The sequence below is a fragment of the Meles meles genome, chromosome 15 (assembly GCF_922984935.1).
Source record: "Meles meles chromosome 15, mMelMel3.1 paternal haplotype, whole genome shotgun sequence".
Classification (NCBI taxonomy): domain Eukaryota; kingdom Metazoa; phylum Chordata; class Mammalia; order Carnivora; family Mustelidae; genus Meles; species Meles meles.
Window position 1 is genome coordinate 30,852,912 of NC_060080.1, and position 72,089 is coordinate 30,925,000.

Genomic DNA, 72,089 nt, shown 5'->3' on the forward strand with positions numbered 1-72,089 from the left:
GTGCATATCAACTGGCTTTCAGATATTAAGTTCAGTAGAAAGAGGGAACATTTAAACTCTCCTTTGAGATAGTGGTCTGCAACAGTTTTCATGTCACAGTGCTCACAGAAAATGATAACAATTTTATGGCATAATGTAAAAGGACTATGGTATTTGAGGAAGAGATTTCTGTCCTGGGCCTACCCAGGTCCACCCATATGCCAAAGACAAGAATAACCCTCTTCCACACAAGCACATGGGTCCATCAGTTAGGAAAGTCAGCCAAAGTTTGCCTGTAGGGTTAAACGTCTACTGAGGCCACGTGGAGAAGGGGACAAGGCACTGGAGTAGAGGACAAATATTGGCATACTGGTTCTAGCTCTGCCACGTGCAGAACATTAGACAAGGCCTTTAGCCTCAGTAAGACTTGATCTGATACATAAAGCAGGATGAAAGATACCTTACATTCCCTACCTTACAGGCTCCCTATGAGGATCAAGAATACCGGGTTTATGACCAGAATTTGCAACCACAGAGTGCTACAGAAATGTATAGTGTAAGGATGGTGATGGGCGTGGTGATGTTTTCTCCCCACACCCACCTCCATCTAAATCATTTTTGCAAGACACTTCAATGGGCAGGAGTTGACACTGAGGTGAACAATAAGCAGCTGAAGAGAGTGACTGGGAGCACAGAGTGTGGGAAGCTAGTCCGCAGCTGGGCTTTTGTGTTGGGCCAAAGAGCTAATGGGGTTTTGGCTTCCTGAGCACCTCTGTTGAAACTCCCTGGGGAATTTTGCTTTATGAAAATCCCAGCCACTTGGGATCCCACTGGGTTGGTGATTAGGAGCCTGGAGGGCTCCCTTTTGGATGAAAAAAAAAAAATGTGTTTGAAGTCTGCTGGGAAGAACTGTAGGAGGAAGTTGGGGGTTTCTTTCCTGACTCCCACTGTGCATTGACAGAAGCTGCCCCACCACTGTTTATGGCCAGTTCGTTTTATCTCCGAAGCCAAAGAAAATATATTTGAAGCAAACTCTTTGAATTAGACCCATTTTTCACTAGGATCCACAAATGGTAAACTATTAATGAACAGGTGGGTTGCACAATACTTCAAGATTGTTTTAGATTGGTTTATACAGACAAAGTTATTAACAACAGAGTTGCTGATGTATATTCTGGTATGGTTAGCAGATTCAGAAATCATTACCATCAGCACAGAGGAAGTTCAGAACTACTGAACACAATGTCTAGTTTACCAAAAATGGAGTAGTAGGTAAAGGGACTAAGATTAGATGTAATAAGCCTCTGAAAGTAAGGACAGCTAAATTTGTGATGCATTTCCAGCAAAATCTGTAACAGTGGCTACTCTAGAAGTGTCTGAATTTCTTTTCTTCCCGGGAGGGGTACTGTGTGTAATTTACTAAAATAAGAGGGGATGAAGAAGAAGAAATAGTTCTTCTGGAAGTCATGTTTACAAACGGAATACACCCTGAAGTGCCTCAAATTTCTGTCTATACCAGAAGTTACGTGTAAGGAAGTACTGTCTAGCAGATAAACAGTTTCAGTCTTGAAGACACATTACTCAATGGCACTTTCACAGAGTCTCCCTTCCAGCTCACAGTGCTGTCTTGCCCTTCACCTGCTTCACATGCTCTCCTTCACCAAACCCTAAAGCTTTTCTCTAGCCACAAACACTCAAGAACATGTGTGGCCATTGCCACACACTCTGATTTGAGCAAACCAACTGCAATGCAACACTAGAAATATGCAGGTAATTTCCATTTGGGTGATGTACTATAAAACAATACCAATACACTATTATTAGTTTTGATAGGTGTGATGATGGTATGATGATTATGTAAGAAAATACCCATATTTTTAGTAATGCATACTTAAACACATAAGTGAAATGACACAGTTATGAGATTTGCTTTAATACACTTCAGTTTAAAGAAAGGGAGAAGGAGAGGAAAAAGTAGAGATGAAGCCAAAGTGGGAAGATACAATTCTAGAATGTGAGTAATTGATACTTGAGGCTCATTATACTATTCACTCCACTTTCATATATGTTTGAAGTTTTTTCCCAAGACAATTAATTTACAAAAAAAGAAAGAGGAAAGCAAATACAAATATGCTCATAACCAAAGGCAAAAATAAATCAGTTAAGTATATTTTAAAACAAATAGTTTTAAATAAAAAATTTAAATTTTTATTTAATAAAAAATTAAATAAAAGAGGTATTTCATAGACAAATGAGTCCATCAAACAAAGCTGACTTATTTGAGTACCCTTTATGAAACCAAGGGTCAACAGTGCAGTGAGTGATATATTTTAATGCAAAATGCCAAAATTATAAAAACCATATCATGCACACAAACATTTTAAGTTTTCATGATTCTTTTCAGCCTGAGTGGCCTAGCCTCACTCATAAAATATTTCCTAAATGTATATTCCTCTTAAAACTAGCAATGTCTTATTTATTTATTTAAACTTTTTAAAAAGGTTTTTCAAAAACATGCAAATCAAGTAAAAAAATAGTATATAGTGATGTAGGGCTCTAAGGGGAAGGGGAATTAAGTTAAAACTTTTCAAAACATAATTGAACTTCATTATTTTTAAAGCAATTCTTTTTGGCAGGATTCATAGTTTTCCTCTCACACCCTTCAGTTTGTGGCCAGTGTCTGAAGGAAAGTATTGCTACTCATAAGTGGGGTTTTAAGAAACTAGCATGGATTCTAAAGGAAGCAGCCACGGAAAAATTTTAAAAGACTTTTCTGGGGTCCTTGAATAGTTCGAAGAGAGCTGACATTTACAACCAATGGCTGCTAAAAGTACAAGTTTCATTTGAAAACATTCAGTCCGTTGGAACTGACTATCCCATCCCACAAGAGACAAGGCTATTGTACAGTCTCATGTCCCTTATGACTAGCAGAGAGCTCAGAAGCAGTGAGGCCACCAGGAAAACAGGCTGGGTGAGCAGAACATGGCTTGAGCCAGAACAATCCAATTTTTCCCATTTCTGAGTCACAAATATTTTTCCAGCTTTGGCTTTTATTTGAGCAAGACCTATATCTTGATCTAGCCAACTGATTAAGTGGGGAATTTGCTCAAATTGCTCCTTTTGCATCTTGTTACCTGAAGAGGAAAATGAACACTTGAATGTTCCAGTGTTCGTCCTGACGTGTGGAGACGTGAGTTTGGGGGAACAGAGGTTCCTCCAGCCATAGAGGTAAGATGAATACACAGGCAGCTTAAACCAGGAAGACAGTGAGCCATCCTGGAGAAAGGTGTGGTTATGGGCTGAGACTTTAGCAGGTGAGAAAAAGACATGCTGTTATCAGAGAGAAACTCTCTGACTTACCTTGAATGACAGGGAAGGTGAATCAAACAGCAGTCACGGATAAGCCAACACACTCAGGCTGTAATTGGAAAAGGTGTTGGGAAGAGTGTCAGGGTCCATCTGACTGGAACAGGGGGTAAACAGAAGGGAGCAAGGGGTAAGAAGGTTAGACAAGTACTTTAGGGAAAATCTGGAATGCCAGGATGGGAATGTTAGGTGTTACATAGCTCTGGATGGGGCACGGGGAGTTTGTTAAGCATCATGGGAGCTGCCTTGTTGAAGGTAAATCCAGCTGTGGTGAGTAAAATGCATTAGAGTAGTCAGAGAACAAATGGTAATAATCATCACTGTTTTACTGAGTACTTTGTTGGTGCCACTTTATACACATAATCTGACTGAATTCTCGTAGCAAGAGGTATTATCCCAATTTACAGATGAGGAAATTAAGCAACCTGCCCTAAGTCATGCAGTCAATAAGCATTAGAGGCCATATGCTTACCTCCATCTGAATCCCCGTGTTTCCTTCTTAAGGAGGCCAGAAGGTGGGGGGTGGGGGGGGGGGGAATTGGTGCCTGGGTGTCTCAGTGGGTTAAACCTCTGCCTTCAGCTCAAGTCATGATCTCAGGGTCGTGGGATCGAGCCCCGCATCAGGCTCTCTGCTCGCCGGGGAGCCTGCTTCCCTCTCTCTCTGTCTCTGCCTGCCTCTCTACCTACTTGTGACCTCCGTCTGTCAAATAAATAAATAATCCTTTAAAAAAAAAAAAGGAGGCCAGAAGGGGTAGGGAATGATGAAGGTCCGAATTAGAAAGGTGGCAAGGGTGCCTGCGTGGCTCAGTCAGTTAAGCATCTTCCTTCCCCTCAGGTCATGATCTCAGGGTTCCTGGAATGGACTCCCATGTCATCAGGCTCCCTGCTCAGTGGGGAGCCTGCTTCTCCCTCTCCTTCTGCCTGTCACTCCCCTGCTTGTGCTGCCTCTCTTTATCAAATAAATAAATAAATAAATAAATAAATAAATAAATAAATAAAATATTTAAAAGAAAAAAAAAAGGAGAGAGAGAGGGATGCCTGGGTGGTTAATCAGTTAAGCATCTGTCACATTTCTCAAACCATTTATCCTGATTCAGGAATGAAATGCAGAAATGTAAGACAAAATTTTAAACATGGTCACACGGAATCTCTGAACTTCTGTTGTTGGGAAGAATCATGGTAGCTTTAGTAAAACTGTGAGAATTCTAAGAAAAATGATGAGAGGCAACCCACTCTCTCTACTTTGCCCTCCATCAAGACAAGGGCATCCATCTTCACACCTAAAGTCCTGGTCAGTTTCTCTAGGTGCCACCGCACATTGCTGTCCAGGGGAGGCTTTGACATGGGTCAGGGAGGACATGTGCCTTGTTTAGGGGTAGAGGCAAGGTGAGGCTCAAAGTTGGTAGGATATGCACAGCACCCCCGGCGATTCTCCATCTGGAGAGTCAGTTGGTTCTTTCTTAAAGCATCCTAAACAACAGAAAGTGCACTGGAAGGACAAGATCCCACTGTTGGATTCCCCTGCCTGCTCTACAAATGAATGATGGGGTGTCAATGGTCTGAAAGTGAAACAAGCATGGAAGTAGTCTGTGCAATCTCATTTGGTCACAGGTCATGGTTAGGGGCATCACCCCATCACTATCCACTGACGGATGTGTTCTCATTTCGGTATACCCTCTTCTTCATGATTTGCCTCAGCTGCATCTGACGGTAATTTCATGTCATATTGCATGTTCAGAAGGATGTTGCATGTTTTCATTGTGAGTACACAGGGGTCACAATAGGACAACTCTCCCATCATGATCTTGGAATGACAGGAAATCACATCGCTGGATGAGACCAAAACTTGAAAGTCAATGCTGATGAATCAGAGAATAAATATGGGAGATTGCCTTGAAAGAAGGAGTGTGTTCCTGGAACAGCAAGACTTGATTGGACTCTGACTGATAACCTATCAAAGAAAAGAAGGCATCCATGAGAAGGGGAACCCTGCTCAGTTATGAACAAGGCAATAACATTCATTCAATAAATATTTTCTGAATACCTACCATATGCCAGCAGTAAGCTCACATCCTAATTCAGGAGACAGGAAAAAAAAAAATGAACATATAACCAAATGTCAGGTAGGGATAGGTGTGTGTCCCAGGCAAAGGGTCTGTAGAGAAAAGGACAGCATCTCCTGCTCAGCAATGAGCAAAGCTACAGAAAGATGTGCTCATTCCAGTTTTGCCCAGATTTGGGAGGCGTGCTTGGACCTACAGCCCCAAACTTATGTCTCCAGCAATTACTGGTGGTATTTTGACCTACTAATAGTCCTTCTATTGATATCTTTTTGTGTGACTTTCATGAAGACATACATAGAGAAAAGAATATGTATCAAGCATGCATGGCTCAATGAATTTTCCAAACTGAGCACGCCTGTCTCACCCTGAATCCCACCTCATAGCCCGTTAGCCCTTCTTCCACCACAGATTAACCACTACACCAATGCTAACACCATGGATTTTTTTTTTTTTTTTTGCCTGGTTCCTAACTTAACGTAAATGGAAATACATACTGTTTGGCTTCTTTTACTCAATATTATGTCTATATGCTACATTCATATTGTTTTATGCATCAATGGTTTGTTCTTTTTTCATCATTGTATATTTCATTGTAGGAGTATATCACAATTTATCTATTCCATTTAAATGGACGTCAAGGTCATTTCCACTATTCTTTTGATAAATTATTTTTTTGTTTAAGTCTATTAGAGATAGTTTCTGATGTTTGAAACTAAGAATCCTGGCTGATACATTTTTGCTTTAATTCTAAATTTTTATTGAGTGGGAAAGTGACTGAAGATTTTCTGCAGAATTTCTGTAGAAATTCTTTTATTATTATTATTTTTTTAACAATGCTATGAAAGCATGGACTTTCTTTTCCTCAGCTATTTGGCAAGGAACATCACTCACTCTGTCTCAACAGTGAGGTCAAATGATCAACAATAACATTCCGTGTAGATAAAACTCTGAGTTCCTGGCTTAAATACAGTAATTTCTGGAATAACAGCTATTACTTGGGGGTCTCTTTGGTTGCTACACAGACTGGTTAGAAGGTTTTCTCTGCAGGAGCCAGTGAAATGACCACTTCACAGTTTGTGTCTCAGCAGTTACAGTGGTTCACATTTTGATTGTGCAATAAGAGAAGTTTTAAGATTGTGGTTTTGGTTTTCTTCAGAGTCCCCGGGGCCCCAGCTGCTGCTCTCAGGAACACTGAAGAGCATTATTAATAGGCAAACACAACCCAGTGAAAAAGAAAATGATAGACTCAGTTAAAAGAGAGTCATATCAGTTATTCTTCAGTTACTAGGATCTTTTCGTTTTTCAAGCACATAGGAATGCCCCTCATGCAGGGTCCACCCTGTCCAAGCAGGACTGTAGGAGAGAAGAATGGCCCACTATGCTTTTTCATCATGTTCTTCTTTGGCTGGGCCATATCAATTGTGGAGGCAATCATTCATGGCCTGACTTTGGAGCAAAGAGTTGGGCCAGCCAGTAATTGTTCCCGTTGGTATTCCACCCGGACACTTGTAATAACCGCGGGCAAGTACTCACTGAGTATTTATTATCTGTACCAGGTACTGTGCCAAGGAGTCTGTACACATGCCCACTCCATTACAGGCCAATTTCTCTGTTAGGGCTCTGCATACCATCCTCTCATCCTTCCCGCAATTAACCTCTCTCTTCCCTACATGATCAGTTTCTCCCACTCTCCTGGATCATTTCCACAAGCAGTCATTTCTTCCTCCAGGCACATCTCATTCCTTAGCTCTTCCAGAGCGCAACTTCCTGAAAGAATTACAGTCCCAGTTTCACTTCCTCAGCTCTTAGTTTTAGCTCAGCCAACCCCAGCAGGCCTTCCTCCTCTCCATGCCACTGAATCTGCTGATCTCAAGGTCATGAGCAACCTCCTTTGCCAATTCAAAAGTTACCTCTGTGTCTTCATCTTACTGACTTCTTAGTTGCCTTCGATGCAATCAACCACTCCCTCGGTAAAGTCTTCTTCTCTCCCGGTTTTTATGATGCCACTTCTCTTTTCCTTCTACCTAACCAGCTGCATCGTCTCTGACTTTTTGTTGGCTTCCCTTTCTATCTGGTCTCCAAATGTTGGAATGACTGGAGACTGTCTAGATCTTCTTATCCTGTCCTTCTCTCCCCTTTCCCTAAGTGAGCTCATCTGATCTCATGTTTTTTTACATACTGATACTATTCAAGTTTAAAATATCTCCCCTTGATACCAGTGACCTCTCCCCCGACTCAGGCCCCTCATCCCACTGTCTGCTCTGCATCTCCACGAATGTCCAAGAGGCATCTCAAAATCGGTATAGGCAGAAAAAGCTCTACCCTGCCCCAGTTTTGCCTCCCCATCTCAGTAAACAACACAAATACACATCCTCGTGTTAAAGGCAAACATTTGAAAGTCATCTTAAAGTCCTCTGTCCCTCACTTTCCCAAGCAAATCATCAGTAAGTCCTGTCAGCAACAGCTTCATGTCCACAGTTAATTCTAAGGGTCTTTTATTCCTTTCAATTTGACAAATCAAAATAAAGTTTGAAAATAGGAGGGAAACACCCATGTTTTCTCATAATCTCATAATCGGTATTTTAGTAGCTGCACATTGTCTCACTGAGTGCACCTATCCTAATTTCCCAACGCTATATCTTCAATTCTTCTCATATTTGACTTTTATAAACAGTTGTTCAGTGAATATCTGCATGCACATATAAGGATTTTATTTTTGGTTTTAAAATAGAGAAGTTAAGGAGCACCTGGGTGGCTCGGTTGGTTAAGCATCCAACTCCTGCTTTCAGCTGCAGTCATGGTCTCAGGATCGTGAGATCAAGCACCATGTTGAGATTCTCTCTCTCTCTCTGTCTCCTTCTGCCCCTCCCACCTCACCCTCAACCCGTACTCTTTCTCTCTCACTCTAAAAAAAGAGAGAGAAAAATAAGCTAATATTTTTTCCAATAGAAGATCACTACTCAGTGATTGCCTTAGCAGAGAAGAAACTAGTATCTAAAACCTACACACCTACCCCACAATTCAAAATCAGAGAAACCAAGAGGGGGGAACTGGTATGACCTCCCAAGGTCCTATGGCCAGGAAAGGCAATGAGACCTTTGAGGCAAAGGCCATGAGGAAAGGGACACTCGGGCTAGTGGTCCAGATGTAACATGGTGGATTCTTGGACTTATCATGTGGCTGAGGTCAAAACACCTCTGGACCCAGCCACTCCGTCCTGGGAAGGATGCTGTTGTTCTGCGAAGGATGAATGAACATGACAACGTAGGTATCTGAGCTGGAACCTTAGGAGCCAAAATATGGAGATATTAATAAGCAGCCCTGAGGCACGTGATTATGTTTCAAAGAGTTCCTGTGGCAAATGCTGGCGCTCATAGGGACCTCAGTATGACCCTGGACATGGATGCCCTGGACCGTTTTCAAAAGTAGAACAGGTACTAATAACAGAAGCAACAGTAACTGAGCCTGGAGGTTCTGCTGTGGACTAGTCCAATTCCCTTCTTCTCTGACTCTCTTTGGATTGAATAAAGCACCTAGTATTCTTAACCAATAAAGGGGGTGATGGGAAATCTCAAAAAGTAAAGACTGAACTTCTGCTAATGAGCATTGGAAATTCAAGTAACCAACTAGAAAATGGGTATTTGCACCCTACCCCCACCCCACTGTGGAGTAGGCTTGCAGGTTAAATGTGGGATTCTTTTCTGAGGCTAGATTCCTGGAAAAAGGATTATGGATTCAAAGGGCATAAACATTGTTATGACTCTTGGTGAAAAGTACGATTTTTTTCAAAGGGATGCACTAATATTTACCATCTATTTCTCTATACTCTCTCCAGCAATGAATAATTAAGTGGATTTTTTTTTTTCTTAAACAATTCTGGAGAGGAGCAATCAGTGTGAGAAGCAGCGACCCACAGAAGGGTCAGTGCACTTATGAAGTCATCAGCATTTTGAAACCCACTCATTGCCACTGGTTCTGAAATGTACATTCCCAGGCTGCCTCCCATGTGCCTTGTCCACTCTCTCAGGGCTCCCCTTCTGCACCAGGCCCATCGGATTCTCAACCCCTCGCCCTCCTTTCTCATGCTCGTTAAAGCCAGCACAGGAACAGATACGACATCAGTCACTTACCTCTTTTTCTGGCTCTAAATCAAAGTCTCATCTCTCAAGGACATTCTTGCAGATTTTAAAAATTTAGGAATGAAAAGCTAAGTGAACTTTGAGCTTAGATGTCCCAGACTGAGAATCCAGCAAAAGCTGGACCTTTGACTCGAAGGGCAAAGGACCTCATTATTAGGCTGTGATTTGAAAAGCACCAAGAGGCCAGAGCTTCAAAGCTGAGGCCCAGAAGGTGGAGTTGGCAGGTAGAGGTCAAGAGCAACCTAGCGAGACTCTGAGCCCACCAGAGGAATAGGGTGGTGGGAACCAAACTCCAGATAAGGAGCTCAAAGTGGAATACCCAAAGCTGAAAACACATTTGATTGATGTCAGCATTTTGCCCAAAGTTGCTCCAAGGTGAGCAAAGCTCACTTAAGATAGAAATCTGAAAGTTGTTCTTTATGCCAAAAAATAAAGAGCAATTTAATAAATACTTTTCAATTATTTTTGCATCCAATGCATGTGGAGCATGAATGGTTTTAATCTTTTACAGCCATGACACAAAAGCTTTCAGTCCTGTTCATGGTTCTATCCTTGCATAAGCCTGGGCAAGCCTTGCAATCTGGCTGGTCTTGACTTTTATTTATGAGCTAGAGACAATCATGCCCTGCCTAATGGCCTGAGGGGCTGGTGTGGATGAGGAAGTGAACTGAGTGTTCAAGTTGAAAGGCAGATGTGGTCTTTGGTGGTCGATGCCAAGCATTATTTATGGTCAAGGTCCAACCTTGAGGAGCTCAAGATTAAATAATAGAGCAAACCAAATGCCTTGCACTCATTGTCTCATGACACGGATGTGTAGTTTACAGCCTGCTTCCCAGATTTGTAAGATACTGATGGGAATATAACACAGTCTCTACCCCATAGACAGTAAAGGGCAAAGGAAACTTAAAAATAAGAAGCAGGGGGGCGCCTGGGTGGCTCAGTGGATTAAGCCGCTGCCTTTGGCTCAGGTCATGATCTCAGGGTCCTGGGATCGAGCCCCGCATCGGGCTCTCTGCTCCGTGGGGAGCCTGCTTCCTCCTCTCTCTCTCTGCCTGCCTCTCTGCTTACTTGTGATCTCTCTCTCTGTCAAATAAATAAAATAAAATCTTTAAAAAAAAAATAAGAAGCAGGAAATAAATGATATTTAATTTGGACATAAGCCCCCAATGTATCTGGAGGAAAATCAACAAAACATAGATATCAATGGAAAACCTAGAGAGATGAGCCATAATTACTCTAAAAAAATATGCAGACAAGAAATTGGATAGAAAGTTACAATGTTGTTTTGGACTGCACAGATGGCCTTTTGTGCCTGCAAAGGGAAATGAATTTATCTCTAAATAATCAAATGGAATTGTAGATAAAATCAGGCTACAGTTTGTCACAAGCCATCTCCCCACGGCTGGGGTTTCTATATACCACAGGTCAGTCCATGATCCTTGCAGAGACATGGGTGTAAGGAAAGAGGGTCAGGTCTATAGTCAGATGTCTTCATGGGGTCTTTGCCTTTGGCTAGCTGAGCCACGTTGAATGTATTCTAATTTGTCCAACAATGGATTTAGTTCAAGAAAATCAGAGAAAAAAAATCTTCCATTCAAGGTTGTTGGAAGAACTACAGATAAAGTATATTAAGTTCTTGGCACATGCAAAATAGCAAATAAAAGTCAGTCAGTAGCAGCAACACAAGTAGAAATCAAAGTGGACTCCTGAGTTTTCAAACTCACCCATCATGGAGTCTTTTTCTGCCCTATGTTCTCCCATAGTCATGATTCCCGCACCTGCAGTCCTCACTGGCAGCCAGTGGAAGCTCTGAAATTGTTCCATAGGAGGAGCTGGGGAGATGATGGAGACCTGGTTCAGGAGGTGGTCAACTATGAGGAGAATGGGCTGGAGCTGAGCTTACATAGTGGAAGTGATCACTAGCTGCCCAGCTCACCAGCTGATACCAGTGACTACAAATCCACCTAGAGGGTTTCTTAGAATAATAGACTCAAAATCTAGGATATTTTCACCTTTAAACAATCCATTTTTCCAGGTGCAAAGTACGGCACTTTCTTAGTGTCTTCCTTCTACAAATTATGGTGGAATGCATTTTCAACACACGCTTTGCCAATTATTTTTCAAATGTTTTATTTTTTTTAAAGATTTTATTTATTTATTTGACAGAGAGGCAGGCAAAGAGAGAGGTAGAAGCAGGCTCCCCGCCGAGCAGAGAGCTCAATGCAGGGCTCGATCCCAGGACCCTGGGATCATGACCTGAGCCTAAGGCAGAGGCTTTAACCCACTGAGCCACCCAGGGGCCCCTCAAATGTTGTTTTATATAATAGTTTTAATCCGATGTCTTGCCAACTATTTTATGTATTTATTCTTGTGATAATTTTGACCACATGCTTTGCTAGACACTTGTTGCAAGTGGTTCTAAGAAAAGCCGTTAGAGATTGGGGCCCTAGCACCCACCAAGTCACCCACTGGCATCAGCACAGACTCCCAGCTCCAGAGGTAGTTCCCAGGAAAGCAGGAATCTATCGGGGCAATAGCCTTGATTCTGATACCAAGGTTACCAAGGGGACCTGGGTCTTGTGTAGCATTCTCAAAACAGAATGATAGTTGTGCCCATCAGAACCTGCAGGGCCCTTGAACAGTGAGGGAGGGAAGCAAGACGAGGTAGGAGGAGGCTGGTGAGAAGATCTTACCTCCCTGACTTTCCCTATCCTTGAGCACTTCATGCTGAAAACTGATTATGCCAGACAGTCTCTGGATTTGTGCTAGGTGCTAGATGTCGACGTGCTGTGGATGAGTCAGGGTCTCTTGTCCTCTCCCCAAAACTGTCTCCATGTTGAATGGCGCTTTGCCCTCTGTTCCCTTACATCGTTGGTTTCATATAAATGTAACACAGCCTTTGGGTCAGAGGACTTTTCAGAAAGGGAGAATCAAAACTAAAGCTTCTGGGAACACAGAGAAAAAGAACAATTAGAAATTAGAACAATAGATCAAATACTGCATTATAAGAAACTAGAGAAGAAAAAAATGGGATTCAGAAATTATAAGTTATGACTGACTTCTCACACACTGGTAGAAAATTTGAAGCCAGAGTGGAGAATATAAAGAGTTTCGTAAATGGTCACTATTTTAGCTAAGTTGAGGAAGAAGCATGAACTTCAAAAGAAAATAATGTTCGGAGATGAACACAAGGCCCATTCAAGATGTGGAGGAAATTAGGAGCAGAGAGATACATGCAAAGGGAGACTAGATGGTATTTTAAAGAGAAGTGGGACTCAAATAAAAGTACACACACACACACACACACACACACACACACACACAAAACCCAAATATTTAGTGATTTCCTTTTCCTGTGGTCTGCTTTAGAATTCACCCCAAGGCCATTTGCTTTTGTGGTTATTCAGATTCTGTTTCTCTTCTTTCCACCTCCTACTGTCTAGTCCCTAACCCCCAGAGTTGGGGGAGAATAAGAGAGAGGAAGTGAAACTCAAATCTGTGTATTACCCTCTGCTGGCCTTTTGGCTGAGAGATGTGAGGAGTTAAAGACGTGTCTGGAGCTCCAGTGTGGTTCAGAGAATGTGTTGGTGCTGTTTATTTTTGTTTTTAGCTGTTCTAACTCAGATGACCCTAGTTTACCACATCAAGAACTGACTGGGCAGGAAAGAGAGAGACTCAACAAACGTTGAGTTGAATGGCTCAACTCCATTTTGCTCCTTCTCTTAAGCATTCCTCAGTGGAGTCCGAGCAACTTCCCAATACATACCCCATGCTAAAGGCTGATTAATCTGGTTGTCGATGATGTGCTCATCTCTGGCGGGGTACAAAGTGGTCTAAGGTTTATACCAGCAAAAGGTTTTATAACATATTCTTTACTGTCAGCAGTAGCAAGGTAAATAGGAGGAAGTCTAAGATACTCAGGAGCATAAGCTGTTTCCAAATATTTCAACAGTAAGTATTTGTTTACCATCAAGAAACACAGCATTTCTCAATTTGGTAAAGCAACCAGCACACCCTTAACCTGGCAGTGCCCAGGACACTTCCTTAGCCACTAGTTCATGTCCCTATATATACATGTTAGTAATAACCTGTCTTCTTTTCAGAATTCTCAGTATTTCAGATCATCTACTCACTTGGACTGCCCTCCAGTCATTCAGAGTCGGGTTTTACTGTGATTTACAAAACTATGTAACAAGGCAGGAAGAGGTATGTTCATCTCACATTGACTGTTTCTTTCTTCGTGTTTAACTTGGAAAGGACCCCCTCCCCACGCCTTCCCCTAAAAAGCAAAATTCTATCCAGTAAGATGACTTAGGGCTGGATGAAAAGATGAAAAGACAAGTGTCTCTGAGGTCAGTAAGGACTGCAAATGTGATTTGGAAGAGGAGAAGAGATCCAAGAAGTTGGAAAACCCAGCTCAATGTGAAAAGCCTCTTCTCTTAGAACATGGATTCCAATTCCACTCCAATTCTATACCGAGCTGGGTATAAACACCAGGAAATGTAAAGTCCCTCTAGGCCATGTCTCATAACCTGGGGGAAAACCCTACCCACCAGCATTCATCTGGAAAGGCACCAGCCATGTTAGGCTCCCAAAGAGCCCTACACCTTGGGTTTTCTGAAAGAACCCCACATTACACAGGAGAGATACACTTCTTGCCTCTACCCTTAGTAGTAAGCATTTCTTTAGAGTCATCAAAGAAGGTAAGTGTGTGTGTGTGTGTCCTTTGAAAACATGACATCTGAAAAAGGAAGCAAAGAGAAAAGAAAGGCATAGTATATATCAGAAGTCTCACATTTTCATAGCCTCTTCATCTGTGAAACTACTTTCCACTAAGTTCATGTTTGTCTTCTCATGGGCTGACCACTCTATCCCAAATTCAACTCAGTAACTTGGGCTGACCACTCTACCCCAAATTCAACTCAGTAACTTCTTTATCTTTGACCAAGAGACATTTTTAAGAAAAGACCCATAAAAGCATAACGTTTTATAAATGGCAAAGGCAATCAATATCTACATAAAACTGATAAACATGCATGATTCAAATGTCAAGAAAGACATTTTCCTCTATGTATTACCTGCTATTGAACTTATTTAACATGGTTTATAAATCTTTGCGGTCAATGAACCACCTCCTCTGATTTTTATCCGTCCTCTTCACTATTCTTGGAAGGATGAGTCATATCCTGGGATACTTCTCCACAATCTCACCACCAATAAGTCAAGGATTCAGGTTAGAGCAGCTTTAAAAAAATCAAATTCAGTTATTCAAGCACAAATACGTGACTAAATGACAACCTTCTGACTGGTATGGTCACTGGGTTCTGGGCTAAGCAATCCTCAGAGAGAATAGGGAGTACCAGGTCAGCAGATGTCCCTATAAGACTTGGCAAGGCAGTGAAGACCAAGTTCCATTTTCATCACTCACCATCTATCTCTCATTCTCCTTCCCCAAGCCATTCTTGTCTTCTTCATTCATTCTCACCTGGCTTTCCCTACCCCTGCATCCTAAACAATCCAAATTCACTCCTTGCCCTCCCTTCCTCCATGAAAATTAAAAAAAAAAAAAAATAGATTGAAAACTGTATCTAGTTCTTCTTTTAGAAGTTATATTGACTTCATTTCTAGCTAAAATCAACAATGGCCAGATGAGATGTTTTTCATGAATGTTAATTCTTATTTTGAACGTGGAATCAGCACAATGGGCCATTGTATACGTAAGTATGCCCCCAAATCAGCCAGTGAGATAGACAATACCTAGAGCCATAGATAGGCTATCCAAACAGTCCTTCAAATGAATCTTTATTCATTCTTTTAATCTACAGCAGGAAGCCAAGGGCTGCACTTCAGCCCCGAGAGGGGATGCTGAGATACTGAACGGACTGCACACAGGTGTCCAAGCTTTGGGAAATTCTAATTGAAATACTGACTGAAAAAGTCCATCCTACTTGTATATATCGAGCTATTGTTTAAGCCCTTTTCACATGCAATGAGCTCATATTCAGAATGTTTTGACTCAACATGCATAAAGGCTTGGCAAAAGCTTTTGCAGAGGAGCACCCTGTCACAGGAAGCAAGAGAAAAACAAGGCTGGGGCTCAGCACATTCTCTCGGAGCACACGGGCCTTCATGGGTTTCTGTTATAAAAAAGCAAATAGAGACTCTCTCCTCTCAACGCAGCACTAATTCAGGTTACAATAAGTCAACAGACACTTTTTCCATGACTTCTGACTACAGAGTGTCCCAAGAAAGTATATATTTGATATACTAACACATGTTCAAAGAGGCAGAATAATTAAACATGCACTGCTATCTGTTTTGGTTATGTTCAAATCACAAATGTTTAAAATGGCCATCATTTCAGAGTTGACCACATGCAAAATATATATTGCTTTAATAAGTTTATTTAACATCTGAGAGGGATACAATTTTGCAAGGACACACTCTTCTGGAGAGTTTATTAAGGATGTGGTGCTCACAGGGCCTGGACTTGTTAGCTCTGAGGCTATTAGAGCAGGTACTCACCAGCATAAATGCCCACAGACTTGCTCTCAGATTTCAGTGCCTCCTGAGAAAGCCCCTGGAAGGGACTATGAACACAGTCCATGCATAAAGTTTCCACCCGCAAAAAAGCCAGTCATTCTAGGGCACCTGGGTGGCTCAGTTGGTTAAGCATCTACCTTTCTGCTCAGGTTATGATCCCAGGGTCAGCAGGAAACCTGCTTCTCCCTCTGCCACTGCCCCTGCTTGCGTTCATGCGCTTGCGCGCTCTCTCTCTCTGTGTCAAATAAATATTTAAAATCTTAAAAAAAAAAAAAAAAGTCTTTGTATTCCTGTGTTTCAGTTGAACCAGGTTAAAAAGCTAGAATGGTTGCAATGAATGGACTGCACAGAATACCAGGCTGAGTGATGTTCGCTTTATTTTTCCATTAATGGGGAAGTCAGTAAAGTTTTAAAAGTCTCTTTGAGGATATAAGTCCAGCAAGAGTGAGGAAGATGGATTCAAGGGAGCAGACAATGTAGGGAGATGGAGGGAGCAGATCAAGGCCTCGATGTGTATAATGTTGGTGAGAATACAAAGGAAGGGAAGAAAAGAAGGGACACTTGGAAGAACTGACAAGCCTTGATTCTGAGCAGAATTCCAAGCAGAGGTCTTCAAATTCACACTAGTGGGACCGGCTTAGTCACATGTCTACCCAGAACCAATGACCAAGGAAGGACAACGACCAAGGAGTCAAACATGCTGATTCGAGTCACATGCTCCACCCTCTGAATCAGATTCTGTCGAGACAAATGGATACCCAAACTGAAATGATGAGGACTAACGGGAAAAAAAATAATAGAAGCTGCAGGATCAATCCCAAATATCTATTATATATTGTTTGGCTGAATCCCTTTCTCTTTTCTCCCATATTAAGTTTATGACTTTTTCATTAGATACAATGATTAAGTGGTTTGCCCAAAAGTTTCAAAAATGTATTATACAGAAATCAGAATTGCTATCCTTACCATAGTGTTGAGAAAAGAGAGCAAGTGTTTAAAAAAAAACTTTTGAGGGGCACCTGGGTGGTTCAGTCATTAAGTATCCCAGGGTTCTGGGATCAAGTCCTGCATCAGGCTCTCTGCTCAGTGGAAGGCCTGCTTCTCCCTCTTCCACTCCCTCTGCTGTGTTCCCTCATTCACTGTGTCTCTCTCTGTCAAATAAATAAATTAAATCTTTAAAAAAAAAAAAACAACTTTTGAAAGGGTATGAAAAGTATCTAAAGTGAATAGATTCAAATTCTAGACAAATGCAACAAGTTTTTGCCCCTGAAATATATTTTCAGCAGCACTCCCTAAAGCCAGGTGAAGTCTGAGGTTGCCATGTTCTGGGCACTTTCCCCCTCAATTCAGTGTGGGCTGGCTTGGTGATTGGTAACCGTTATATGAGGCCACTTGTCACTCTCGCATCAATGATGAGTGGTATGACAAGGTTTGGTGTATCTCTGAAAATTATTTAAAAATGACTTCAAATCACCCAGTTCTGATTTTTTTCCCCTATGCTATTATATAATAAAATATTTAGTAACCAATGGTATATGCTTCTGAGAAGCATTTGACAGCAAGTGTCTTAGATTCAAAACATTACTTTGTGGAAAGAAAGGCATCAACCAGCACACAGACCCAACCTAATTTTGAATGGACTTAATTTCTGGATTCTAGACACTGCCTCACAGTGCTATTAAAAACAGTAAGAGCAATAAAACTTCAGAGGCTAAGCCCACAAACACAGACTAACAGAGTTCCTAAGGAAGGGTATCTGCACGGCATTTCTAAACTTTGAGCTGTCTGGTTGGCTGGCTAAAGCAGATGATCTCATAGCAGGAATGATTTTCAAAATATTCAACACTGGGGCGCCTGGGTGGCTCAATGGGTTAAAGCCTCTGCCTTCGGCTCAGGTCATGGTCTCAGGGTCCTGGGATCGAGCCCCACATCAGGGTCTCTACGCAGCGGGGAGCCTGCTTCCTCCTCTCTCTCTGCCTACTTGTGATCTCTGTCTGTCAAATAAATAAATAAAATCTTTTAAAAGAAAATATTCAACACTGACCAATCAGGGCAGACAGCCAACCAACCTAAATGGTCACTGATTCGGACATGCTACTTTTCATCGCAAGTTAAATATCAGACCTGCTCCACGGACTGGGCAGATCTGAAGAGAAAAACCAACGCAAGACTGTGTTAAAACAAGAGAAGGCTGCTCTAAATGGCAAGATGAAGAACCATCCCACCTCTCCTAAGTCAATGGAGCCAACATGTTCCAAGGAGGAGGCACTGATGAAAAGAAAGAGGGAAAGAAATGGAAGAAGAAGTAAGAGGTAGGTGGAGATGGACTAGGATAGAGAAGAAGCAGGGGAAGGGGGGGATGAACAGAGAAGAGCATGAAGGAATGGGGACATGGAATAACAGACAAGGAACAAGCAAGAACAGTGAAGGAGACTGAGGAAAGGGGAGACTAGAAATTCAGACATTTCGAGGAGGAAAAAGAATAATGATGAAAGGGAAAGCAGAAAAAGGAGAGACCATTGTCTCTCACATTATGTGACACAGGGGTCAGCAAACTTTTCTGTAGAGGAGTAGACAGTGACTATTTAAGCTTTGTGGATGGTATAGTCATTGTTCAATTACACAACTCTGGTTGCATGGAAGCAGTCCCAGACAGTAAGTACACAAAGGGGCTTGACTGGGTCCCAGTGAAACCTTACAGAAACAGGCTTTGGGCCAGATTTGGCCCACGGGTCATAGCAGGCTGACTCCCACAGACAATGGTGGTTCTGACATTTCTGGTACCTCCACAGTACCTAGCATAGATCCAGGCATAAAATTCTAGAAAATGTTAGAACCTCCCAGAACAGCCATTTTACAGGCCCAAAAAATGATCAAAATGGGAGCCATTCTCAATAGCTTTTTGTAACTTTTAACCTACAAAATGGCAGTTTCCTGTATCAACCTATTTGCTGCCTAGCCCATGACACCCCCGTGGGCTCTCTCTCCTAAATAGATCTTATAACAATGTACACAGAAGAGAAGTGTCTAGGTGGCTGATTCAGAGCTACATTCACTATTGACTACTAAGTTTTCAGATTGGCAGAGTTCTCCATCCCCTGCAGGTAATGACTCCACAGTCCCAGTACTGCTTCAGACACCAGCACCAAAAATAAAATAAAATAAAAAAATAAATTTTTAAAAAAACAAAAATTTTTTTGTCTCTTTAATGCATACCCTCTCCCATTTCCTCACCTTTGACTCCTAGACTGTCCCACAGCTTGAATGCAGAGCCAGGCTCTTCAACCACGCAAAATGGCCTATGGTACTTGAGAATAGCTTTGGCAATGGGAGGTGACAAGATGTAGCCAAGGGGGGCTCCTCAGGAGTCGAAGCATACTTAGCTCTCAAGCTCAGTATCAGAGAGGTAGGAGCTGACTCTCACCCCAGGCTCAGACTTCTGACAGTGACTCACATTCTCTTGTTTTGTGATTGGGAGGAACACCTTGCAGCCTCAGGACGCAGGCAGTTCCTGCTTGGGAACTGATTGGGGAAGCCAGAGCCATTATTCCACAGCCTCTGAGGCAACGTGCAGGACATGTGGGGTTGATCTGGTGGCTGGTTTTCTTTCATTTATGTTCATCTCGTGCCTGGCACCATGGCCATCCTTCCGTTTGTTTTGGCTCCTAACCTCAACCATTCTTCAGCTACCAGGGGTTTTTAAAGTCCTTCTCACATCATTTCCCAGGGTAGCGCAAGCCACTTTGTGAATTACCGGAGTTAAGAAATGGTCAAGAGGGATATTGTCTTGAAGCCACACGAAGAGAGACACAGCCACACAATTGCCTGTAAGTAAAGCTTGATGATACCAAACATTCGGAAAGGAAAATCTAGCACGGTTCTAGCAGGATCACCTGCTCTGCATTCCAAGGGGAACACACAGCTCTTGCAGGAAGGGAGACCTAATGTGTTACTCTCCAAGTAAATAAAACGCAGAAATGTTTTTGTATGTCTTTTGCCTTTGTAGGAAAAAAAAGCTCAGTTTGTATTTAGGAATGAATGAGTACGCATGGGTGTGTTTGCATGAGCATATTTGCTTCAAAACATTTTCTAGTAACTGCTGACAACAGCAACCCTAGGCCACCAGACACCAGTTCTCTGCATCTTGAAATGAACTATTTGCTCCCCAGAGCACCAGCTGTTATGCTCCACAGAGTCATTCCTGGCCTCCCCAGTCTCTGAAATCTGCATGTCTTAACCCTTCCTCTCTGGCCTCATCTGTCTCCCCAGCTTCCCTGCTCCTGTCACGCAAAGTTACTCAATACCCAGTAGGAGCTAACCAGAGCCAAGGAACCACGTTCCCACGGCTCCCATCTTGCCATTCACTTGGTGTGGCTAGGTTCCTCTGCACTGCCACCCTGGGGCACAGACAGGGAGAGATCTCCACATTTAAATCCCCAGCTTTGGGAACCAGATCATTCCTCCTCCCTTTGTCCCGTACCAGTCACTGCTGCACCTGATTGAACCCCTTCCCCACACCCTGCTCTCTATAGCCCAGGACATGTTGTTTCTCTTTGTGACCAAATTTCACAGCAGACTGTATGCAATTTAGAAATATCACCAGCAATGCTTTAACTTTTTCAATCTATTTAGAGCTCAGGTTGAAATTTACCAAACTAGAGGTGCCTGGATGACTGCGTCGATTACACATGGCTCAGGTCATTCTGGGATCGAGCCCCACGTTAGGCTCCCTGTCAGTGGGGGGGCCTGCTTCTCCCTCTCCTTCTGCCCTTCCTCCCTGCTCTCTTTCTTTTTCAAATAACTAAATAAGATCTTTTAAAAGAGAAAAAGAAATCTACAAAACTAGCTCTTTTATCTGCATTATCTTCCATAGTCCTTGCTCTTTGGGGCCTTATTTCATACCGTTTGATCCTGTGTAGGAAACAAGCTTTGTTTAAAACAGTCAGATTAAATAAATCTAGTCTCTCTATCTTCCTCTATAAAATAGTGATGACACTGACTTCCTGCCTCTCTAGGAGTAAGGAAATCTATATAAATCTATATAAAATTCCTAGCTTAGAACCTGATTCACAGCTGAACAGCTCAACAAATGTTAACAGCAACCATCCCACCACCCGCAGTGTGACTGAGATAAATTCAGATCAGCAAGTCACACTCCAGAACAACACTTCCCAACCTTGGGAGCGAGTACAGTCCCCTGGAGAGCTCTAAATATTACTTGTGTGGGAGCCATCATCCTCCCCGCCCCCCAGCCCGGCTGCTGACCTCCCTTGTTGTTTATTTGGATCTCAGGCATTAGCGTTCCCAGACTGCAGCCCCTGCCACCAGACCAGACATCTGGTTTCCTTCCTCTTGCTTCTCTCTCTGCTTTCCACAAGTTTGGGGGCAATTTGTTACACAGCAATAGACAACCAGCACATTCCTTATATCATAGTATGGCACAATTATGTCTCTTTCAGACAAATTTCCATTTTTGTGTGACTTGTTTCCCAGGAAATAAGGCAGTCATTAAATTTGCACGACTGATGAATTCGTGTCTGGTTCTATGATTTTGATGTGTTGGCCTGCTCTGTTAGTTGTAGTAAAAAGAAAAATGCATGCCTGAGGCCATTGGGCAAGGGAAGGAGGGGCACCTGTGCTACTCTGTGCCCAGGCCCAGGCTGCGTGGGCAGGAGCATCCCACCTACAAGTTCCCAAACCTGCAGGAGCCCTCAAAGGATCTGAAGTCAGTGACCGACAGGGCAGCTCAGACCCTGCTGTGGACTGAGCTCATTAGAGGCCTGGGCAGGGTCCTGAGCAACCTGCTCTGGGAAACCGCCCCCCCCCCATCAAATATCCACACCTGAGAACGACCCACTGGATCCAGGTGTCCTTGGGGAACATGCACCAAGCTGCCATCTGTCTATCCATCCATCCATCCACAGGGAGAGGAGAGAAGCACTGCACCGCAGGCCGGCTCTACCAGGCTGCCTGCCCCTATCACCAGTGAGGCCTCACTGCCACCCGCCTCACATGCCACCCGACATGGCAGGGCCCACATCACCCACAGGACCACCCACTCTGACATTTGTAGGACCAAGTGCATCTAGTGTGGCTTCTTCCAGAAGGCCTGCCCTGTGGACCACATTGTTGAAGGCCCCAACCTCGAGTTCTCCATGGAGATCCACCAGGAACTGCTGCACAACGGGGAGAAGTGGCTCAAAATGGGACTTCGGGGGAGGCCAAGATCACGGCCAACATCCAGGCCCACTACCTCTGCTGTGGCCACCCTTTTCCTAGTGGCCCACAACCTTGGCTGCCAGATAAAAAAGCTCTGCCCTCCCCCCCACAAAAAACCAATACCATCTTTAAGCAGTCATTTCCTCTCATCAGTGGGGTCATTCTGAAGCTTCATCTCTCTTTTTTTTAAAGATTTTATTTTATTTATTGATTTGACAGAGAGATCACGAGTAGGCAGAGAGGCAGGCAGAGAGAGAGGGGGAAGCAGGCTCCCCACTGAGCAGAGAGCCTGATGGGGGCTCAATCCCAGAACTCTGAGATCGTGACTTGAGCCAAAGGCAGAGACTTAACCCACTTAGTCACCCAGGTGCCCCTGAAGCTTCATCTCTTAAGAAACGAAAGATGACCTCCCCTCTTAAGAATATTGGATAAAGCTCACCATGGAGCCTTCCTTGTGTTCACTAACCCCCTTCCTACCTGATCCGTAAACACAACCGCAGATGCCCATGCATTCCTTCTGTCCTTGGAACAGCTCCTACTTCTTCAGGACAGCTTAGCTGACTCAAAGCTCCCTGTGTTTCTTCTCTCCTGAAACAAACACAAATCAATCCTTTAAAACAGATGTGTACTTACCATTTTTTAAAAGAATACCTACACATCCTAATAAACTGTTCAATTACATTCACCTTTCTATTTCATTAGAGATACATCTTTATATACTTATTGCTTTAGAGTATTAGGATGAGTGTGTGGCCTCTCACACGCCCTGTGCCAACTTGCCATCATTATATTCATTATTTGATACTCACATGCCTTTTTTTTTCTGTCCCACAACTGGACTCAGCAGATGTCCAAGAAATTCTAATTGCTTTGAGAAAGGAAAAATATTAGACACAACAGTCTAAGCTTCTTGTGTGTGTGCTACAGAGAAGGGCCAGGCCTTTAGCCACTGTTGCTTGGGGCCTATTTTTTGACAGAGCCAAGAAAGAAGTTGTCGTAGGGCAGGAACGCATGCTGATTTTCCTCATACAGCAGACTGTGTTGTTATAGGTTTTTGTCTGCCAGGGTCTCATAAGAAAAATAGAGCATCTATTCCTAGAAAATCTAAAGGTAGGTAGTTTCCCAGCCAAGCAATGAGGCAGAAACCCCTGGAGACACCCCTTCCTCAGGATAAGGCCACACAGCTTTACCTGGGCCCCTGAGCAGAACAGCAGGGCTCACGACTTCCTCAGTGGCACCATCTGGACAACTGGTTCCCTCCCAGACCTGCATTTCATTTCATTTATTTTCTTTCTTTTTTTAAAGGTTTATTTACTCAATTACTCATTTGAGAGAGAGAGAGAGAGAGAGCGCGCGCGCACAAGCAGAAGGGGCTGAGGGAAAGGAAGAGAGAATCTCAAGTAGACACCATGCTGAGCACGGAGCCAAATGTGGGGTTCGATTGCACGATCCGGAATTTTCAGTTTTCAAACCAAGATAGGCCCAGGCCAACTGGGATGAAGGGGTCACCCCATCATCACAAGTGACCTGATAGCAGGACCGCTGAAGGAACTCATTGCTTCTGCACTCTGTTCAGTAGACTGCTGGAGGACAATAAAAATATGCTTGGGATTTACATGTAAGACCATCATTCACGTGAACTGAAGAGTCACACTGCAATGTGGACAAATTCTCCAGCTTCTACAGCCAAGATAATGACGTGCAAAGCTGAAAGAGTCTTACCTGTTTAACCTAGAAAACACACAGCTGTAAACAATTTTCTCATCAAAAAGCCCTGGTCGTCCAGTCTAGCTTCTCTTCCCTATCTCCCAGGGTCCTAGAGAAGATAGGTCTGAAAAACCAGTGCTGGATGGCAGATTCTCCAATAGGGAGAGGTACAGAGAGAAGAGCCTTTAGAAATCTTCTTTACCCACACAAACACCCTCCCTCCTTACCCACAAACTCCGTCCCAACTTCCACCTTTCCATGATCACAGGTCCTTTGAATTCCATAATCAGTCATTTCAATATAAGGCTTATTTTTCCCTTTGAAACTTGAAAACTTGAAACCCACGGAATATTATTTTACCCACTGGCTATTCATCACACTGGTTTTTGCTGTGCAGCCATCCAGTTGAAACACAAATGAAAGTAAACCTATCTAAATCCTTCTTCATGAAATTTTCCATTCATCAAATAACTGAAAGCCTAAACCACTGATCAGGTTGTAAAATTGTGAAATTCTCTCAATTCTGAGAAGTAGTTTGAAATTACACTGAAAAATACCTTGCAGTCTCTTAGGAACAGACGTTAACTGTGGTTGTCATCCAATATGCAAAGAGCTACAGAGAAAATGATGACCTTGTGTCAGGTCAACTCTTCCTTAGAGTTCTTCCCTTTAAGGTCACGGGGCCGATCTCATCACCCCATGTGGTCCCCTCATGGCCAGGAAGTGCCCATTCACCTCCAAGTTTACATCCAAACACTAGTTTACCATAGCATACTTAATTGTCTTTTCTGAAAGAAGTACCTCAACATCATATTTTGGTCCAAGTTAACTACAAACATGCAAAAGAAAAGGATCCCATATCATCTGGCCATTCATGGACATAAGACTTGGCGGGGGGGGGAGACTTGAAATTCTCTGTCTCATACATGAAGAAAGTCCTCTGTAAGAGCTCTTGTTGAATTATAGCTGACAATAGCATGGACAGCCCAGTCACGCCATGGAATTCTTTCCAGATCCAGTTTCATAATTCACTCTCTCCCATGTGGCCTCTTTTATTACACTTAGAAGACTTTCCTTAATAAGGGTCACTTACGGGATCCTAATAGGGGATGTGAGATGGAAGAAGCTTAATAGCTATTCCAGGACTCATGACATTGTAGAAAACAAATGCTGAATTTTAAAACTCAAAATTTAGCACCGAGTGCAACTTCCATGAGACACTAAACGTGCTGCACCAGGAAAAATGCTTGCCCTCTCTGAGCCTCAGTGTTCTCAACTATCAATTGTTCAATGGGTTCGGTCATTTGCAATCATTTCTATTATTTTTTAAAGTCCCTTTAGGTATTGTGAGAGATGAATGGATGAATGCATGGATGGACAGATAGAAAAATGATGGATGGGTGGGCAGATGGATGGATGGGTTATGGGAAAACAATGTCTCCTCAAAATCCATTTGTTGATGTCTTAAGCCCCAGTAGTTCAGAATGTGGCTGTATTTGGAGGCAGGGTCTTTAAAGAGGTAATGAGGATACCAGTGGGTGACCCCTGGTCTGTTAGGACTAGTGTCCTTATAAGAAAAGAAAATTAGGATAGACACACACACACACACACACACACACACACAGAAGATGGTCATTTCTAAGCCAAGGACACAGTCCTCCAAAAAACAACAACAACAACAACAACAGCAACCTTGTTGACACCTTGATCTTAGACTTACAGCTTCTGGAAATATGAGAAAATAAATTTCTATTGTTTAAACCAGTCTATGATACTTTGTATGGCAACCCTAAAAAACTAGCATAGGTAGATGGAGGGATGGATGGATAGACAGATAGACAGACAGATAGACAAAAGATTATCTGGACCAGAGACACCTATTGTTAGTAGATTCTGGTGTTTAAAGTGGGCAAACCAAATAAGGAACATCCCCTTTTGTAATGCTATCCTGGCAGAGTCAACAATCTCTGTGTAGATGTGGTATGTATTACAAACATTTTGGTTGCACTTTCAAAATATAAAAAGATAATCAGCTGTGAACCCCACAGTCCCACTTGATCAAGCCATCAACTCTTTCTACAAGCTCATGAGAAAATTATGAAAACAGGAGACTCCAGAGTCATGTAAACTCTTTCTTGCCAACTAGACCTTGGGTCTGAGCCTTAGCTGATCTGGGCTGCACATGCACACAGAAAGGACTTCTGCTGCTCAGAAGCCTTGAGCAGCAAGACCAAAAGCAGTAGAGGAGCCAATTTGGCTTCCTCCCTAAGGCTCACACTTTCACCTTAGCCTAAGGTCTAGCAACTCGAAAAAGTCAGGAAGGGTGAACCCAGAGAACAAGAGGAACAAGAGCTCTCCTCTCGAGAGCTGAGAGCAGCTGGCCTGGGTCATCCTCCCCTGTGCCCTACCCTGTTCCTGCTTGGCCTTCCCAGAATAGGATGCTCCCACACGTAATGCAGCCCTATCTTTGTACCCCTCGAGAGGCCTGGAAGCAAGATTCCAAATGTGAAGAGAAGGATCCAAGAAAGAAAAGCCAGAGTCAATGGTATAAATATGTACATGCCTTTAAACTCCTCTAAAATCTCCCCAGTAGTAGCCTCCCCCTTGATATGGATCACACTGCTTTTTCCCAATCATGGAGCTGTGAGAGTAGAGTAGAAAACAGAGGGAGCAACCTGGAATAACACTTTATGAATGCAAATGAGAGGTCATTACCAATAGGTTTCACTACCAAGATGTCTATGTTTTTTCATTAGCAAATATTCAGGGCCTCTTCAGGCCAGGTACTGTTCTAGGTGCCCATCCTACTGGAGCTTTTACCCTGGTCCTGGTAAGGAATTTGAGAGCAAAGTGTGGCACCTGAGAGCCTGGCAGTAATGAATTGTCTTACCTCTCTTCTGAACTCCACGACCTCTTCTTTGAATCATTCTTTTTGTGTTGTCTGACATTGGCATCCTCTGTCCATCTTTCCCTCTAAAGTCCTCTGGAAACAAGGCTATGCTTCATTCACTGGTGGGTTGTCAGTAGCTCCCAGCCCAACACCTACTCACATGTCAGTGGGTTAAATATTTGTGGCAGGAAGTAAGGGAGGAAGGACAGGAGGGAATAGGGGAATTTCTCATGGCTTGCTTCTGAAGACTTCTTACATGTTCAAGGAAGAATCAACTTTCAGTGATTATTGGTTAATACATTTTGAACTCTCCACCTCACAACTGCCATTTATGTATACTATGGACCAACGCAACAGAAATAGACGTACATTTTATATTTAAATGTCCTTTTGCAGAGCAGAGAATAAATCAGCCAGGGGCTCTCAGAAACAAACCATACTTCTGTATCCCAAGAGTGATGATCTCAGCAGCAGCAAACTAGGGTCTTGGGCACTGCATGTCCTTAACATGGGAGACATTCATTGGAGGGGCTTTCCCAAGTGTTATTTTCACAATCAGATTAATATAGGGGATTTTCCTTACATTTGTGTGGAAACATTTTATCCTGATGTAGAACATTCAAACTCCACCAGTTACAAATAAGCTATAGCCTTTCCTCTAAGTTGTCCCTTGGCTTTCGCTCTTATCCCAGCTGAAGCAACAAGTATGCTTAATTTTGTTTGGTTGTCCTTCTAATAGAGAAAGCATTTCAGGTCAAGAAACTGAGAGAATGTGAATGCTGACCCTATGTGTCTTTGCTTATTTGTGGTTTCCTATGTACTTACCCTAGTGTGGACTTTCCCCCTACCCATTCCCTTAACCCCTAGGCCCTTAGGATTAAACCAAAATATTGTTCTAGCCTTAAAGGAATGGCTTTATTACTTACTTAAAGCCATGAGATGCCAACCAGATTTGAACAACCACAGAATTCCATTATGAGTCCACATTTCCCAATCACAAGTCTGAGGAGCTTTCCCGGGACCATCAGGCACAATGCTGCCTCCTCAGAGGGCCCATGGGACACCGGAGATGGCTGGTTGTCTGTGTCACCCTTTTTTTTCCCCAGCCAACTGTCTTTGAAAGAGAGAAAAAGAAAAGTTCTCTGAACACACCCATTTCTTTCCCAAATATTCCGTTGAATGAATTCCTTATTAGGCCAAACCTAATGCTCTGAGGTAAGAGCTGAGTGCAGCATTCTGCACAAAAGGGGTCTCAAAAGAGCCAGTGGCGAGTGTGAGGAAAGCACACGTGAAAGGACTTGGCGAGGAGGTTCCCATCGGTGGCTGGGGGTCCACCACTGCCTCGCCCGTTTGCAGATCTGGGCTGAGCTATGCATCACATTGTTCCTGTAAAGAAAAAGCGGCTGTTCTCCCTCCCTCAGTGCCCCTTCCCTGCTCCCAATGGCTGAGATCAACAGCCCCAAGACCCTAATTGCCACAGCCTATTAGAAATAATGAGACTTCCATGGCAGAAGCCAAGGGTAAAAGCGACATCTCACAAGACGAAAGGTTACTATCAACATATACTGCCAGTGAGTGCAAAGGGCACGTCAATTGGTGGCTCATTACCGCGGGTTGACCCATGGGGAAAGTGTCATTCTGCAGAGAGGCTTTCTCAGGATGTGGCAGCAAAAGTTACAAAAGATAAGGACTTGCCTGTGGAACACGCTCAACTAATGAGAGCTGGAAATTGTTTGAAACATCCCGATGACCTCACAGATGGGGGATGCTGATTAAGGTGGCTACATGAGGCTCCTTTCTTGTCTGACAGCCCATTGAGAAGCTTTGGTGAGATGTGACTAACCGGCCGTGAAGGTGTCTCCATCTTCCCTGACATGGTCCATGCTTTGGGCAAAACAAACATGAAAAATAAGTCTAAACCGACATGCATGTTTGAGTTTAGTTTTCAGAGACATGTTTTGGGAAAAGAGCACTGGTGGGGGTGTGAGCTAGGATTCCTTTATGGCGAAGGGGGCTTGTGACTACTTGCGTGACTAATCGCATGACTGCGCTGGGGGTGAGCCAACGGCAAATTTAGGTCTTGAACACTTGACAAAACAACTCTACTGTTCTGTGGGTGAAATTCTATGGCGCTTCATGTGTAATTAAATGAAAGTTTCACAAGAGTCTACACCTCAGTCATTCAATGCTGATATGTGGCACAAAGAATGGATTTTGCCACATCAAAATACATCCATGGAACAATAGGAAAATGAAACGGGATTTTTGTCTGCTTTGCCGGACGTTTTCTGAGACAGAGACATTCAAAGAAGAAACCCTGGAGTTCTCTTGACCTTCATTTAGAGCCTGAGACTCTCAAAAGAGATCACACTATGGATGCCCTGCCCCTTTCTCATTCTACAGATAAGGATGAGGGTGTACTTCAGCCTGTTTGTCTGAACTCCTTCTCTAGAAAAGCCGTAAGTAACACCTGCCCATTACCACCTCACTTAAAATTGCAAGAGTCACTCGGGTCTTGCAAAAATAGTCAGATCTCAGAAAAAGAGCTTTTTCACTGAATTAAATAAAGTTATACCAGGGTTTTTATAATGAGACTTGGGAAAATTTTGTTCAAGCATTTCTAGCTGGTTGTACTAGTTACAAGTTGCTTTATAATAAATTATCACAAAACATAGTGACTTAAACAACAACAAACTTGTATTATCTCACATAGTTTCTATGCGCAACCTCATAGGGTTGCAGTAAGAGGTTGACCAGAGCTGTGGTATCATGTGAAGGCTTGTCTGGGGGTAAAGGATTTGCTTCCAAGGTAGTTCACTCACATATTTGGCAAATTAGTGTTGGTTGTAGTCGGAGGCCCTTTGGTTCCTGCCATATCCTCTCAATAGAGCTACTTGAGCATCCCTACCACACGGCCATTAGCTTCCCCCAGTGTGATAACCCAAGAGAGAGAAAGATAGAAGCCACAACTTCTTTAATGACCTAGCCTCAGAAATCACGCACCATCTTATCCACAATATCCTAGTGGTTACACAGCTCAGCATATTTGATATGGGAAGGGACTACCCATGCATATGAACACCAGGAGGCAAGAGTCTTTGGGAGCCATCTTGGAGACTGAATACCACACCACTTTTTAAAATATTAAAAACATATCAGACTGGTTTAAAAATATATAAGGAATATGATTGCTGATCAAGTCATTCAGAATTCTACAAATGAAACAAAACCAGAAGATCCATGGTAAAATTTCTGAAGAAAATACACTCCACTAACTAAAAAAAAAAAGACCTTTTGTACTAACGTATACCTATTTTGTGCCTGTAAACCCAAAATGAAGAGACAAATTAAGAGATTATTCAAGACAAGTTAATCTTGGTAGATTTTTAAGAAACAAAGTTTTTTTGAAGCAACTCTTTTGACCCAAAGAGCAGGATTTTTTTACCTAAAGCATCTAGCAAATTTCATATTCTCCCTTTTTAAGTGTATATCCGTGGAGTAGCTTATAATCAATCATTCCCCAATGTGCCAAGCAGAAGAGAATTCAAAAGGAACAAGGTGGTGAAAATCAAAACTGGCTAATCCATTTTAGGGAGACACATGTTCTTCAGGGGTATGGACTTCAACCTTCTAAGAAGTCCCTGTAAGTATGGATGTGACCAAAGTTTATACATGTTCTACAGATAGGAGGACTAAACTGATTTTGAAAATACATCAATAATTTATCTCATAAAAGAAATTCTTATTTAAGTACTTGATGAACCAGTTTAATGAATCAACTTTTCTTGTTTCTCTATAGAATATTATTTTGATCACTTAGTTCAGTATTATCACAAAATTAGATACTCTATGCTTTAATTTATATCAAATTCCTATTTTCTGTATAAGAATCACAACTTTCTTAAACCTCTTTTCTTTTTGTCCCCCACCACAGCTTCTCTGACCTAAAAAATGGAGAGCTATACCATGTTCAGAGATTTTAAAACTCTACATTATTAAAACAATGCCTTAATTCTTCCCAAGATTCAACTCAGTCCCCATCAAAATTCTTTCAGGCGCTTTTGTAGAAACTGACAAGTTAATTCTAAGATTCATATGGAACTTCCAGTAATGTAGAATAGCCAAAGCAATTCTAATAAGGAACAAAGTTGAAGAGCCTATTTTATTTGATTTTAACACTTACAATAAAGCTATAGTGATTCAGACTGCCGGGTACTATCTAGGAATAGATATATATAGATCAATAGAAAAGAAAAGAGTCAAAAAATAGACAGTGATTTTTGACAAAAATGCCCAGACATTTCAAAGGGGAAAGGAAAGTTTTCCAGTAGATGTTCAATAAACTAAGTATCCATATTTTAAAGATAAACATCAATCCTTAATGACTTACAATACACAAAAATGAACTCAAAAAGTTTCCTGTAGCTTAATGTGAAGCCTGAAACTATAAAACTTCCAGAAAATACAGGATATATTTAGAACTTAGGGCAGGAAAAGTTTTCTTATGACACCAAAAGAATTATCCATAAAAGAATATTGATAACTAAACTTTATCAAAATCTAAAACTTTTGCTCTTTGATCAAACACCAGTAAGAAAACAAAGAACAAATACAACACTGGTAGAAAACATTCACAACACATCTATCTGATAAAGAACTTCCATTCAAAATATATAGAGAACTCTTATAATTCAAAGTGATATAACAGACTCTCCACCAAAGAAAAGATATAAATGGCCAATAAATACATGAAGAGATGTCCAACATCATTAGTCCTCATTGTAGCAAATGCATAACACCACAAATTAAAACCACAGTGAGGTTCCACTACACACATATTGGTTAAGATTAAAAAGACTGAGCACACTCAGTCTTTGCAATTATGTGGAGAAACTGGAACTCTTACACACTGATGGTAGGAATATAAAACATCACACCCGCTGCCAAAACAATGTGGCAGTTTCTTTAAAGTTAAATATACACCTACCATGCTACCCAATCATTTTGCTCCTAGGTAGGTAACTAATGAAACAAAAATGTATGCCCACAAAAAACTATACATGAAATTTCTTAGCAGCTTTATTTATAATAGCAAAAAAATTAGAAATAATCCAGTTGTCCATCAACAAGAAAATGGATTAATAAGTTATAGTATATCATACAAGGGAATACTATTCACCAACTAAGGGGATGATCTATTGATATACACAACAACATGACTGAATCTTAAAATCATTGTACTAAATGAAAGAAGGCAGGCAAAAAGAAAATTTTTTAAAAAGGTGGATGCCCAGGGAAATACAAATCAAAACCACAATGAGATATCACCTCACACCAGTCAGAATGGCTAAAATTAACAAGTCAGGAAATGACAGATGCTGGCGAGGATGTGGAGAAAGGGGAACACTCCTCCACTGTTGGTGGGAATGCAAGCTGGTGCAACCACTCTGGAAAACAGCATGGAGGTTCCTCAAAATGTTGAAAATAGAACTACCCTATGACCCAGCAATTGCACTACTGGGTATTTACCCTAAAGATACAAACATAGTGATCCGAAGGGGCACGTGTACCCGAATGTTTATAGCAGCAATGTCTACAATAGCCAGACTATGGAAAGAACCTAGATGTCCATCAACAGATGAATGGATAAAGAAGATGTGGTATATATACACAATGGAATACTATGCAGCCATCAAAAGAAATGAAATCTTGCCATTTGCGACGACGTGGATGGAACTAGAGCGTATCATGCTTAGTGAAATAAGTCAATCGGAGAAAGACAACTATCATATGATCTCCCTGATATGAGGACATGGAGAAGCAACATGGGGGGGTAGGGGGATAGGAGAAGAATAAATGAAACAAGATGGGATTGGGAGGGAGACAAACCATAAATGACTCTTAATCTCACAAAACAAACTGGGGGTTGCTGGGGGGAGGTGGGATTGGGAGAGGGGGAGCGGGCTATGGACATTGGGGAGGGGAGGCGAACCATAAGAGACTATGGACTCTGAAAAACAACCTGAGGGTTTTGAAGGGTCAGGGGTGGGAGGTTGGGGGAACAGGTGGTGGGTAATGGGGAGGGCACGTTTTGCATGGAGCACTGGGTGTTGTGCAAAAAGAATGAATACTGTTACGCTGAAAAAATAAATAAAATGGAAAAAAAAAAAAAAAAAAAAAAAAAAAAAGGTGGATGCCTGGGCTCAAGTTCCAACTCCATCTGGCTATGTAACATTGAGCAGTGTTCTACTCTACCTACTTTAGTTTCTCACCTGCTAAATGTGAGTAATAATAATAATAATGATTAATAGTAATAATAATAGCTCTTACTTACTGAGTGCTTACTATCTTTCAAAGTCTTCAGTTGCAATATGCCACTGAGTCCTCACAATTCCATGATATTTTAGATAATGCATGTTGAGCACTGACCACAGCACTCAACAAATGGTAGTTATTTTTTTATTTTTTTACTAATTTCTTGTTAATAATAAATAGATAAATGTCAAGACCCAATTACATCTAAGGCCCTATGGAGTGATACAAAAATAATAAGACTGAGGCCCTATCTTCCAGAATCTAACAATCTTTGATTGGAATCAAACACATACACAGGTAACATAACACAGGTAACACAGGTAACACAAGGCAGCATTAGGAAGAAGCAAATAGAACGTTGTGAGCAAGGATCATGGAAATTCCCACAGAGAAGCTAGTGCTCAAGCTGGGCCTGGAAGGATGGGGCACCTCACCAGGAAAAGCTGCTGAGGGATGAAGAAACTCTGGACATAACAGCATGAAGAGAGAAAGCAAGAGCATTGGGAACAACAGAGACTGGACAGTAGTGGAGCCCAAGTTGTGTGAAAATAAATGTAAGCAATGAGGGTCAGACCCCAAGAGACCTGAAAATAGGCAAGATGTTTGGGCTGCAATCTGAATATATTGGGGGTACTCTTGGATGTTTTGAGGTGAGGAGTGAGATTATGGTGTGTTTTAGCAGGATTACTATGGCAGGGATATGGCCAAAGGAGAGAAGAGAGGTGGGAAGAGCTACTAGGAAGCTTCTATGATGAGCTAAATGGAGCCTGAACAGAGGTGGTGGCTGAAAGAATGAAAAGTATGTAAGTATTAATTCTAAGGTAATATCAGATAGACCTAGTGACTAATTATGATGGACCAGAGGAGAGAAAGAAGTCAAAGGGATTCCAAAGTGGCAAACCTGGTTGACTGAAAGGAACAGGAAGACCGTTACTAGACATTCTGAAGTCCAGAATAAGAGAATATTTGAGCAGGATACAAGAAGCGTTAATAATAAAGTGAAAAATAAATAAATCTTGAATTGCATTCCAATTAACTTTTTTGTTCACAAAACAAAACACAACACCCCCTAAGAGGATGAAAAGCAAACCACAGAGTGGGGAGAAATACCTAACAAGGGATTCATTTTCAGAGTATATAAAGAATTACTACAAAGGATTCATTTTCAGTGTATATAAAGAATTATTACAAATCATCATGAGAAAAACAGACAACCCAATAGAAAAACAGGCAAAAAGCCTCAAACAGCACTTTACAGGACGATGTGCAAATGGACAAAATGAAAAGTTGCTCAACTTCATTCGTCATTGAGGGAATGCAAATTAAAATCCTAATGAGGTGGTGCCAGAGTAGCTCAGTAAGTTAAGCATCTGCCTTTGGCTCAGCTCATGATCCCTGAGTCCTGGGATGGACCTCCCCCAGCTCAGCAGGGAGCCTGCTTCCCCTTATCCCTCTGCACCCCCCTACCCTGCTCATGCTCTCTTTCTCTCACTCTGCTCTCTCTCAAATAAATAAATAAAATCTTTTAAAATAAATAAATAAATAATAAAACCCTAATGAGAAGACACTGCACACTCATCAAAATAAATAAAATGAAAAAAAAAAATAGAGAATACCACATACTGGCAAAAAGTAATAGACCAAATGGAATTTCCATATACTGCTGGTGGAATTATAAGTTGGCATAGACACTTTAGGAAACTGTTTGGTGAACATGGGCACATAACAAGGCTAGCAATTCTACTCCTAGGCATGAACAAGGGAAACACATATGTACACCAAACAAACAAACAAACAAAACCACCCAAACCCTTAAAATAATGTTCAAAGTACATTATTAATAACAGCCTGAAACTGGAAACCACCTAAATGTCCATCAATAATAGAATGGATTTTTTTTTTTTTAAATATTTTATTTATTTGACAGAGAGAAATCACAACTAGGCAAAGAGGCAGGCAGAGAGAGAGAGGAGGAAGCAGGCTCCCTGCTGAGCAGAGAGCTCGATGTGGGGCTCAATCCCAGGACCCTGGGATCATGACCTGAGCCAAAGGCAGAGGCTTTAACTCACTGAGCCACTCAGGTGCCCCAATAGAATGGATTTTAAGAATTGTGATATATTCACATAACAGAATATTATACAGCAATGAGAATGAATAAACTATCTCTACCTGCAAGAACTTGGAATAATATTATAAATATGATGTTGCATGGAAAAAGATAGTTGCAAAACAAATAAATATGATTCCATTTATATGAAGTTCAAAAACAGGAAAAACTAATCTATGTGCTAAAAATCAGAATTGTGGATATTTGGGGGATGCAGGGGACAAGGACTTAGAAAAAAGCAGGAAGGGTGTACCTGGGGCACTGGTAATGTTCTGTTCCTTGGTCTTGATGCTGGTTACAAATGTGTCCCCTTTGTAAAAGTTCCTTGAACTCTATGCTTATTATTTGGTGTACTTTTCTGCATACCTGTTATACATTAATAAAAAATGTATCCCTGAAAAAGCAAGTTTGAGGGTTAGGTGATGTAGTTAGAATCAGAAATGATGATTTCTGTAGAAATACAGATGTTCCACAAACAGGAGATGTGGACATGACTAGAGATAAATATATGTGTGTCATTCATTACAACAGTCATAGATAATGACAAAGGGAAAGAAGGGAAGGAGCAAAAGAACAATCTTGGGGAATGTTTACCAATAAGTGTTGGAAGAAGAAAAATAGAGAACAACAAAGAGGTAGGAGAGGGTCAAGAAATGCATGCACATAAGCCAAAGCAAAACAGTGTTTCAAAGAGGAGAGGAGCGGCTCAGAGCAATAGCAAATACAGCACAGTGGTTTGGAGCATGGACTATGGAGCCAGAATTTCTGGGTTCAAATCTTCCATTTCCTCTTCTGCCAAATGGAGCTACAAATGAATACCACCACATCGGGTTAGTTCATCTGTGCAGTGCTAGCATCTACTTATACAGAGTCCCAAGAAGTGCGGAAAAGGCTTTAAGTCTTAGTAGTTAAGACCTGAAATGAAGCCATTTTTGGAGAGCAATGGGAGGAGGGGGCAGACATATGGTAAGAAAGTAAATACTCCCTAACACTACAGGTGGCTCTTCCAGCTTTCTAACATGACATAATGAGTCTGGTCAACCTCTTCAGTTCCCAAGTACCCACTTGTACTCCAGACAAGAGACTGAGGCTACAGGTTGGCCAGGGTCGCCATTAGACAGGGACCTCCAGGCATGTGGCCCAGGAAGAAACAGCAGTTTTCTCAGTTGGTTGAGAAGTTTGAATCCAGCATACCTATCTCCTAGAAATAATGCAGGGAATGTAGTTTCTGTTTCTCAGATTAAGAAGCCTCCCCATTAAACACCCATCCCGGGAAGGAGAGAGGAGAAGAAGTCCTAGACAATTGTACATAAGAGCCAACTTAACTGTTCTCTCTGAAGTTTCTTTTCCAGTGATGCCATTGATTAGCAGTCCATGAAGTGAAACCAAGTTTTGCTGTAACTAAGTATTAACATATTGAAGTACTGATATAAGTATTGATGTAACTAAGTATTGCTCCTGTCCTAACTTTCCTGTTGTTTCCGAGGGCACCTCAGCCACTTACATCACTTCTTTCAAAAACACATCTTTGAATGAGATTCACTGAATTTCTTTGGTGCTTCTCTGTTCTCTGTGAGCAATCAAAGATATCTTTCAAAAATGTCTTTTTTGGGTGCCTGGGTGGTTCAAGCTGTTAAGGTCTGCCTTTGGCTCAGGTCACGATCCCATGATTGAGTCCCACATTGGGTTCCCCGCTCAGCTGGGAGCCTGCTTCTCCCTCAGCCTACCATTCCCCCTGCTTGTGCTCTCTCTCTGTCAAATAAATAAATAAAATCTTTTTTTTAATGTCTTTTTAAATGGCATTGAATTCCTTAAAATTTCTTAGATTCACTGAAATTCCTACATCATTCAGGAGGCTTTTGTGTCAATGCTGATGGTAACAAAAAAAAGTATGAAACCTAGAATGAGCATCTTCATCCTATATGCTGGCAGATGGATCCAAAGAAGCAAAAAAAACCCAGACTGGATAATAGAAATTTGCTTTCCTGAAAGGTTCATTTGTGTTTTTAGAAATCTTGCTGTTGCAAGAATTAGGATAGGAAGGTTAGCCCCATGATTTTGGACAAGTTAAATTCTTTGGGGTTTCAAGTAAAAATAAGACTAGACCATAGAGAATTCAAGTAGAAATCAGAAGAGATGATGTTATGAAGGAATTGCTACTCTGAACTTTGAGCATGAATTCCCATATTTTTTCCAGAGAGTACCAGGGCCACAAATCATAAAACTTGTTTTAAAAGATCCTTTGACCTGAAAAACTCCTTCCTAAGAATTTATTTTAAGGAAGAAGTTCAAGAGAGTCCAAACAAAAAGCTAGATATGGGAAAATAATTTTGTAGTGTTATTGCTAATAGAAAAAAAAAAGGTGGGAGTAACAAACAACCAATGGGACAAAGTTTTGTAAAATAGGAGGTTAATAGAATAAGTGTTAGTGACTCTTCAAATGGTAATTATGAAGTCTACAAACACACAGGAAAATGTTTTCAGTATTTTAAAAATATAGTAAGTTGAAAAAAAGACATAAAAATGTACATACACTGATTACTAACCTGTAAAAAATTATATGAATGTTGGCAAGAAATGGAAAGGAATATGTAAAAGTGAACATTTATGTTAAGACAAGATTACGAATGGATCTTTTTCTTTTCTCAAAAATGTGTCAAGACTTCTGCTTCCAGGAAGATATAATAGATGTACTTTTCCATTCTTCCCACTAAGAACAACAAAAACCCTGCACATTATATATAAAGCAAACATAAGAAAACTCTGAAAGGTAGGGAGAAGAAGGCAGACAGTTAGGGATGTTAAGATACATGGAACAACATGGTGGTGGGTTCCATGAGTTCTCTTGGCTGCTTCTTGGATCCAAAGAAGCTGGCAGCCCTTCTGGGGTTCTGCACCAACAGGTGCAGACAAACAACACAAAGCAAAACAAAACAAACACAACAGAAGACTGCTCTCTCAAGCCAATGGACTAGGGAAAAGCCAGCCTGGAAAGACAAAAAAAGTTTAGACAATTTAGATAAATATTGTTCTACTGCAGCCAAACAACACAGAAAAAACTTTGGGCCCACCCTCATTCACATATGCAAAGGCTAAGTGAGAGCCAAGTCTTCCACTCTTGCCAGGTTGTATCCAGGCTCCCAGAACTCCTGCTAGGGGTGTTAGAGAAAACCAGTTCTTTAGGGAAGTGGTACTTCCATTCCTGCTGGCCTATAGCAAACATTCCCTCCCCCCTTGTGGAAGCCTGGCTTTCCACTCCCACCTGGTGGTAACACAACCCCTCCCTCTTCCCTAGAAGGAGGTGTCAGAGTCAGGTGGAGAGTCAGGACTTTATCACCCCGGTGTAATGAGGCCACCCTTACCTAGTGTCACTAAAGATGACCTGGAGAGCTGGATCTCCCTCCCCTGCCCAGCAGCTATGAGGAGACATCCTGCCAAGTGCCAATGAAGGCTAAGTGGGGACTCTGGACTTCTACCTCCGTTGGAAGTAACAAGGTAGTGCTCTCTCCTACCTTCCTCTGCCAGAGTGATGTCAGAGAAAGCCAGCTAAAACACATCATTTAAATAAAATCCAGTGTCTCATAATTAGAAAATGTCCAGGTTTTAATGGAAAAAAAAAATCATTCATCCTACCAAGTACCAGGAATATCTCTAACTCAATGAAATAAGACAATCAAGGCTGTCACTAGGATGAGAAATTGACTAAAATTATCTGACAAAGATTTGAAAGCAGCGTATGTACCCAGAAGAGCCATTAAAAGTTATACAAGAGATACACTTTCAAACTCTATAGATAAATCACAAAACATTCTTTAAAATGTTAAGTAACCCACAGGAGGACAAAAAAAAATGAAAAACAGAGAAATGAGAAATGGAACAAACAGAAAGCAAAAAATAAAATGGCAGACTTAAGCCCTAATAAATCAATAATTGCATGAAATGTATATGGTCTAACTACACCAATTAAAAGGCAGAAATTAGCAGAGTAGATTTTAAAACATGACCCAACTATATTCTGTAAACAAGGAACTCACTTCAACATTATAGAGGCAAGTTGAAAGTAAACTGCATGTAAAGATGTCACTAAACACCTATGAGAATGGCTAAAATAAAAAGAACAGCAATGATGCCAAATATTGACAAGATGTGGAGAAACTGAGTCACTCACCCATTACTGGTGGGAATATAAAATGGCACGGCCACTCTGGAAATAATTTGACAGTTTCTGAATAAACTAAGCATTTCGTTTTCTTATAAAACTAAACCCTTTTCTTTTAAAACTGAACTATCACAAAATTTAGTCATTGCACCCGGGGGGATTTAGCCCAGAGAAATGAAAGACATTTATACAAAAGCCCATATACAAATGTTTATAGCAGCTTCATTCCTAACAACCAAAAACTGAGGAAAACTCACATGTCCTTCAAAGGATAATTGGTTTAAAACTAAAACAAACAAACAAACAAACAAACAAACAAAAAAACTGTGGTAAACCCATACCTAAGAATATTATTCAACAACAAAAAGAAACAAACTATTGGTACACACAATAAGCTGAATGAATCTCCAGAGAATTATGCTGAGTGAGAAGAGTCAATCCCAAAAGATCACATATTATATGATTCTGTTTATAAAACGACAAAATGATAAAATTACAGACCTGGAGAACAAATGAGTAGTTACAAGGGATAAAGAGGGAATGAGGATGAAAGAGAAGAGGGCATGGCCCTAAAAGGGCCACAGGAGAGATCCTTGTGGTGATGGAATGTTTTGGATCTTGGCTGTATTGATGTCATAATCCTGGTTGTAGGGCTGCCTTATAGTGTTCAAGATGCTACCTTTGGGAGAAACTAAGTAAGGGTTGCACAGGATCTCTCAGTATTATTTCTTACAACTGTATGTGAATTTCTAGTTGTCTCAAAATAAAAAGTGTTTTTTCATGTGTTACAGTCTTTTTTAGAGGAGACCCTTGATAGTTAAGAAAGCAGGTTCAAATCTTCAGAAATCCCCAAATACCAGAAAACAGAACTGCTCATGCAGGCTTTCTCCCACATCACCCTTCCTGGAGAGTCATGCATCCCCTGACTACATCCTCGGTCCTCCCCACTGCATTTTTGACTTGTGCTGGAGTTTTACCCCTCCCTTGATGTTCCTTTCCACAGCAGGATCCTCGTGTCCCAAGTCACTGTGCCCAGGGACAAATCAGGAGCCCTGGTGCTGCCTCAGGGAACAGCAGATACCTGGTCCTGGGCTGCTCAACTCCTTATCTCAGTAAAACACTCAGCTGCTGCAAAGATGAGTGAGCACTGTAGTGCTAGATGCAGGGATGCCAAGGGCACACCATGTCCTTTTTTTTTTTTTTTCATGACTAAAACAAATCATTGGTGTCTATTCAGGTGTGCCAAAGATATATAGGATGCCCGGTAGAATTATTCAGAAGCAAAGCTAACAAAGGCCTTCCATTTATGGCATGATTATCTGGGGTTTGCCTGAATATTTCAGTGGAGAGCTACAGCCACGATCTTCATCTGACTCCATTTGACTTAGAAGTTAAACACTCTGGGAATGCAAGCTGGTGCAGCCACTCTGGGAAATAGTGTGGAGGTTCCTCAAAAAGGTGAAAATAGAGCTACCCTATGATCCAGCAATTGCACTACTGGGCATTTATTTACCTCAAAGATACAAATGTGGTGAGTGATACGAAGGGGAATATGCATCCCAATGTTTGTAGCAGCAATGTCCACAATAGGCAAATTATGGAAAGAGCCCAGATGTCCATCAATAGAAGAATGGATAAAGAAGATGTGGTATAGATAGACAATGGAATACTATGCAGCCATCGAAAATGAAATCTTGCCATTTGCAATGATGTGGATGGGACTAGAAGGTATTATGCTAAACAAAATAAGTGAACCAGAGAAACACAATTTTCATATGATCTCACTGATATGCAGAGTTTAAGAAACAAGGCAGAGGAGTATAGGCGAAGAGAGGAAAAAAATGAAACAAGACAAAAGCAGAGAGGGAGACAAACCATAAGAGACTGTTAATTTTCAGAAACAACCGAGGGTTGCTGGAAGGGAGGACAGAGGCTGGGTGGTAGACATTGGGGAGGGTATGTGTTATGGTGAGCACTAGGTGCTGTGTAATACTGATGAATCAGAGACCTGTATCCCTGAAAGAAATAACACCTTGTATGTTAATTTAAAATATCTAAAAAAGCAAGCATTAAAAAAAAAAAAAAGGAGTTAAACCCTTATCACAGCTTGCTAAAAGCTCCTACAGTGTTTTCTTTGCTCAGGCTGCCAGAACAAAAACAACAGACACAGGTTGGCTGATAGATAACAGAGATATATTCCCCCAGTTCTAGAGTCAGAAGCGCCAGCATGATCGGGTTCTGGCGAGGGCCCACTTGCTGGGTTCTCCAGACGGCTGCCATCTCCCTGTAACTTCAGGTGATGGAAGGGCCTGGAGAACTCTCTCAGATCTCTTTTATAAGGACACTCATCCTGTGTCACTTGCTCGGTGATTATTTTTATAAAAGAAAAACCAGGAGCAGTACCTTGCCACTGTCCGAACGCCACAGTAGCATCCAGAGGGCTGAGACGCTCTGGAGGCAATTGAGAAAGAAAAAAAATGAATCTATCTCCCTATGGAGTCAGACCGAGCAGATGGGGGTCCTTGGCAAGAGCAGGATCAAAAAGACCACTTAGCTGGCATCTGGTCCAACTGTCCAAGGGGCCCGGGGGCTGTCAGTGGCTGAAGGCCCTCTGAGCACCTCCCCCGATGAAGTCCCAGCTGGATGCCAGAGCTGTTTTTTTAACCCTAACAAGATCTGTCATTAAACGTTACTGGAGCCTGACTTTGCCTCTTTCCCTCCAGGCCCTGCTAGTGGGGGTCAAAGGTCACATCATCCTTCAACACAGGCTCCTGGGCCCCCCTTTTGTTTAACAGGCCTCACAGGGATGATGGGCAAGCTCCCTCCTGGCCCTTGGAGGCCATACAAGAAACCAGCGAACCATGGTCCTTAACGAACGAGGCCCCTCCAAGGCCAGCCAGCAACAACCACTTATGATATTTACAGCCTTCTGTCTGCACAGATTAAACACAGGGAACAAAAAATGGACCTCCTTTGTCTGGTAAACTTATGTCATTCCTCGTTAAGACAAATTGAGAACAAACCTCGATTTTGTTGGGAAACAACGTTTGCTTCTAAAGACAGTCTTGGATGAGGCTAGGAGCATTTTTGGGGACAAGGACATCTTGTACAATATTATTAATAAGTGACTGTGTTCTGATAATTTCATAAACACTTCAGCTGTATTGTTTTCTAGCAACAGAATATACTTTGGCCAAGGGCACTATTTCTCACTTGTTCATTGGCAATTAGTGCTGTAAACAGATACCTTGTAGGCACATTCCTCAGCAAAGAATCAACACCAAAGGAACAAGATCTTGGCAGCTTGAGTTATCACTTTTTGTTTGAAATGTGGACATTTTTCTAAAAATCCCTCAGGGCTTTGGGTGCTGAGATTGAGGGAAGCGTTCTGTTCACTGTCTGCAATCTGAGAACCATGGCTGTAGGGACAATAAATTTTGGCAGAAAAACCCTCTTCTTTTTCCAGAGAAAGCATATATATGAACCCAATGTGTCCATTTAAACCCAGAGGTGCTTTGATTTAAACCAAGTAGGAGACCAAAGCTCCCCTGACCCACAACCCTACTTCAATCCACCCCAAACCCACTGCCCCAACCCACAGGCATTCTCTGAAGAGGATTTGTAGAACACAGCTTAACAACTGCACATCTGTCAACTGTATCTGGAACTAGTTGTCAAAAGACCGGGATGCCTCACTGATCGTCAAAGTTTCAAGAGCTGGGGAAGGCTCCATGCTCTCACTGTGGCTGGCTCTTTCATCTAGTAAATGTGACTTCCTTATTCCACCTGCCCAATGGAGTTGTCATCAGTATCGAGGTGTGGGGGTCACTACTCATAATGGTTGTTGTATGAAATAACTTAATTGAAACATAATTCACGTATAACTTCCCCACTGAAAGTATGCAACTCAATGGCTTCAGTATATACTATAACCATCACCACAGTCCTTATCAGAACGTTTGCCTCATTCCAGAAAGAAACCCCATACTCAGTGGTGGTCACTCCCCATCTTTCCCCAACACATGTTGCCTTAAGCAACCACCAATCTACTTTCTGTCTACATAGATTTGCCAATTCTGGACATTTATATAAATGGAATTAGACAATATGTGATCCACGGCAACTAGCTTTTATCATGTGGCACGTTTTCAAGGTTCATCACTATTTCATGTCTTTTTATTGCAGAATAATCTGCTATATGGATGTACGCGGTTTGTTTCACTGAAGGACATTTGAACTGTTTTCGTGTTTGAGTTATTATGAATAACGCTGCTGTGAACATTAAAAACACAAACAAGTCTTGTTTTTGTGGACATGTATTTTCATTTCTCTTGGCTATACACCTAGGAGTAGACCTGCAGGGTCACATGGTAAGTCTGTGTTTAACTTTTTGAGGAGCTGCCAGACTGTCTTCCAAGACAGCTACACCATCTCTATTCCCACCAGCAGTGTGTAACGGGTCCAATCTCTCCACATCCTTGCCAACACCTGTTAGTATTTGTCTTTCTGACTATAGTCACCCTGTAAAGATGAGGTAGGGCTCCTGGGTGGCTCAGTGGGTTAAAGCCTCTGCCTTCGGCTCAGGTCATGATCTCAGGGTCCTGGGATCGAGTCCCACATCAGGCTCTCTGCTCAGCCGGGAGCCTGCTTCCCTTCCTCTCTGCCTGCTGTGATCTCTGTCAAATAAATAAATAAAGTCTTTAAAAAATAAAAAAGATGAGGTAAAGTCGTACCTCATTGAGATTTTGACTTGCGCTTCCCCAGTGGCATGGAATGCTGGGTATCTTTTCATGTGCTCTAATGGGTCTTTACATTTACTGTTTCCTTTGTCCAAAATGCCATCCTAGACACTAGCCAGGATAATGGCAGGCAATCTAATGGTAGAAGGTGTACAGATACACAGAGCTCTGCAGGCATCCATTGTTTTCTGTGTCTACCAAGTGTACTTCTTATTTGAAACCTTGAAATATTTTTACTAAAATTATGACAATGATCTATCTCTCCCAGTATCCCCCCACCCTGTATTCCCCTTACTCCATTCCTATGCTTTAAATTGGGCCAAACTGTTGCAACAAGGCTTTTTCTACAAAATTCTCTGAAAAACAGATGAGCTCCAAAACCTAGCCAATAACTTAGTTTTTCAGTAAATCCTAGCATACTAGGTCATCTAAATTTCACCAGGCTGCCACTCTGCCCAGCCCTGCAGGGTGTGATTCACGTTGTCATCTGTGTGCTGGAGCCCCTTGGAGTGGTGCGGTGCTCACCCTGTGAGGCAGCTCTCCCTTCCCCCACACACCCCCAACCCTGCAACACATACCTTTAACTGGAAGTGTCCTCGAGAGTTGTTGTTTAGCCAATCATGGGAGTGATCTGCACTGATCTAAAAGGCATCTGCAAGGTGGCCAAGTCAGGCGAAGAACAGAGTAACAGTGGCCATCTGGATCTGTTCTGACCATCTAAATGTTGATTTCACAGACTTGCCTAGAGCAATGATCACTCCTCTCAGTCACAGCTGGTTACTAAAGGCAGTTCTCAACAGCAGTTAAGAGAAAGAGCTCTTTCTGGCACTCAAGGAGTCTTCGTCCAAACTCCTCCCACCACACACCAGCTCTGTGATGTTACAGACTCCTTCATCACTCTGAGTGTGTTTCCTCACTTGTAAAAACTATCAATATCTTGCTGTGAGAATGAATAGAACACTATTTAAACCACATTTCGCAGAGTGCTTAGGAAATGTGGAATACTAGAAAGAAAACAAAGAAAGGAACAGAAGATATATTTGAAGTAATAATGGCTGAGAAATTCTCAAAATTAGTGACAGACACCAATCACAGAGCCAGAAAGCCCAGAGAACACCAAAAAGGATAAATATACAAAAATCTATACCCACACATATCAAACCACAGTAAATCAAAGACCAAGGGAAAATTTTGAAAGAAAAGAACACTTGACCTGTAGAGGAACAAAGGTAAGAGTTACACTGGACTTCTCTTCAGAAACCATGTGAGCAAGAAAGAGTAGAGTGAAATATTTAGTATTGAAGGAAAAAACATCAACCTAGAATTCTGGATCCAGTGAAATTGTCACTGGATCTACAAAGAACTCTCAGAACTCAGCAATAACAACAACCCCGTTAAAAAAATAGGCAAAAGATCTGAAAAGACACCTCACTATATAAGATATACAAACCTAAATAAGCATATGAAAAAATGACATTACATGTCACTAGGGAGTTGCAAATTCAAATGACAGTGAGATACCACTGCACACCAATTAGAATGATTAGAATATAGAAGGAAAAACATGACTACCAAATGCTCCACACAAATGCAAGATGTTAGTAACAGGGAAACTAGGTTAGTGGGGAGGAATCATATATATAAGGCCTCTCTATACAATTTACTCAATTTTTTTTGTAAACCTAAAACTCTTCTAAAAAATAAAGTTATTATCTAAAAAAAAAAATAATACAGGGTAAATTGAGACTACATGGAACATTCGCAGAATAAAAGAATGACAAAGATCAAATAGATTTAAAGCCAGAAGAGACCTTAGATTTGGTCATTTGTTCTTCCAATATTTATTGACCACTTACAGAGGGTCACTCTCCGTGTGAGGCACTACAAGGACAATGAAAACAAGACAGCCCCACCACAATACAATCTAAGTGAAAAACGCCAAATGACCCATTTTTGATAAGTACTTCTATATGGGGTAGGGAGTAGAGAACACTGAGATGATAATCACTAAATTATTAACAGTAGTTATTTAGGGATGGGCTTTTGTTCCCTTTTACTGGTTCATATTATTTCATGGTGTTTCACGACGAGCATGCTTTGCTATTGTAATAAGAAAATAAAATAAGAAAAGTCATTTTCCTTTGATTCTATTTGGAGAATCAACTAGATTCACCTCAGAGAGTGCTCCCAGGTGAAGGTGAATTAGGAACCAGGGTTGTAAAAGCATATGAAATGGAGCAGGGTGGCTGGGACAAGGTCCTTTCCCATAGGAGAAGTGCACAGTAAGAGAGAAAGTCCCCTGCACAGAAGTATTTTTGGTCGCCCAGAGGACAGATACCAGTGGTTGCCACTCAGTGGCAGCAACACTTGATCACCACTAATCACAGCCAACTTTGTGATCCTGATAGTTTTTGACACTTTTTAATTTCCACTAAGTTTTCTCCACCACAGTGTTTTCCAAAGGTTATTTTATAGAAAACTAGTCCCCAAGATATTAGTAGGTGGGTTTCTGGGGTTAAATGCTTTTGAGAAATACTGGATTGAATAAAGAATGGCACAGTTATTTATAGCAGAACACATCAAAGCCTTTCTTATTCTATGGTACAATGTGTGTCTCCAAAACAAAGTATAGACTGTTTCCCAAATTTGTTTGAGAAAAAAATCCACTACCACTACCACCCCCACCCACCCACCCCTTGCTGTATTCATTTGTTTTGTGGAGGCAAGAGCATTTCATGGACTTGGTATCATCATTTGGTACCCATTTTGAGAACTGTTACTCTGCCATACGCCACATCCGTGGTTCATGGGCCGTGAGTTATCTTGTCAGTATCCCCTCATATCTCCAGCAGCTAGCACACAGAAGGCTCTGTGTAAGAATTTGTCAAATAAAAGAATAATTGAATTTCATTAAGAAAAGCTGACTTGGAGCTTTTGTGCCTGGCTGGCTCAGTCAGCAGAGCACGTGACTCCTGATCTCAGGGTCATTAGTTCAAGTCCTGCATTGAGCATAGAACTTACCTTAAAAAAGAAGAAGAAAAGGAAACGGAAAAGGAAAAGGAAAACCAACTTACCACAAAGTTCTACACTTCTTATAGTTCTTCTGAGCTGTACTTTCACTTCCCTACAAAGAAAAGAAATCACCCAAGATCACAATGTACCATCCAATCTGGACAGTCCATGTAGGCATAGAAGAAGTCAAAATCTGATGTCCTCACCAGCACTCTCTCCTAAGGGTTCTGTCACTTATGAATGAAATTCTCTCTCCAACTGAGAGTTAGGGACAAACCAAGGCAGATGGTTCTGTGGTTTATCTTCCCACCCACCTTCAAAAAATCCATCTTGCTTCCCAGAGTCCACTGGGAAAGGCCTCCAAAGAAAACAGCCACTTGGATTATATGAGGTTACTGCATGATTGTCAAAGCAATAAAGCCTTGCCTCTCCTTTTCCTCTTCTCCATCAAGAGGTTAGTGGGGACATGCTTTTCCCCATGTAGCCTGGTAACAGCTGTGCTGGAGGATGGCTTGCACATGGATTAGAACCAACCAGAGTCAAGAAAAGGTCACCCACAGTCTTATAAAAAGGGGTACCCCTGGGGCTGACAAAATGCATGTTCCCTCAAATACCTCCCTGCTGCCAAATGCTCAGCCCTGTGGTACTTGATGTTCCTATCTTCTGCAGGCTTCTGTCATTGAATGACCAAGGAGCTATTAGCCTTATTGTTTTTTTAGAGGCTGAAGGAACTCATTAGCTCCTCAAAATACAACAAAGGGAAACTCTGTTCGGCCAAAAGTTCAAGCCTAAATTTGAAACCTAAATACTTGAACTTATCAGTGATGTCCACATGCTACAAAATTGTAACTTTCTTTAAAACAAACAAACTAACAAAAAAACAAAAAAACAAAAAAAAAAAAAAAAAAACAAACCCTGCTGGGGCGCCTGGGGCTCAGTGGGTTAAACCTCTGCCTTCAGCTCAGGTCATGATCTCAGGGTCCTGGGATGGAGGCCCGCATCAGGATCTCTGCTCAGCAGGGAACCTGCTTCCCCCTCTGTCTCTGCCTGCCTCTCTGCCTACTTATGATCTCTTTCTCTCTCTCTGTCAAATAAATAAATATATCTTAAAAAAAAAACAACAACCCTGCTGACTGTACTGTTTTTAAGCAGAATGCCTTTTAAGTCTAGAGCCATTTTAAACTCTCAAAACTTTACAAAGCAAACTGAAAGCAAAAGTCACTAAGTTTACTCTTATTTCTAAGATTAATTTCAACCTCCCTTGTTTTCAGCACTCCTGCCATTGTCCAGACTACTAGATACAGCTAGAATGAGGGATTTCTGAAGTCACACGGGAAACCTGGACTAAATTACTGCAGAGAAATATGTGCCATTGCTAAGTTTGTGGTTTGCTTAAAGCACAGGTTAAAGCAAAGGTTATTAGACACTAATGCTGCACAGGTTTTCTAAATATTCTATCTTGCCAATGACAGAACCAGATGTGAACCACATCAGGAGAGACATGCGTGATGGCGTTTTCCTAAATGCTTGTGATGAATTATAATTTGTAAAGGGGAAGATGGCAGTTGTTTGGTGCCACAATCATTTCTTCCAAATACCACTCTCATCAGGGTATTTTCTCCTCAGGGACAGTTGTGACTCCCTTTTGTGTGAAATCTAAAGACCCTATTGAAGACCTCAGTCATCAGCCTGCCCTACCTTGAGGCCATCCAAAGGGAGCCCTGTGCCCCTCCACAACCTCTCTACTTTCCTTCTACGTATTTGCTTAAGTGGTTACCTCTGTGGAACCCATGGCTCTAACATTGTTCAGAACCTCACTCAAATCTCATCATGTTCAAGGAGACTCCCCACCCCAGCCCCTCTCCAGGCTCATCATTCTCCTGTATTTGTCATTCCTGTATTTGTCCTCCTGACTATTGGTGGTTGCCACTGGAAAGCTTAGCAACATATCTTTGGCCCCCTTAAAGCAAGTGTGTGGAATGGACTCCCTGGTGTGTATTTTCTTTTTTTTTTTAACTTTTTTTTAAAAGATTTTATTTATTTATTTGGCAGACAGAGATCACAAGTAGGCAGAGAGGCAGGCAGAGAGAGAGAGGAGGAAGCAGGCTCCCTGCTGAGCAGAGAGCCCGATGCGGGGCTCGATCCCAGGACCCTGAGATCATGACCTGAGCCGAAGGCAGAGGCTTTAACCCACTGAGCCACCCAGGCGCCCCTCTTTTTTTTTTTTTTTTAAGATTTTATTCATTTATTTGACAGAGAGACAGAGCGAGAGAGGGAACACAAGCGGGGGAGTGGGAGAGGGAGAAGCAGGTACCCGCCGAGCAGGGAACCCAATGTGCGGCTTGATCCCAGGACCCTGGGATCATGACCTGAGCCGAAGGCAGACACCCAACAACTGAACCACCGGCGCCCCTGTATCTTCTGTCCTTCCTCCTTCCTGCCTTCAGGGAACAATGTATGTCACCACCCTTGATTTTCCTTTGCCTTTTCATCCTTTCTAAGTGTTACCTTGTTCTAGCTTATCTATTTTTACATGATATCTTCCATCCTCTCTGGACCAAAATGGGAGTATCCATGTGACTCTGCAGACTACATTAGCATGTGCTGTTCTCTCAGAATGTCCTCTGTGAGTGCCTGAGCTTCCACCACTTTATATATTTTGCTGAGGAAAAAATTACCTCAGAAGGAAGTTATCTTGCTATTCTAATTGCTTTCTTGTATCTAGTGATCTTCAATATTCAAATTTTTGAAACTAAAATTTTTTTGCTCTTTAATTAAAAGATTAAATGTGCAAGATGTCTTACATATATTATCTATTAACCAGAATTATCATCCTATGTTAAACATGAAGAACCACGAAATCAGAAAGGTTAAGTGGTTAGCCCAATGTCACCCAGCTAATAAGGTAGAGTAGAGACTTGAACCTCAGTCTACCTGATTCCAAATCCCTTGACTTTGTATTTCCTAAAAGTATCTGGCTCTGTAACAGGCACTCCATGGTTTATACTAATTGACTGTTGAAGTATCACCAAGAAAACTTAGTCCATAATTGAATAAAACACTGGAGGCAAAGCTATTGCAAGTTGAACTTGTAAAGCTGACACAAACTGGCTTCATAAAGACTGTGAGTAGATCCTAATCAGGTCTAGCTGAGAAAGCAAGTCAAACCTACTAAAGTAAGCAGAACACTTAAGATAGGGGGTAAAGAATACAAGAAGGGAAACCATGCACTGATGTCCAAGTTTGGACACAGAGAAAGAATAGATGTGGACACTGGTTTGGATGTAGGCCCAGGGCAAACTGAACCAGCTGTGCAACCATCCCAGCGATTCTAGCCCAAACCCTGGATTTCAATAAGGGTAGCCTTCGGGGTTATCTCCTGAGGGAGTCTGATAAAATGGAATAGACAGACTTTGCATATCTGAAGCCAGAATACAGAATCTTTGTTCACTAAGAATCTTTACACATGTTACCTTCTTGTAACATTTTCCCAACTCCTCCCTGGTATTTCATGTTTATGTAATGTTTACCACATGGTATTACAAAGATGTGTCTACATCTGTCTTCCCCACTAGACCATCAGCTACTCAAGGGCCATAAAATAATCTTTTGGAAATATCATACATATGTCACTTCTTCCCAAACTGACCTAAAGATTGGATGCAATTCCAACAAAAGCCAAATAGAATTGTCAAAGAACTTGACCAATAATTCTCAAATTTATATGGAGGAGCAAAGACCTAAGAATAAACAAGGCACTCCTGAAAGGGATGATCAAGACTCATTACAAAGCTGTACTAATAAAGACAGTGTTGTAGTAGTACAGTTATCGAGAAATTGCCCAATGGAATAGATTAAAAAGCAGAGAGAGGAGGGAGAGGGTGGGTCTTTGAGATACAGGGGAGAAGACACTGCGAATCACTAAGGAAATAAGGATTTCATCAATAAGTGGCGCAAGGCCATTGAGAGGAGAGGAGTGGAGAGGAGAGGAGAGAGATTAAACAGAGAAAGGAAAGGGGGTGGGTCCCGGAGATACAAGGGAGAAGGCACTAAGGAAACGAGGAATGAATTCATCAATAAATGATGCAAGGACGATCAGTTTTCTGTATGGAAGAGAAATCCTGTAATCAGATCCTGCTTCACACCACGCAGAAATGTCAAATCCTAATGGATTTAAGACTTAGATATAACCTGTACCCCCGGGGCAAATAATACATTATACGCTAATTTTAAAAAATGTAAAAAAAAAAAAAAAAAAAGACAGCTATGAAAGGCAAAACAATGTAAGAAAACATCTCCAGAATCTGAGAGTGGTGAAGATTACTTTAAAAAATACAAACTAGGGGCACCAGGGTGGCTCAGTCAGTTAAACATCTGCCTTCGGCTCAAGTCATGATTCCAGGGTCCATGAGTCCTTCCAGGGATGGAGCCCTGCATCTGGCTCCCTGCTCAGTAGGGAGTCTGCTTCTCCCTCTGCCTGCCACTATCCCACTCCTATTCTCTCTCTCACTCTTTCTCTCTCTCCCTCTCACAAATAAATAAATAAAATATTTTAAAAATAATAATAAAAATAAAAAGTACAAACTACAGTGGCACAGTTGGTTAAGCAGCCAACTCTTGGTTTCAGCTCATGTCATGATCTCATGATCATGAGACCGAGTCTGTTTGAGATTCTCTCCCTCCCCTTCTGCCCCTCCCACTCACGCTCTCTCTCATTCTCTAAAATAAATAAATAAAATTTTTTAAAGTACAAACAACAACAAAAAAATAAATAAATTCTGCTAATTCGAATTAAAAACATGTTTAACAGATCCCATGATGAAAGTGATCAGAAACCCCACAAACCCAGAGAAGATAATTTGCAACATGTATAACCAATAAAATGTACATAAAGATGATTTATTCTTTTTATCTTCAAAGTCTAATAAATGAATGAATAAAGCCCAGTAGAAAAATGAGCAGAAGACAGAAACAGGTTCACAGAGCAGGACACATGACAGGCCCACAAACGCATAAAAGAACAGCCTCATTAGTAATCAAGGAGACACTAAGACACCATTACATTTCACCCAATGGATAAGCAAAAATTAATAAGTCTAACACTGTCAAAGTCTTGGTGACAGTGTGAATTGACCAGAATCTTTACATACTGTTGGCAGAAGCCAACTGGTACAACCACTTGGGAATACATAAGTTAAACACTCACATACTTTATAGACTAGCAGTTCTACCTTAAAGAAATTCTTGCGCACATGCCCAAGATTCATGTGATTCTGCTTCTAAATATAAATCCTAGAGAAGCTCTTGCACAGCATTTACATGTAGGAATGTTCTTTTTCTTTTTTCATATTCTTTTTTAAAATTTTTTTATTTTTTATTAACATATAATGTATTATTAGCCCCAGGGGTACAGGTCTGTGAATCGCCAGGTCTACACACTTCACAGCACTCACCACAGCGCATACCCTCCCCAATGTTCAAAACACAACCACCCTCCCCCTATCCCCCTCCCCGCAGCAACCCTCAGTTTATTTTGTGAAATTAAGAGCCTCTTACGGTTTGTCTCCCTCCCGATCCCATCTTGTTTCATTTTTCATGTAGGAACATTCTTAGCAGCACTGTAATAACAACTGGAAACAACCCTTGTCCAAAGCGACTAGAGAATGAATAAACGATGATTTATTCATACACAAGAAAATGTGGGGAAAAAAAGAAGTGAAAAAAAGACTGGGTATAGTATAATACCATTTTAATTAACCCAAGCAAAATTAAATATATACTACTTGATATTGTATACATATGTGCTAACTTATCTTTTTGAACCAAGCATTCATAGAAATCAAAATCAAAATGTTGGTTATTTCTAGGGGTACACATGGCATGATATAGGAAAGGAGCCCACCAACAGAAGCAATGGTATTAGCTGTGTTCTCCTCAAAGCTCACAGCTACTCTTTTTGTTATTATATTCATCACTTACCTGTGTGATATTCACATTCTTTTGTATGAATCAGCTATTACGTAATAAAAGGAAAATCTGGTGGCCAGGTGGTTCTTTTCTAAGAACACAGAAACAAGATCCTTCCAGTAGTGCATGATTCTGCCTGTGCTCAGATTTGCCAGCATCCAGTGTTAGAGGCAGACAGGGCAGTGAGATCATGAAGTACCGTTGCTACTTTTACAGATGAGGAAACTGAGGCTCAGAGAACACAAGCCACTGCTCCATAATCACCTAACAAAAGGCAAGAGCCAAATCCAGGTCTTCTGACATTTCCTGCCTTGGACCAAGTTGCTGGGCCATACCCTTGAATCTGTTGGATAATAACAAGAAAACTCCAATCTCCTTTATCTTTGCTTCTCTGAGCCTGACACAGGTCTGACAATTTATGGGCCTTCAATATATTTGTTAACTATATATCACAGAATTCTTGATGGATTGTCCACAAGGTGTCTCAAAAAGCGATACCAAGTACTTTCCTCTCCGAGGTCAATGCCTTCAAACCAAGATTCCGGGAAGCGTATCAGAAGAAATGATCAGTGATATGATCTCTACAGCAGCCACAGATGCACCTCCCAGCCACCCAGCTTCGCGTGACTGACTTGTGTAGCTTAAGGTGCAGAATTCAGGAGAAAGGAGCCAAACCCTATGAATTGTCTTTGTTGCCTCCGAGACAAAGAGTTGCCAGGATCTGCGGTTTGGCTGTGGAATGAGCAGTGAAGCACTTTCTCTTCCATTATATCTGCATAATACACTGGCTGATCCCGTGCCAAGTTACTAAGTTCCTAGCAAGGCAAGGGGTTTCCATGTAAACTTTACTGATGGAATCTCCAAACCTCAGGGTTTCCTAGTCCCTGATTCTGTGTGGTGAAAATTCCAGGTATCATTATTTTTCCTCCCTTGTTCTTTCTAGACCTTTCCTATCACCAGAAGGCTGAGCCAGAGTCCTTGTGTGTGTGGAAAATTTGCAGTCAGCCTCCTTCTCCAGCTCCTGTCTAGAAGACAGCTCAGCAAAAGCCCTTTGCTAAAGCAAAGCTGTAGGAGTGGCCTCCCCTGAGTGATGTTAGGGTCCAAGGTGTCTCAGGATGCCAGGGTTTCCTGGCTGCAGTTAACCGTAGCCAGGATAGCGGACTTCACCTCAACACCTTCTGATTCTGCCCCACAACCTTGCTCATGCTCTCTCTCTCTCTCTCACTCAAATAAATAAATAAAGTCCTTAAAAAATAATAAAACAAAATAAAAGTAGGTACTGATAATTGTCTCCTAGTATCCATTTGCTCTTCTTTCTTTTGTTAATAAAACCCCAATTTTATCCTGGCACATGGCTACCAAGCTAGAGACTACAATTTCCAGCCTCTCTTGCAGCAACGTACAGTCATGTGACTAGGTCTGACCCAATAGTGCATAAATTGACATGACTTGCTACTAAAGCACCATGCTAATATCCTAAAGACTAAGCCCCCTACCTGAGACTTCCCTTGTTCCTCTTCCTCCTGGATGCAAATGGCAACAAGTACAGCCTTGAACTCAGATATGGAAGCCATAAGTGAAGGATGGCAAAGCTGCCCACCACACCTGGACACTCACCTCTACACACATGACAAAGGAAGAAACTCTATCTTATTTATGTCAGGATACTTTGGGTTCTTAGGCAACCTCCAGAACCACAAATTTCTGCTGTCCATACCCTAATTAATACAGAGCCCACCTTTATAGGGCTCTGATTCCAAACCAAAACATGGAAAATAGTTCACAGGCAATAGGAAACCTTTTCTTTTTTTAACTTGAAACATCTGTATCCACACAGTGACCTGGTGGCATGGTTTATCTTTCTTAAAGAGCATTAATGTATTAAAGGTGAGCCTTTCCACCAAATGCATTTCCAAATTATGTTAGTTAGAACTTGAGGTCAGAATATGTTTGCCTGGATCACATAGCAGAGAGCTATACTGGCTTTATTCAGAGTTTAGCTTTCAAGACTATAGAAAAGGAAGAAGAAATACATGGAGAGGTGAGGAACATATGTGGCTGAGACAATTCCACCAAGGAACTATTTTCCCTTAAGCTTCACTAAAGTGCTATTCTCAGTTATTCTAGAATAGGGTTACTCTAAGGAGAGCAAGATCTACACCACTGGTACCCAGCTAACATCCGCCATTTTACTTCTTCCATGCAGTGAGCAATTAGACTGAGACCTAGAGTAAGATATCATCCATGTATTTTTTAAAGAAATGGGAATTTCAGACAAACAAATTTTTCTGCTATTTGAAGCTAAGTTCTCAATTGCTTTATTATTGGCCAACAATTAACTTTGTGCTGTTGTTCCCAAGAGGATCATGAGCAAAACCAAAAACGCATGTACTAAATTGGTAGCAGTAATTTTAAGAAGATGGGCATCTAAATAATCCATCCTTGGGGCGCCTGGGTGGCTCAGTGGATTACGCCGCTGCCTTCGGCTCAGGTCATGATCTCAGGGTCCTGGGATCGAGCCCCGCATGGGGCTCTCTGCTCTGCAGGGAGCCTGCTTCCTTCTCTCTCTCTGCCTGCCTCTCTGCCTACTTGTGATGTCTCTGTCAAATAAATAAATAAAATCTTTTAAAAAATAATAATAATCCATCCTTTTTTAGATTGTCATTATAACAAACACAAAAATAAGCACTTTCTAGAGAATCTGGGGTCAATCTATAGTTGTCCTGTTTGAGAAATTCAGGTATACGCAGCCAACATTTTGAGGCATGTGGTCTATTAACCAAGCATTGGTCTTTCATAAATCTTGCCTTATAAATATATGTTCAGGATATTATTCAGTATATGTTGTATGTTAAATATTTCTACTGTACAGACTTATTCCTCATGGATCTGTGGTGAGGGAGGAAAACTTTAAGTGAAAAGCAAAAATGTGTAGTTCTCAAATCACACCTACATCAAATCAGCAAAAAGTCAGGATACTACTATTTGAAGATAAAACAGTCCATTGACTTATAGGGCACTTGCATTCTTGGAAAACTCAATGTATTTTATTACCATGTAAAAAAGTATTTGTATTTCTATGTAAAATGAGTTCACATCTACGCTCAAGCAATTCCAAGTGGGTTTTTACACGAATGTGCAGTGAGATTAGAAAGTCGCGTGGGAGATGTAACAGTGTTTGCGATATGCAGGAACGTGCTGTGCATGGCAGGGTGACCAGCACCCCTGACCCCACCCACTAAAGGCCGTTAGCACCAACAATCATCTCAGAAGTAAAAAATATTCCTAAAATTCTCAAAGTGCTCCCCTAGGGGACAGTAGCGCTCCCACTCAGTACTGCTGTCAGAGCGCCAAGCTTCCTTGACTCACTTCCTGGGGCTATCCCACTGCACCTGCAGGGCCTCGGCGGGGACGTGGGCATTAGAAAGCTGGCATAGGGGGCGCCTGGGTGGCTCAGTGGGTTAAAGCCTCTGCCTTCAGCTCAGGTCGTGGTCCCAGGGTCCTGGAATCAAGCCCCGCATCGGGCTCTCTGCTCAGCAGGGAGCCTGCTTCACCCTTTCTCTTTCTCTGCCTGCCTCTCTGCCTACTTGTCATCTCTCTCTCTCTGTCAAATAAATAAATTTTAAAAATCTAAAAGATTTTATTTATTTATTTATTTGACAGAGATCACCTGCCTCTCTGCCTCCTTGTGATCTCTGTCTGTCAAATAAATAAATAAAATCTTTAAAAAAAAAAAAAAGAAAGAAAGAAAAGAAAGCTGGCACAGAGGATGTGTTTAGACAAATTGCTCAGATCCAGCAGGCGCTAAACCTGAGCGTCCCACCCTCTCAGGGAAAGGCTTCTCCCACATGGAAAGAGGCTGCACAGTGGAGCATCCTCATTTCGGATAAACCTTCTCTGCAGGGGCGCCTGGGTGGCTCAGTGGGTTAAGCCGCTGCCTTCGGCCCAGGTCATGATCTCAGGGTCCTGGGATCGAGCCCCACATCGGGCTCTCTGCTCAGCGGTGAGCCTGTTTCCCTCTCTCTCTGCCTGCCTCTCTGCCTGCCTCTCTGTCTACTTGTGATCTCTCTTTCTGGCAAATAAAAAAAAAAAAAACCTTCTCTGCAAAGAGCACCCCAGCCCTGGCTGGAGGAGGCAACTACCCAAGTGCATTTTAGCAGCACTGATAATGAGCATGGCTCCCAAAGCTCTTTTTTTCCCAGCCTAAGGGAGAGCTAGGCAGGTGACAGGGAATGTGGAGGCAGTGGGGGCTGGAAATTAAGAGGTCTAATTCTGATAAGAGAGGAGGGGGCGGAGGGCAGGGAGACAGTGTGGACATGAGATGCCCAGTCTAGAAGAGTTAACTTGTGTCCTTTAAGGCGAGGGCATTGGTTGTTTGCTCTGCCCTCCTGTTCTAGGGACAGATCTGGGTGGCCTACGTACAGGGAATATTTGCAGACAGTAAGTCAAAGGAAAGCAGAAGAATCTTGCAACCCAAGATCCCCACAAAGAATTAAGTCTCCAGTTAACTGTAACTCTACAAATAGTTTTGTTTAACTGAAACCATGTCATATCAAAGATTCAAATGTCTTCTAAGCTAAGCATACATGTCTGCATGTCCTCAGGAAGGAGGGGACAGAGAACTGGAATGTCAAATAGGGGAAGAGCTGTGAGGCACCTCTCTGTCTTCCATGTTTTGCTCTGTAGCCACATTCTCAACTCGACTGCTACCCTTGGCATTCACTCAGCTCTATTCAGACTGGTCCGGGGTCAGAGCTGCCGTCCTGCCTTCCTGCTGATAGTCACTCAATCGCCCTCACCCTGGGAATCAGACAAGGCATTACACTTGGTTGAGAGGAGAGCAACTGCCTCAACTAGTGTACGAAATAGAACCCCCAAAAAGAAACTCAACATGTGTTAAAAACAACAACAACATCAACAACAAAAAACAACAACAACAACAAAAACCCCGAGTAGAAAGTGACTTGTCAAAAGGAGTATAAAGCCGTTAAGGCTATTTAGTTTCCAGGGGTGCCTGGATGGCTCAGTGGGTTAAAGCCTCCGCCTTTGGCTCAGGTCATGATCCCAGCCGTCCTGGGAGGCTCTCTGCTCAGCAGGGAGCCTGCTTCCCCCTCTCTCTCTGCCTGCCTCTCTGACTACTTGTGATCTCTGTCTGTCAAATAAATAAACAAAATTTAAAAAAAAAAAAGAAAAGAAAAGAAGAAGACTGTTTAGTTTCCAAAACTCCTTGTGTCACCTGTAACCTTTCAAAAGAATACTTTACACTGTAGTTTTTTTAAGGCCATTCATTCTTGAGATAGAACTATAATAATATGGAAAGATCTCTCAGGAATATTAAGTGAAAAAAACAGATTGCAGAACAGGATTTTTAGTATGATCTTATTACGTATATCACTTAGAACAACCTTACTAATTAGGTTGCTTAGATCTCCCATATCCTTATTTATTATTATCCACTTGCTCTATTTTTTAAGATCCGTTGGTCAATTCATAGAAAGACTAAACTCATTTTACAGAAGATAGAGAGGAGGAGTGTAGTTCACATTACACAGACTGATACTGCCTCTTAATCTTTAAAGCCCTTTACTTTCTTTTCACTTTTCATTTATAGCCTCTACTCTGTATTCAGCAGTGTCTGTTTTCCTTCATGTTCCTTCCAATATAGCTTAATTTCAATCCTAGGGGTTTTCTTGCTTTTTAAAAAAATTCCGGGCTCTGTGCTTCTTGAAGATAGAAGTTTGGCAGCTTTCTCTATTTCTTTTAATATAATTGGTCTATATAGATATTCTATCTTCCCTTAAATCTTACTTCATAATTTTTATTATACCTGTTCATATTTCAGCAACTTTTGTTATCACCTTATCTTTTGTATCTCTGTTTTGGGCTCTTGATTTGATTACGTTTGAAATTATTCCAAAGTATTTGACATCTTTTTTTTTTAAGATTTTATTTATTTGAGAGAGATAGAGAGCAAGAGAGAAAGCATGAGCAGTGGGGGAGGTGTGCAGAAGGTCAGAGGGAGAGAAGCAGATTCCCCATTGACCAGGGAGCCCAATGTGAGGCTCGATCCCAGGACCCTGGGATCATGACCTGGGCCGAAGGTGGACACTTAACTGACTGAGCCACCAGGCACCCCAATTTAGTCATATTTTTAAACTTTATTTTTTAAGGAAGTTTTTAAGTCCATAGCAAAATCAAGTGGAGAGTACAGAGAGTTCCCACACACTTCCTTCGCCCGGCATGCTCAGCCTCCCCCATTATCAACATCTCACACCAGAACTGGTACATTTGTTACAATTGATGAACCTACACTGACACACCATTATCATCCAAACTCCATAGTTTAACAGAGTTTACTCTTGACAGTGTACACTGTATGGGTTTTGACAAAGGAATGATGACATATACCCACCATTATGGTATATAGAATAGTTTCATTGTCCTAAAAATCCTCTGTGCTTCACCTATTCATCCCTCCCACCCCACTAGCCTCTGGCAACCACTGATCTTTTTACTGTCCATAATTTTGCCTTTTCCAGAATGTCATATAGTTGGAGTCATACAGTATGTAGCCTTTTCAGATTAATGAATATAAATAATATGCATTTCAGGTTCTTCCAAGCCTTATAATGGCTTATAGTCCTTTTTTTTTTTAAGATTTTATTTATTTGACAGAGAGAGAGAGAGAGACAGTATAAGTAGGCAGAGTGGAAAAGAGAGAAGGAGAAGCAGGCTCCCGCTGAGCAGAGAGCCCTACATGGGGCTCAATCCCAGGACCCTGAGATCATGACCTGAGCTGAAGACACACGCTTAACCAACTGAGCCACCCAATGCCCTAGTCCTTTTCTTTTTAGCACTGAGTAATATTCCATTGTCAGGATACACCATAGTTTATTTATCCATTCACCTACCGAAAGCCATCTTGGTTCCTTCCGAGTTCTGGCAATTATGAATAAAGCTGCTATAAACATCTGTGTCTAGGTGTTTGTGTAGACATAAATGTTCAACTTGTGTAGGTGAATAGCAAGGAGTGGGACTGCTGGATCATATGGTAAGAATACATTTAGCTTTCTAAGAAACCACCAAACTGTCTCCCAAAATGGCTGTACCATTTTGCATTCCCACCAGCAATAAGTGAGAGTTCTTGTTGCTCCACACCCTCTCCAATATTTGGTGTTGTCAGTGTTTTGGATTTTGGCCATTCTAATAAGTGTAGTGTTGTTTTATTGTCATCATTTTTATGAGCAAAACTGCAACATTTGCTAGATACTTGTTTTTATTTTTCCTTTCCTTTTTTTTCTTATAACATCTTTGTATAGTACATCCTTTTTTATTGCTTTTTATAGAAATAGGTGATATTTTCCTGTATCAGCTTTCTGCTTTCTTACTTATGTTACTTCCCTGCCTAAGTCAACCACTTAGACTGAAAATGACAACATAGAAGGAAAGGGAAAAATGAGCGCCCCCAATGTTTCTCTTCTTCTCAGGCCCTCCTTACTCATCAGAAAGCCAAAGGTTGAGAGCATAGATAGAATGTGTACCTATCAAGAAGTGAAGTGTCAACAGCTAATTGAGTTGTGTGCAGCGCTTCTACTGTTCTGGTTAAAACAAAATAATATACGTGCATGTGCAAGCTACAAAATGTGAACTGCATGATTTCGGTGATTGTGCCTGTAATTTCGATACTTTCATAGTTAATAATTTATTAAGATTTTATTTATTTGACAGAGAGAGACACAGTGAGATAGAGAATACAAGCAAGGGGAGTGGGAGAGGGAGAGGGAAAAGCAGGTCTTCCCACCAAGCAGGGAGCCTGATTTGGGGGTCGATCCCAGGACCCTGAGATCATGACCTGAGCCAAAGGCAGATGCTTAATGACTGAGTCACTCAGGCGTCCCAATAATTTATAATTGACAGTGCACAATATAAAGATGAATGGTAAAATTCATGCTAATAATATTAAATTTTAATTTTTCTCTACTTAGAATAACATTAAATAGTAATGAAAAAGATTGTGACTGGTTGAGAGAACACAGGAAAGTTAACACTTCATATTTTAGGACCTTGAAGAGTACTTTCCCCCTGATTTTTGAACAAGGGCCTTGCATTTTCATTTGGCAGTGGGCCCAAAAAATTATGTAGCCAGCCCTGCTCAGGAGCTTAGTGCTAAAAAAAGGCCTTAGAGATGATCTAGTGCAATCTCTTCATCAGACGAGGAAGATGAGGCCCAGAGAGGTGAAGTAACATCTTGCTTAGGAAACTGAAAGGGAAGAGTGGAATGAGAGGAACTTCTTCCATCCTCAGACTTTGAGGAATGAACTGGGGCTTCAATGAAATGTGCTAAATCCCCAGGGACTCACCCCTCTCTGCTCTATCCCTGTATAGGTTCTCTGGCACCCAACCCCACCCATGATGATCCTGGCTTTCCCAGAGCCAGCCTTGTCTCCAGGGTTGGAGGACAGTGGAGCCAAATCCCACATTCCGTGTGCTGCTGCATATTCTGGCCACATTCCCACCATCGTGGATTCCTCCCTAGGCATCGTCACTTATGTTCAACAGCCAGACCAGACCTTATGCCACCCACGGAATGCCTTCCGCCTGCTCTGGGCACCTGGGGACTTTCAGCGGACCTGTTTTCTATTCTCAAGAATATTTGGCTTCTAATAAGTCCACAAAAACTGTGGGGAATAAACTATTAGAGGTGGAGTTTAGGGGAGCATGGGGAGTGATGTAGTTAGTGTCCTGAACCTTCCTGCCTTAGACCAATTTCTTCCCTCCTATGAAGGCAACATATAGGGGAGAAAAAGAGAGCACTAGGAGAACCGAACTGGGAAAGATGTGATGTATTTTCCTACTGCCCTGGTGACATTCTTGCTGTAAGACTTGGAAATGTTGACTTCGAAAGACAACAATTTCTTCCCAAGGCGACTGACTAAGTCATATAACATTAATCTTTTTTCAGATGTCCTATCTTCTGATAGTCCAGCCAGCAGCACCCCCCACACACACTTAATTTTCACTTCTTCAAGGAATAAGAAAATAGGCATTTTTTCTCAAATTACAGTGAGATAATTTTACCCTCCCTTACAGTCCTAGAGCCAAGGCATTCCCAAAACACAGCAGAGCACTGTCTGAAAGGACACCATGTACCAGTTCATTGTTTTGGGTGTAAACACAATTTTTGAACTCCACCCTGCCTTCCTTCCACCTAAACTAAAACCCTAGAAGGGTATTTTCTTCGAATGTTGTGTTTCCTGGGACTTCTTCATGAGCCTGAAAAGTATTCCCTTCTAACCAAAACATTTCCACACAGACCACTGCGAGTGGTCGACTGCAGAAGCAGATTGGGCCCCTGGCTGCATGGCAGGGGAGAACCACCTCCCACCCCAGGCCCAACATTCCCTCAGCTAGTTTTCCAGCCCTTCATGCTTCTCAAGGATGTTCTTTCCCCTGCCACCAGCCACAGGTTTCACAAAGAAAGACCACAGCCTCTGTCCCAGGTTGCTGGGGTCCCCGGAGCTTCCAGCTCCCCTTCCTGACCCTCTGGCCCTTTGCCAGCCCCATCCCCTCACGCCTGGGCCCTCCCAACAGACCTTTTGCTTTGGTCTGATTGGGTCTTTCCACTGACTCCTGAGCGCAGCACTTCATATTCTCACTCCTTCCTGAGCCTTCTCTCCAGGGCTGGGAACTCAGTCCTCCCGCCCTGCCCGGTTCTCTGACTGCTGGTCAGAACCTGTGCCACGCGGCCGGCCCCACACGGCTTCCTCTTTGCTCTGAGGAATGCTCTAGAGCATTTGAGCAAGGCCTGTATTCTAGCACATCACCTTCCTCTGTTGCTTGCTTCGCCCACTGACTGGAACTTGGGCGGTCAACACACCTGCACGAAGGCCCAGGAAACACACGTGCTGGTAACTTGGATTTCAGTTCGGTGCCTGTCTTCTAGTGCGTTCCCAGCGCCCCTCCTCCATCCCTGGAAAGGCCACAAGGAGGCTGTCACACCCGAGTGAGATCTAAGAAGCCACGTGGGCCACTCTGCCCAGCTGCAGAGCACCAGGGTCTGCTGGGGAGCTTTGAACAAATCCCAGGATTATTTATAATTGAAAATCGGACTGAGAGCGCCTGCCGAGCCACGAAGGGAGTTTATTATTCTCTGCGGGCGTGTGCATCTGGGGGCGGGGGGCTGGGAGGGGCCTGGAGGGGGGGTCCTGGCTCTCGCCCCCCTGCGGCGCTCACAGCCGCTTCCCATTGGCCTCAGAGCACGAGTGCCGAGTGCCGGCGGGGAACCCAGGCTCAGGGACTGGAGAACCCCCTGCACCGCCCGGACACTCCTGATCTGGGTGGGCATCGCAGAGTTGAAGGGCCAGCTGGACTGCCTTCCCCCTGGCTTATCTTAGCAGAGACCTGCAGCGTCTGTCCCCGCAGGGCTGGAGGCCACTGGGAGAGCCCTGGGAGTAGCCTGCGGTGGGGGTAGGGGAGTTCCTGTTTCCCTGTCCTATGCCCTTGACCTCTAACGCCACCCACAACCACCTGAGCTGCAGAACCCTTTTTTCCAAAGACCTTACCAGAAAGCCAGCAAGAACAGCCCACCCTTGTGCCCTCGGGTTTCCCTCCCACCAGGCCAAGGTGTTGCATTTTACTCTCCTCCCTCCGCTCCCTTCCACTTGGGACCAGCAGACGTATCTGGCACCTCGGCGCCCAGCGTCAGGGAGCAAGCCAGCAGGCAGCCCACACTTGCCCAGGCAGGAATGGTGTTTATGGAAAGCCAGAGAAGACAGGCACATGGACGGGGTGCGTTAGCCAGTCCTCGTCCCTGCCTGTGGTAGAAGCCCAGTTCAAACAAGATTCATTAAAAGGGACTTTACTGGAAGGCTCCTGGGGGGTCCGCACACGTATCCCGGTTCTCGGTGAGAGAACTGGCCCTCTCCGCCATGAGGACCCCTCCCTCTGTCTCTCCTTACCTCCACATGGCTCTTATTCTCTCCAGTGGACGTAAGTTTCCTCAACGTGACTGAAAACACAGCCTCTGGAACCCTAGACTCCCAGACTCCGGATTAAGATGCTGCCACCCTTAGCTCTTCTCAGAACCATCCCCCAAAGGGCCTCTGATTGGCTCAAATTCTGCCATGTGCCCAGCCCTGAACCAATCACCGTGGTCCGAGGGATGGACGCATGCTTACTCTGTGGCCAAGAGCAGGGAATGCTGGGATTGACAACCGCTAGGAACCCCAGGAATGGGGACCCGGAGAAGTTTGCCCTAGAAAGAGGGGCACCTGTTAGGTTAAGGATGGTGAGCAGCATAGGTTTGTTTGTTTGTTACATTTTTATGTTTTATTTATTTATTTATTTATTTATTTATTTATTTGACAGACAGAGATCACAAGTAGGCCTAGAGGCAGGCAGAGAGAGAGGAAAGGAAGCAGGCTCCCTGCTGAGCAGACAGCCTGACGCAGGGCTCAATCCCAGGATCCTGGGATCAGGACCGGAGCCGAAGACAGAAGCTTTAACCCACTGAGCCACCCAGGTGCCCCGAATAGCATAGGTTCTTAACATTTCGACAAAGGCTTTCTTGGAAACAGTGCCTTAACCAAAAGAAATGCTCCAAACGAGTTCAACCTCAAGTAGTGGGCCCAAAAAATTAGAGATTGGGGCAAGCAGAGTCTTGTCGAGGCTTTCAGACCACCCACAGAAGGAGCCATCCTCACGGATGCCTACACAACCCGAGCTAAACCCAGGCATTAGCTGGGAGCATGTGTGTTGCTTTTCCTTTTAAACTTAATTCAACTTGAAAGGGCTCTTCATCTTATCTTGTGCAAGTGAGCAAGGGAGAGTGTGTTGGTTCAGTGGTGCAATAAATAACCTCTCATTATGAGAAATGTGATGCCTCAGTCCACTAAGCCATTTGGTAACCATAATCTGACATTACAGAAGCTTTTCTTGTGAGACCAGAGATATCTGAGCCACTTCCCTTTCCAAACAACCACAGCTAATGGCTTTGCGTGCTATTAGTGGAATGAGTCCAAGCTATCTTTGATTTGTGGCCACTTGATTGGGTCCTGAAAGCAGAGACTCAGCTCTGTGAGGAGGAATAATTGCCTGGGAACACTGCAGAAAGATACAATTCCTGTGGAGTCAGAGGGACCACAAATTTAGAGAAACTTAACTCCCCTGGAAAGATGAAAACATTTGTAAAGGTTTCTCACTCCCATGCTGGCCCCTTCCTCACTCTGGCAGCTCACTTCAGCCCTCTCTGCCTCTCTGATTTTCCTGACTCTGGGAATGTTTTCTTAGAAAGGAGGGGTTCTTCTTGGATCCTACTACACCAAACCAGAAGGCATATAGAAAATGAGCCAGCTGCCCAGCCTGGAAAAGGGGTCAAACCTCCATATCCTTAGGCAAAATGTCAGCCCTCAGGGTGCACCTAAGCCTCTGCCTGTGAATTTCAAACTGACTCCAGCTGCTACAGGGCAGTTAGAGTGGGAGGACAACAGTGTGTGTGGCCGCAAAGCAGAGCTTCTCTTACTAATAGGAAGAGAGACGCCTGCACAGCAAAGATGCATGACTCCCTGCATGTGTCTGGGCTCACTTGCACACCCATTTTAGAAGCCTTGGTACTCTGTGTTCTAGAAGAAAATAACAATAAAGCTCAGCACTGTGTTAAGCATGCTTCCCAGGTTGAAAGAAGGACTACCAATGGGACAGCATTTGAGCTGGAAACCCAGCTTCATTTGCAGAACCAAAACAACCAAAGGTTATCTTGCGCTTAAAAGGGACTTTTTCTTTTGAATAAACTTTTGATTTTGGAATAATCTTAGATTTACATAAAAGTTACAAATACAGGACAGGGAGTTGCCACATACCTTTCACCCACTTTCCAATAATGTTAACATCTTCTATTATGCTTCATTTCTCAAAATTAAGAAACTAATGTTCCATCAACTAAACTCCAGACATTATTCAGATTTTCATCAATTTTTCCACTAATATTCTAAGATATCACATTGCATTTAGTCATCATGTGTCCCTAGCCTGCCTGATCTGTGACAGTTTTTTGGTCTTCTTTTCCTTGTTTATTAAGACCTTGAAATTTTTGAGGAATACTGGCCAGGTATTTCATAGAATTCCCTCCATTTGGGTCGTCTGATACTGTCTCATGAGTAGAGTAAGGTTGGAAGACTACTCGGACGTGAAATGTCCAGGAAACAGTTTACTCATAAGTTACAACCTGAGCTGCTATCAAACCAAATCATAGTTTGTTTGTTCTATCTGTATTTTTAAGAGATTATGTGCCAATTTGGTGCTGACTTTTTTCGATTCAGGTTTCTAGCTGCTCTTAAAAACTAGAAAGAGCTGATGACTGGGGGCTCCCATGGCATTCAGTGGGCACTAAGAAGCCATGACCCCTCCCATGGTATGTGTCCTTTTTGGGCCCTACCTGTCCCATGGTCTCCCCCACTCTAAGGCCCAGTATCAGCTGCTATTGGTTATCAAATCCACAGTGTTGATCTTCTACACTAAAGAGGCGCTTGCTATATTTCTATCACAACAGAAGTGGACCCAGATGGCTCCACACTTCAAGAAAAAGAAAGCAAAAGCAAGAAATGTGGAAAGGGGAATCTCAAGGAAACCGCATTTTCCTGATAATGGAAAAGAGCATGAATGCACACTCTGAAAACTACATGTGATTTTTTGATGAAAATTTTCTACATGACATAGATCTCACCATTTCTTTGGCAGCAGAAAGGAGTGTGGATCAAGAGGGAAAACAATTATAAGGAAAGTAGATGAGTTAGGGGAAAGGATGTGGAAACCTCCCCTATGCTCTGACTTACTCCCAAGACCCTTCTATAGACCAAATAAATTCGTATCATTACACAGGGATGTCCCTGTCATCTAGCCACAGCCATCCAGTACAGTCTGAGCATACAGGTCTAGCCTGGACAGGGATTTCTAGTACTACCAATCCCACCCCAGGACCTGTGAGCAGAGAGAGGGTCTACTATGTCTTCTCTATCCTTGCTAACATACGACTTGCTAGAGGCAGAGTCAAAATCTGCCTGATTTCTCCTCTATTGCCCAACCCCCCTGTCCACAAGTCAGTCGTCCCTTGCCATAAGAGCTAGAATTCCGAGCCCCAAACTCCCCATCCCAAGCAAAGTGACAACAGATTCCTCAACTCCTCTTCCTGGTCCCCACCCCATCCCCCCAGCCTCACAGGCTGTAGGATCTGTAGAATGTGACCACACCAGGCATTGAGGTAGTGACCAAGCCAATCTCCAAGTCTCAAGCACTCCACTCATGTGATGAGTTCTACCCAGTGTGTTGCCAGAGCAAGCCTGGAAGGGAAGAACTCATGTGAAAGGAGTGAGCACTGGACCAGGAGTCAGAGGATCTGGAACGGGTCTGGACTGCAGTGCTGTGTGGTGTCAGGAAAATCACCTGACCCCTCTGAGCCCTAGTTATCTCAGCTATCAAATATTTTTACCTGCCTTGCCAACCTCCTGATTTCTGTGATGTGGAATGATCAACCCAAAGAATTAGCTTCCTGACTTGCTCCCTTTACTCCCAAGCGCAAATTTTATCCTTCTGTACTGTTCACAGCGGCCCCACTTTCTCTATCAGTGCACTTCCATTACATTCCCGATTTGTTTGTTTACCCTGCACCCTTACTCCTAATAGAACTGCCTTGAGAACAATATACTTGTATTGGAACTTGGGACCTGGTACTATGGTCCCTACTCCTGTTCTTGGTTCAGGCCATGTCAATGAATGTTGAGTGAATGAATTAAGCAAGCAAGCAAATTAACATAGTGTATGTAAAAGAACTTTGTAAACTATTGGGCCTTACGTTAGTGTGAAGAGCTAGCGATGGTTCAGGGCTAGTTCCTGGGTAGCTAAACCTGATCAACCAAGCCCCTTCTTAGAGAACCTCTTCTGGCCCCCAGCCAATGGTTATTACCTGACACTGCCTTCTGTTCAAAGTTGACTGGACCAATGTTTTGGCTGACCAATCTGTCAATCTATAGGCTGAGAAGCTGCCATTCAGACTCTTCCAATCTTTGAACTATCCAGAGATTTTAAAAATCTTGAAATGAAGGTAGGTGATTGAACAGAAGTGTTGTGTAGAGCCATGACTAGGGCAGTCATGTTGGTTCAAGAAGCCACTAGAGGAGATGGAGAAATAGAGGTGAGAGAGAGCAGCTGAACCTTACAACTTACAGAGGGCAATCTCTGTTCCCAACATTCCAGTTGCATTTCCAGTCTCGTTGCTGTTCATGTCTTACCCTTGAATGTCTAAGAGATTTTCCCTTGACGTTGTTTAGTAAGTCCCTCTTTGCTTAAGCTAGGGTGGGGTGAAAATTGGAATATCTGTTCCTTATACCCAAATAATCTTCCATGTAGACACTGAGCAAACGAGACACAGTCTCCTGTTAACAGGTACAGAATTACCTACAGGGAGAAGGAAAAGGACATGGCTCAAGGCTAAGATACAAGCAGTTACCTGAGGCATTTACCTCAGATATTTCCTGTGGCCCAGGACAGACCCTGTACCCCAAAGTTGATAATGGGACCTCCTAAGAAGCCTCAGAGATACTTCTCTCTAATGGCAGGGGAGGCTGAGCCATCAGTCAACCAAATATATATAGAGATAGATTCCAAAGAATTAAGCGTCGGCCTGGCATGTTATTGTTGGAGCTGAAGGCCAACAGTTAGCAGCCAGAGCAGGAAGTCTCCTGGGACACTGTGTGGAGATTGGCTGGCTCTGAAGGGCTGGGAATCCACCAAATCAGGAGATGGCTACGCTCACAATAGGCGAAAGTGCAAACAAATCAGATGAGCAAAGCGACAAAACCAGGAGGAGACATAGCCAAATCTGGGCCTGGCCACTGGATCCTGGTAAGAAAAGAGTCCTCATCCAGGAAGTGTAAGCAACTCAGATGGTGTTTGTCATAAGATTATGAAACACTGTGGAACTTTTGTTTCCTGTAATTTATCTGCCTCAGAAGATTTTCTTCTGTACGAGGCAGAATCATCAATTTGGCTTGCCTGTATTGAAAATTCTCAGGTTTCCAGAAGTTAGAACCAAAAGAATTGAAATAAGAGCCTCTACATTGGTTTTATTCTTATTCACAGAGAGCACTCTAATCTCAGTCTTCACAAACAACCCAAATCTTATGCTTTTCCAAACACTCAGAAGTTGAAAATGATAGGAAATGAGAATTTATTGAATACTGAACATGTTTCAGGCCCTGAGCTAGGTACTCTTTAATGAGTCAAGTGCGAATTTAATCCTCCCTGCAGGACCTCCAAAAGTTATTATACCTATTTCAATATAAAGAGAAAACTAAAAAATTTTCTTTAAATATTTTATTTATTTGACACAGAGAGAGAGAGAGACAGCAAGAGAGGGAACACAAGCAGGGGGAGTGGGAGGGGGGAAGCAGGCTTTTCCATGGAGCAGGGAACCCCATGCAGGGCTCAATCCCAGTGAGCCAAAAGCAGACGCTTACCCAACTGAACCAACTGCGCCCTGAGAAAACTGAAATTTAAAGAACCTAAATAGCTTGCCCAAGGTTCCACTTCTAATATGGAGCCAAACCGAGATTCTGACAACATGTCTGTCCGTCTCAGCTTCCTGATCTTTCTGTGGCACCAACTGCCTCTCTGACTGGCCTCCCCAGGGCCTTAATAATCTAAGCGCTGTAAAGAGAATTTCTTTGGCTAATTATTGAGTCCTCGCTTCTGATCTAGTTTTTAGTGACAATCTTGGGTCAAGAATGTAGGAAAATATTGAAACCCCAAATTTTTATTAATATTATCTTTTTTTCTAATGTTATTTAAGATTGTGAATCCAGGGGTGCCTGGGTGGCTCAGTGGATTAAGCTGCTGCCTTCAGCTCAGGTCATGATCTCAGGGTCCTGGGATTGAGCCCCGCATCGGGCTCTCTGCTCCGCAGGGAGCCTGCTTCCTCCTCTCTCTCTGCCTGCCTCTCTGCCTACTTGTGATCTCTCTGTCAAAGAAATAAATAAAATCTTAAAAAAAAAAAAAAGATTGTGAATCCATCTGGAACTTATTTTTGAGTAAGGTGTGAATTAGAGGTACAGTATTATTTTGTCTTAACGGACACCCACATACACCTGGTACAGTTGATTTTCTTTTCGAAGCTTCTTTTTCCCACTGAATTGAAATCGTCACCTTTAGCGTTCATTATGTTTCCATATTCACTGGTTCTACTCCTCTCTTCGTCCCACTGATCTATTCCAGCACCATTTTCCAGCTGTCTCAATCTCATAGCTTTAAATTGGACTACCTGGTAAAGCAAGGCACCCTTCTTAAATGCCTCTCAGGTGTTTATTCTTCCATAGGAACATTAATATCTTTCTGTCTACATCCCTCCATGTAGGAGGGATTATTATTATTACTACATTATCTTGTATCCCATGATAATGATTTTTATTCTTTTAATTTTGAATTATACTTGTATATTAATATGCATCATTAATAAAGATTGACATTGCAAATTAAATCATATATTGGTATGTTTCCCCATTTTTCAATCTTGCCTTATGTCCTTTGACATGACTTGATAGGTTTTTTTTATTAACATATGTCTTTTACCCATCTCATGAGATTCATTCCTAAGTATTTTGCTGTTTTTTTTTTTCTGTCAAGAATGGGATTTGTTTTTCTTTTTATTTCTAACTGGTTATGCTCATTAAGAGAAAGGCTATTGACCTTTTTCCATGTTTATCATATCCAGCCACCTTACTAAATTCTCCTCTTCATTCTAGTAGGTTATTAACATCTCTAAGTTCTGAATGTAGGTTTATAGGTCTGCAAAAAAGGATCATTTATTTGATTTTTCTCCAATACCTTACATTTTTTATTGCTTTATTGCATCAGTTAAAAGTTTCAAAATAACGGTAAGTAATGATCAAAGTCTTAGTGCTCTTTGTTCCTGATCTTAAAATGGCTTTCCTATTTCAAGTTTTACTATTAATATTACTTGGGAACTACTTCTACCTTTTTTTCATGGCCTCAGATAGTTTAAAAATAACCCACCACAGTCTCATAAATGCTGACACAAAACTCCCGGATCAGAGACAAGACAGTTTATTACAGCAATAGCAGCAGTGAGCGATCCCAGTGTTTGTGCCAATCTCTTAAGCACCGATTCCCACAGGGCAACATGAAGAGGGGAAAAAGACACCTGCACATGAAGCGGTTGGATTACCAAGGCAGAATCCTGAGTTTAAGGAAACTGATTATTTTACAGTGGGCATGAAGCAGGAGTGCTCATGGAATGGGACATACTCTCTGTCTTCCACTGTTATAAGAAACCTGCCCTTTACTCTGAAGGAATCATTTTCTCTTTTATAGTTGTTCACAATACAAACATCTTTGAGAAGATAGTCCAGAACAAGGAGCAGTGAGGAGTTCATTCACAGATGTTCAAGAAGGTGAGAGACCCGTGGAAAGTTACTTCCCAGTGATGGATAGCTGAGGCAAAATGGACGACACCTTGGTGCTCATTAATTCTTAGGCAGTGGGCATATGAATACCATTACCTTATTTCTTGCTTTTTTCTGTATTTCTATAAACACCTGCTCCCACCCTCCAAAAAAAAAAAAAAAGAAAAAAAAGGAAAAGAAGCAAGAAGTGTCTAGTAATAGAATAGCTATGTCAAAATATGGTGGATGTTCAAAAATATGAGTGACTTGCCTTTAAGGACACTGGGGAATCCCAAATTGGATGGGCAGGGCAGGGCAGGGCCCTTCTAATTCAAAGAATCTAGAATATTAGATGGGCAAGTCTGAAGGCATTTCAGAGTTTGCTATCTACTCCTACTTACAGACCTATGCGTTTCCCATAATATTCATAGGTAG

At 42.2% G+C, this 72,089-nt stretch overlaps 1 long non-coding RNA gene across 1 annotated transcript; it reads right to left on the reverse strand.

Annotated features, from left to right (window-relative positions):
- Positions 1–5,234: 5,234 nt before the first annotated feature.
- On the reverse strand, positions 5,235–44,922 carry LOC123925983. Its single transcript, XR_006815134.1, has 3 exons — positions 44,805–44,922; positions 22,787–22,897; positions 5,235–5,296 (listed from the first exon to the last, which is right to left on the reverse strand). It is a non-coding gene; the product is annotated as an uncharacterized LOC123925983 (long non-coding RNA).
- Positions 44,923–72,089: the final 27,167 nt, after the last annotated feature.